General features: G+C 38.5%; 2 protein-coding genes across 3 annotated transcripts; one reads left to right on the top strand and one right to left on the bottom strand.

The window, feature by feature from the left end:
• The first annotated feature begins 14017 nt into the window (after nt 1-14017).
• On the top strand, nt 14018-21894 carry LOC136226702 (chaperone protein dnaJ GFA2, mitochondrial). Its single transcript, XM_066015327.1, has 18 exons — nt 14018-14286; nt 14420-14513; nt 14748-14822; nt 14953-15035; nt 16275-16358; nt 16450-16488; nt 16937-17026; nt 17453-17497; nt 17581-17668; nt 17828-17892; nt 17986-18060; nt 18457-18529; nt 19006-19097; nt 20062-20133; nt 20826-20882; nt 20961-21009; nt 21372-21441; nt 21568-21894. Exons 1-18 carry the CDS (start codon nt 14212-14214, stop codon nt 21659-21661), a joined length of 1320 nt encoding a protein of 439 aa, XP_065871399.1. The 5' UTR covers nt 14018-14211; the 3' UTR covers nt 21662-21894.
• Nucleotides 21895-28891: 6997 nt separating this feature from the next.
• Nucleotides 28892-42602, bottom strand: LOC136227020 (clustered mitochondria protein). Of its 2 annotated transcripts, none has more exons than XM_066015751.1 (29): nt 42407-42602; nt 41853-42086; nt 41256-41317; nt 39832-40021; nt 39618-39755; nt 39344-39500; nt 39059-39252; nt 38845-38946; nt 38516-38651; nt 38262-38390; nt 37656-38046; nt 37387-37491; nt 37055-37173; nt 36766-36874; nt 36544-36684; nt 35417-35545; nt 35157-35327; nt 34875-34961; nt 34509-34643; nt 34201-34350; nt 33921-33989; nt 32157-32315; nt 31703-31759; nt 31587-31627; nt 31292-31411; nt 30410-30719; nt 30211-30318; nt 30062-30133; nt 28892-29806 (listed from the first exon to the last, which is right to left on the bottom strand). In XM_066015751.1, the coding sequence occupies exons 2-29, from the start codon at nt 42076-42078 to the stop codon at nt 29333-29335; spliced, it is 4281 nt and encodes a 1426-aa protein (XP_065871823.1). In that variant the 5' UTR covers nt 42079-42086; nt 42407-42602; the 3' UTR covers nt 28892-29332. The 2 variants fall into 2 exon arrangements, with proteins under 2 accessions (XP_065871823.1, XP_065871824.1); XM_066015752.1 differs by having other exon boundaries at nt 39624-39755.
• Between the last annotated feature and the right edge of the window lie 29487 nt (nt 42603-72089).

Genomic DNA, 72089 nt, shown 5'->3' with positions numbered 1-72089 from the left:
TTATGAACCTTGTTGAAAATCAACTAGATAAGAAGATCAAAGTTTTGAGAACTGACCGAGGTCGAGAATATCTTTCAGATGAATTCAAAGCTTTATGTGATGAGAAAGGGATAGAGCATCAGTTGTCTATCCCATACACTCCGCAGCAAAATGGTGTTGCCGAGAGAAGAAATAGAACTCTCCTTGATATGGTTCGATCTATGATGGCTGAAGCAAACTTGCCTATTTCCTATTGGGGAGATGCTTGATGCGTGCGGCGCCTAGGTAGAGCTTATGAAATGTATATTATGATAAGTTCGTTATGACTACGGATGTGATCTTCCTAAATGCTCTATCTCTACTAGACGCTACTACTTAGGGGCAAGTGTACCCCGTCGTATCAAGTAATAATCCGGTTAAGACCGGGTATCGAATCCACGGGATTTATAACTACAAGTATTAAACGACTCGGTTTTATACGTTATCTAAGCGGTGAATACTTTGAGTTGATGTGAGAAACAACTACAAACTACTCCTAACTATAAGTGACACAGATTTATATAGCAAAAACTCTACGAAATGATATGGATGGTGATAAGTTATAAATATGATAAACAATGACTCCCAATATATACGGTTGATGATTTACTCTTGCAATGACGACTACGTGTAGTGTGACTGGCCCGTGAAGTACTTAGACTACGTGGTTCCTAGTCAAGGCGTGTCTAATGCTTGGGATTAGAAATTAGGGCCCGTAAGTTCCGTGGCTTGTCAATTCCTATGGTTTCTGGTGCGTCACTTCCGGTAAGGCAACACCTATATGAATCCCTAAAGATAGCCCGAATGGCGTCGGAAATCGCGTTCCCCTACACGATAATCAATTACGAATATCAAAACAAGTAACAAACATCAACACATATATAGAAAAAGAGATTGTCAATCATAAATTATAAATGTGGAAAATGTAAATATGGAATACAACCAAGCCTAGTACATATGAAGAGTACAAGCTAATTAGCAAGTGAAAAGGGAAGAATCCACCCTCGGAACTAGCTAACCGGACTCAAGGCCGTCTCTCAGGACTTGGAGGTGGAACTCTCGAGCTTGGTGAACGAAGGTAGAACGGAACTTTGACGGAATGCCGGAATAAACGAACAAGCTCTCAAGGTGATAGAATTTTGTTATGTAAAATCTGAATCTAAAATCTAAAACTATATAGCAAGAGCTCAATACATAAAATTCTAGATATCTAAATGAGTGCTAGTCACTCTTATTTATACACATCAAGCTAGGGGTAGAATTGTAAGTTCACAAGATACAAGCATGGAGATACATTATTTCTGCAGAATTCCCATGACACGCCACACGTATGATAGGGGACGCCCCGCGTATTGACCCATTCCGTCAGAAATCTCCTGCATGTGGACCAAATTCAGATCTTGTTGTCTCAACCACGCCCCGCGTAGACTGGGGTACACCCCGCGTGGTTGAGCTCCTAAGATTTAATGGCTTGAAATGTGTCTTTTACGCCTCGCGTGGCCTAGCGGACGCCTCGCGTATGTGAGTCCCTGGAACTTTAGATTGAAGAACTTCCCATATACGCCCCGCGTGTAGGTTGGGACGCCCCGCGTGAGAGCAGTTGACTTGGAAGACCATGCAGTCTGACATTCATGATTGAGCTTATCATTGCTTATAAGCCCCGCGTGTAAGGTAGGACGCCCCGCATGGCAGTGGGTAAGTCCCACGTGGTGCCTGCGGATTGAGCAATTATTTCTGACTTGGTGTTCCATGCCCCGCGTGGAGGGTGATACGCCCCGCGTATGTCGGTGGATTTTTGCTCCTTATTCGTACCTGAAATACAATTCTCGAGAGCCGAGTTAGCTTGACATTTTATTTTCTAAATTAATAAAAAATAAAGATAATTAACCGAAAGTACGGATTTTATTTTTATTTCGTTATTTTATTAAAACATTCTATTTTTGCAATTAAACTTATTTATTTAATCCAAAATTAAACCGTAAATCACGCTAAAAGATAGGGACGAAACGCCCCTATCAAACATCCTCGGACTTTAAAGTTTTACTTGTCCTCAAGTAAAAGAAATCGAAAGACAATGGATTGAGATCATTAAGAAACAAACCTTCGGTTAGTTTTACCAAGTGCGTGATCCAAAGCTAAAGTTTTAAGCAAAGTTTTCGACAAGTACCTACGCAAACAAATGAGTAACCAAAACTTGTTTGAGACCTCCATGATCAAATTTAACAGGCAATATTAACGGGGGTCGATTATCTTTTGAGAACCCGATAGTACCTCACCAAGGGATTTCACTCTTACGCTCAAATTTTGGTGGGTTGGTGTTTTTGCACTCTCCTTTGCACTTACTCGAGGTCACTTTGAGTTTGTATTTTCATCCGGGTTTTTCCTCCTATGTTATGGTCTAGGCAATATTAAAAATGAACCCGGAGGGGGGTTGTAATGTGGGTGGATTTTTAGTGGTTAATTTTTAGAAACTCGAGTTCAAACACTATTTTGATGATCGCACCGTGTTTTTATTTTGGCCTTAGCAAGTTCGTAAAATATAACTCGAAATTGCTCGGGTGGAGCTTGAGAATGCCTTTTGCTCTTTATTGTGTTTTTCTTTTTCTTTTTGTTTTGAGAGCAGCACAAAAACGATTTCGAAAGCTTATGGTGCTTACTTGCCAAGACCTTGGCTTATTTCGGGTAGTTCTAATGCGATTTGATTTTGTTGGTATTTAAACAAGAGGAAAAAGGGTTAGATGTTAAAAGGGTATTAACAAAGAAGTCGGTCAATAGGCTTGAGGGGGTTTCCTAGAGGTTAATGAAAACGAGAAAAATACTTTAAGAAAAGAATTAGCCTAAGTGGGTTCGTTTTATCATCTATTGCCATTTTTACCAAAATAAGTGTACTTAACCCGATATTAGGTGCAAATTCTATGAATCGAGTGAAGTCAAAGCTCTCGAAAAATTGTGAAAGAAATAGAGTTCTCGTACGAACTCTTTTAGGCTCAAAAATACCTCACAAAAAATTTGGGTTAAATTGTGTACGTTCAAGTTCTCGTCAAATTTTCAACTGTCCTGTTTTTATTGCCTTTTTAAATTTCATTATAGAGATAACCTGTGGGTTAGGACTCAATGTTTTTGTTTAGTACGAACCTAGACTTTGCATAAATTCTATAACTTCAGAATCAAGACTAAAATTTCTTAATTAAACCGATCCTTTGATTTAACGTCTTTACATTTAAGAACAAATAACGGAACTATTAATTAATTTCCGAGGGAGGTGGTGTGTCGGAAAAATTTACGAATCAATAAATTAGTTTAATTATTTTGTTTTTTTATTTGATTTTTATTTTTGTTTTTGTTAGTGCAAAACAAACGGTGAGTGCGGGGTTGCACGACCCTCTGCGTTATTAAAATGACGTCTATTCCAAGGACGTCGCAAAAGAAAAGAAAAACAAAAACAAAAATAAAGATAGAATTGAAAAAGGACCCTAAAGGCCAGGTCTTACGCGTGGCGTACCCAGGGGGCGCCCCGCGTAGGAGAGGAATTTTAAGTGCATTTTGGCTAGAGACTCAGATACGCGGGGCGCACTTAGAGGGGCGCCCCGCGTGTTCCGAGCTCTAGGCTAGTTATAAGGGGGGAAAAGGAGGGGCACGCGGGGCGTAGAATGGGCACGCCCCGCTTGAACATTAGTAACTCTTATGTAAAAATAAAAAGAACGAACACGGGATTGGGAAATAAACGAAACAAAACAATAAAACTATTTTAATATAGATTACGATAAGAGAAAGTACAAATAAAAACAACAAAAGGAAAAACGGAAACGGAAAACACAGAATTGCAAAAAACATAAAAAAAACATGAAATGATAAAAAACAAAAGAAAACTAGGGTGGAGGCGGAGGCGGATTACCGTGAACGTTAAAGTGGGTGGAGAAGGCGTTGGTGAGGGCGTTGAAGCAAGCATCGAGATGGGCCCGATCCTCACGCCGTTGGGCCTCAATGGAGTTGAAGCGGGTGATGAAGGTGGAATGGTCCATGAGGCGATTAGCCTCAAGGGTGTCAAAATGGGTGTGGAGCTTGGCGAATTGAGAATCAAAGTGGGCGCGATCTTGACGTTGGTGGCCCTCAAAGGCGTCCAACCGGGCATATATGGAGTTGAAATCGTGGTTGGGGTGTGGGCTAAAGTTTAGGCCCATGTCCGAGTCCGATCCCTCATCCTCGTGGGGTTGGGCCACCCCCGAACTTTCACCCGGGCCGGAGGCGGGGCGCTGGAGGGATTTGAAGGCGTTTTTGTCCAAGGGTCGCGGCTCCAAGCTGGGAAGGCGGTCAAGGGCGGCTTCGCCGAGAGCGAAGGTGGCGAAGATTGTGATGAGATGGCCCAACCCGAGTTTGGCACGTTTCCGGGTGGGCATGTGGTGGAGGTGGATAGCCACGAGGTAGGAGAGGTCGTAAGTGAGACCGTTTGCACAACAATAGAGGGCCAAAAGCTCGTGCTTATTGACCTTGGTGGCTTCGGACTTCCCCGAGAAGTAAAAATTGATGAAGCGGTGAAGAAGTTGGAGTATGGGATCGCGGATGCATCCCGGGCGGAGATTGGAGATGTCATAATCGTCGGACCCGGTGATGGAGGTCCAAAAGTCACGAGGGGAGACACCCTCGGGCCAATGTGCTATGCCGGCATCCACTTGCATTGTGAAATGGTTGCGGAGCCACTGTGTGTCGATGGAAAAGGGGCGGTTGTGAAGGCGGAAGTTGAAGAGGGCGGCACTGGGAACTCCATTGGACTCAAGGGTGGTGTAGAACTCCAAGACCAACGAGGGGTAAACGTGTTGGCGTGCACGAAAGTGATCGTGCCAATTGAGAGTGCGGAGGCGATCCTCGAAAACACTTCCAAGGTTGTAACGATCGAGAGTGTTACAGTTGATGTACGGGAGTTCCATGATATGGGCATGAGAGAGGGTTTGGTAGGATAGGGCCTCTTCTTCGGTGAGGAGATGAAAAGGAGCCCGATATTGGCGGGTGAGTGGCGATGTTTCTTCCCTTTCGGGTGGTGGTGGTGATTGTCGATTTTGGGAAGAACGAGAAGAGCGGGCACGAGTGGCCCGTGGGGGACGGTCACTAGCGGGTCGCTTGCTTCTTGTCATGGTGGTAGTGAAGGAGGAAGGAAGAGTTGTGAATAAGTGTGGGGGGTTAGAGTGAGTGTGAGGGAACAAGTTGGGAAAAAGGAAGGGGTATAAATAGGGGAGGAGTGGGAATCCAAGTGAAATTCGGATTCCCAAAAGGGTACGCGGGGCGTGAAGGGGCCACGCCATGCGTATCCCACCTCATGCTCTTATTCGATGCGGAAAATGGCACGGCACGCGGGGCGTGCAAGGAAGCACGCCACACGTACCACACCTCCTGGCCAAAATTACGTGGGAGAATGGCAGGGACGCGGGGCGTGCCTGTGGGTACGCCCCGCGTGGAAGAAGGGAGAGGAAGCATTTTTCGGTTTTTCAAGGAGTTTTTTGAATTTTTATGGGTTTTAATTGTTATTTAATGTTTTTATTATTTTTTTAAAGAGTAATTAAGGAGGTGGTTACAGCAAAATTGATGATGGAGGGAGGTTGTAGAAGTTTTGAATTTGAAAAGATGGGATGTGATTGGAGGGTAGAAGAGGTGTGGTGGAGAAGTGGGAAAGACTTTTGGGGAAGAGGGAAGAGTTATGGGAGAGGTGGAAGGGGGAAAGCTGCCATGGGGAGTTGTAATTCGCAACTCCCCTAGGATACGCGGGGCGTGCCCTAGGGGGGCGCCCCACGTGTCCGTACACGTGGTGCTTATTAGGAAAAAGACCCAACGGTCGAATGTACGCGGGGCGTGGTAGGGCAGACGCCCCACGTAACGTGTCTTTGATTACGAAAATGGGGACAGACACGCAGATGCGCGGGGCGTGAAAGGTATGGCGCCCCGCGTAGGGTTTTGGATGTTAATGGGATTTGTTTTTTTTTAAAGAAACGAAATGAGACGGTAGAGAAGACAAATGAAAATAGAAATGGAAAGAAAAAAAAATGCATACAAATAAAAGAGAAAAATAAAAATAAAGTGAAAAACGGTTATGATACATATAAACAAGGGGTTTGAGAAATTCAAACCGGTGCTACGTTTAGAGTCGAAGTAGCTCGACTTTCTCATGCGGTGGCTTACTTCAGGCTGTCTGAGTTGGAACTTGATGGGTCCGAACTTCTGCCGTTAAGGAGAGTTATTGCTTGTCCGGACTCTCTATTTTTGCCCCGCGGGTTTTGCTCGGTGTTTGCCGGGAGAGTTCCTAATGGCCTCTCCTGTTGCTGACAATTCAAATGGGCTACCTGGCGGCTAAGGTCCCTGCAAAACACCTCACTATCAGCAAGACGGGTTAGGATGTCCTTTAACAAGGATCTTACCGACTGGCCATGCACGTTGTCGGGAGGCTGAGTGTTCCGACCACCGGGCATGGTTTGTGATTGCCCTAGCCCATTTTCTCGATATTCTTGATGAAAGTCGGGTGGGGGCCTCAATACATTATTATTATTATCGTACGACAAGTTAGGGTGTTAGTATCGAGGCCTCCATCCGCTGTCATTATTATTGTGGTGGTGTGAGTAGGAGTTCGGGTTAGGATTGTACCTTTGATTGCCTTCTATGTAACTTACATTTTCGGTGTCGCCGGCGAAAGGGCTACCGGCTTGGCAATTAAGTCCGTCATGATCACCACAATGATTGCACATCAGGACCTGTGCAACTTTGTTGAGGCTCAACTGTGCTATCAAAGCATCAAGTTTTTTGTTCATTTCCGCCATGGAACTTTTTGGAGCCTCTTTCTCCACGGCAAATGTTTAATGTCGTGGGGGTCCGGCAAGCCGATCTTCTTGCCACTGTACGCTTTTCCTTGCGAGCTCGTGGATGAGCTCATATGCTTCGCTGGCCGACTTCCTAAAAAGGTCCCCACCTGCCGTGGAATCCACGGTAGCACGGTTAGTAGGTGTTAATCCGTGATAAAAAGTACTTACCAAATCGTGCTTGGGGATATCGTGGTGCGGGCAGCTTCGAAGCAACTTTCGGAATCTCGCCCAAGCCGCATGAAGGGCTTCGTGCTCGAGCTGCCGAAAGGTAGTGATGTCGTTCCTCAACTTAACCGTTTTGGAAGGCGGGAAGTAGTAAGAAAGGAACTCCTTCTCAAGCTCCTCCCATGATGTAATCGATCCCGCCTCCAACGAGTGCAACCACTCCAACGCTTGTCCTGTCAAAGAGAAAGGAAACAACTTTAGTCGGACGGCCTCAACCGGAACACCGTTTTGCCGAGAAGTTTCGGCACACATAAGAAATTTATCGAGATGTTCGTTAGGGTTTTCATAGGGTTCCCCTCCGAACTGGCCAAGCTGTTGGATCAGTTGGATCATGCTAGTCTTGATTTCATATGTGTTGGCCGGAATGGTGGGAGCGACGATTCCGTTGCGATTTTGAGGGCGATGCGGAGCAAGAATCTCCATCATCGAGCGCATGTCATTACCTCCACCATTGCGGTTGTTATTCACAGGCTGCACTGCCGGCCTTTGGTTGACCTCGGGTTGGTTAGCTTCATTGTTGAGGTTTGCCATTTTCTCTCTCCGAATCCTACAAAGAGTACGTTCAATTTCAAGATCAATAGGAACGAGAGTATCACTCCGAGATCGGGTGTGCATAAAATAAATAAATGGAACAAATTATAAGCAAGAAAGAATGTTGTTAGTAAAAAGTATATATAAACAATTTATACAAAGATAATGCTTAGACTAACAATAAAACGTTTTTGTCTAATATTGCAAGAAATTACAAATCCCCGGCAACGGCGCCAAAAACTTGATGCGTGCGACGCCTAGGTAGAGCTTATGAAATGTATATTATGATAAGTTCGTTATGACTACGGATGTGATCTTCCTAAATGCTTTACCTCTACTAGACGCTACTACTTAGGGGCAAGTGTACCCCGTCGTATCAAGTAATAATCCGGTTAAGACCGGGTATCGAATCCACGGGATTTATAACTACAAGTATTAAACGACTCGGTTTTATACGTTATCTAAGCGGTGAATACTTTGAGTTGATGTGGGAAACAACTACAAACTACTCCTAACTATAAGTGAGACAGATTTATATAGCGAAAACTCTACGAAATGATATGGATGATGATAAGTTATAAATATGATAAACAATGACTCCCAATATATACGGTTGATGATTTACTCTTGCAATGACGACTACGTGTAGTGTGACTGACCCGTGAAGTACTTAGACTACGTGGTTCCTAGTCAAGGCGTGTCTAATGCTTGGAATTAGAAATTAGGGCCCATAAGTTCCATGGCTTGTCAATTCCTACGGCTTCCGGTGCGTCACTTCCGGTAAGGCAACACCTATATGAATCCCTAAAGATAGCCCGAATGGCGTCGGAAATCGCGTTCCCCTACACGATAATCAATTACGAATATCAAAACAAGTAACAAACATCAACACATATATAGAAAAAGAGATTGTGAATCATAAATTATAAATATGGAAAATGTAAATATGGAATACAACCAAGCCTAGTACATAGGAAGAGTACAAGCTAATTAGCAAGTGAAAAGGGAAGAATCCACCCTTGGAACTAGCTAACCGGACTCAATGCCGTCTTTTAGGACATGGAGGTGGAACTCTCGAGCTTGGTGAACGAAGGTAGAACAGAACTTTGACGGAATGCCGGAATAAACGAACAAGCTCTCAAGGTGATAGAATTTTGCTATGTAAAATCTAAAATCTAAAACTATATAGCAAGAGCTCAATACATAAAATTCTAGATATCTAAATGAGTGCTAGTCACTCTTATTTATACACATCAAGCTAGGGGTAGAATTGTAAGTTCACAAGATACAAGCATGGAGATACATTATTTCTGCAGAATTCCCATGACATGCCACGCGTATGGTAGGGGACGCCTCGCGTATTGACCCATTCCATCAGAAATCTCCTGCATGTGGACCAAATTCAGATCTTGTTGTCTCAACCACGCCCCGCGTGGTTGAGCTCCTGAGATTTAATGGCTTGAAATGTGTCTTTTACGCCTCGAGTGGCCTAGCAGACGCCTCGCGTATGTGAGTCCCTGGAACTTTAGATTGAAGAACTTCCTATATACGCCCCGCGTGTAGGTTGGGACGCCCCGCGTGAGAGCAGTTGACTTGGAAGACCATGCAGTCTGACATTCATGATTGAGCTTATCATTGCTTATATGCCCCGCGTGTAAGGTAGGACGCCCCGCGTGACAGTGGGTAAGTCCCACGTGGTGTCTGCGGATTGAGCAATTATTTCTGACTTGGTGTTCCACGCCCCGCGTGGAGGGTGATATGCCCCACGTATGTCGGTGGATTTTTGCTCCTTACTCATACCTGAAATACAATTCTCGAGAGCCGAGTTAGCTTGACGTTTTATTTTCTAAATTAATCAAAAATAAAGATAATTAACCAAAAGTACGGATTTTATTTTTATTTCATTATTTTATTAAAACGTTCTATTTTTGCAATTAAACTTATTTATTTAATCCAAAATTAAACCGTAAATCACGCTAAAAGATAGGGACGAAACGCCCCTATCAATGCTTTGCTAACAGCTACATATGTTCTAAACCGAGTGCCCTCCAAGACTGTCACTTCCACTCCTTATGAGCTGTGGACTGGTAGAAAACCCGATTTGAGTATGCTCAGACCTTGGGGTTGTACTGTTTTTTCCCATGATACCTCTAGCAAATTTGGGAAATTAGGCCCAAGAGGTAGAAAGTGTGTCTTTATAAGATACCCTGACGTATCAAAGGGATATGTCCTAGTGGGAGAAAATAGTGAAGGCCGAGTGACAGAATTTGAATCATGAGACGTCGTCTTCTTAGAGAATGAGTTTCCTAAGCTAGGAGAAGTTGACACTGATCTCACTCTGTTTGAGGAAATAGATTCAAATGGACCTCTCCATTCGAGTGGGAGGAATTTTGAGGATCAAGGTAATGATACCGATCACTACCAGGAACAAGAACAATGTCAAAGTTCCGAACCTCAAAAAGTTTCGAATGTGACAGATCCTTATTTAAGTGGGAGTTTGATTCCTGATTCTTGTGATAATTTGGGACAAAGTCTAAGAGATAGGATTTCGGGTTATGATGAATATATGAGAGAAGTTTATCAAAACTCGGAACCGCGCCGTACTAAAAGGCAAAGAGTTGATAGTCGATGATTTGGTATCGAAGGCACAACTCTTTTAGTAACTCCAAATGATGACGCGGAACCTAGAAATGCTAAAGAAGCTTTCACTTCTCCGAAAAAAGACAAATGGACTATAGCAATGCAAGAGGAACTAGATTCTATGAGATCCAACCATGTTTGGGAACTAGTTGATCTGCCAAAGGGTAGAAAAGCTGTTGGCAGCAGATGGGTTCTCAAAGTGAAGCGAAGGGCTGACAATAGTATCGAAAGGTACAAAGCTAGCCTTATCGCTAAAGGCTATACACAACAGGAAGGAATAGACTTCGAGGAGACATTCTCACCTGTTGTAAGGTTTACATCTATTAGACTAATCTTAGCTATTGTAGCAAGTTTAGACCTAGAGCTACATCAGATGGATGTTAAGACTGCTTTTCTCAATGGAGAATTGAGCGAAGAGATCTATATGTCACAGCTAGAGGGCTTCGTGGTAAAAGGCTCCGAGCATAAGGTCTGCAAATTGAAAAAGTCAATTTATGGCCTTAAACAGTCCTCTAGGCAATGGTACCTTCGTTTTCACAATCAAATGATTTCGAATGGCTTCAAAATGCTTGAAGAGGACCATTGTGTCTACACGAAACGGTTGGGTAGAAATTTTGTCATTTTATGTCTGTATGTAGATGACATACTGATAGCAAGAAATGACATAGAATTTGTAAACCAAATCAAAGCTTGGCTAAACTCAAGTTTTGAAATGAAAGATATGGGCGAAGCCGCATACATACTTGGGGTTAAGATTTCAAGGGATCGATCAAAGAAACTATTAGCACTGTCTCAAGAGACTTATGTTAACAAAGTCATTGATCGTTTCGGTATGTGTGGAAGTAGGCCTGTAGATAGCCCGATGACTAAGGACATCACCCTAAGTACCAAAATGTGTCCAAAGAATCCAAACGAAAAAAAAGGATGGAAAAAGTTCCATATGCAAGTGTCGTAGGTAGTCTAATGTACACCATGTTGTGTACAAGACCTGATATCTGTCATGCCGTTGGGATGGTGAGTAGATATCAGTCCAACCCAGGACTAGCACATTGGGCAGCTGTGAAGAGGATACTAAGGTACCTCAAAGGAACAACAGATTATTCTCTATGCTATCAAGGTAAAGACCTAAATCTGAGAGGATACACAGATGCTGATTGGGCAGGAGACTTGGACGAAAGAAAGTCCACGTTAGTCTATGTGTTCTTGCTAGGAAATGGCGTGATTTCCTAGAGTAGCAAAAAACAAACTTGTGTAGCCCTGTCCACCATGGAAGCTGAATACGTATCGTATTCATCAGCAGTTCAAGAGGCTGTTTGGCTGAATCGATTCCTAAACAACTTGAATGTAACTAATTGTCAAACCCAAGTCATAGTTAACAGTGACAGTCAATCTGCTATAGCTTTCGCTAAGGACCAGAGGTTCCACAGCAAATCAAAGCACATAGAGATTAAGTATCATTTTGTCAGGGACTTAATTGCACGCAAAGAAGTTAATGTGAAGTATATATCTACTCATGACATGGTGGCAGATCCCCTCACCAAACCAGTCAAGAGAGATGTTTATGTTAAACATGTTAGATCCCAAGGATTGTTTAGGATCTAAGTATACTTCTCATTCTTCATTGTTTTATTTGTAAGACATGAATTATTAATAAAGGTTTTATGAATTTTCATCAATACACGAGTGCGAGTATTTAATTGTAAATATTTGCTGTTATGAACTCAAAATGCATGTTTAGACAGAATGTAGCTCACTCACATGAGCAGTTTCCCCCATTTCGTCAATGTGATGATAAATGAAGGATAAGGCTGTCTTTGAGCAATTTCGAGAGTTTGTTCAATGATAGAAGCCGTCTTGCTATAGACATGGAAAAGTGTTTCCATTACGGTGCAAGATAACATGTGTTACAAATACATGAAAAAGATTAACAAGTAATCTAAAAGGGCAAGTTTGCGATAACTTATAGCCTTCTGTCATAGCCAGAAGTGATCATCATAAGTGATGAACTAAAGTTAGATGTTCAGGCACATCTAGACCTATGCTTCTGTATGGTGTTAATAACATGCTCTTCTTCATAAAAGAATTGAACACCATAACACATGACACATACCATGTGTGCTTTAGCGACCACGAGATGGAAAAGTAGATTGATCTCACCTTTTCCTAATGTGAGACTCACGTCATGAAGATGCGCTTCTTGACTATTGTTTATCCTTATAGACCCTAGACTTATTCTAAGAAGTTTAGTCTGATGTAGCTACCTTGGAAAGGGATACCTCGAGGTTGATGAGATAATACCAACCAAAGAGACTCTGACTGGATAAGCGAATCAAATTATAATGGACAGAATAATGTTAAGAGGGAAAGACATCCATTTGAATCATATCTAAGTGTTTCTATTCTTCACCGTCCGAACACTTATGCATATGTGCATATTTGTGAAAAATAGATGTACTGTAGAGATCCGAAGACTACAGTGGATATGATATGGAGTCTAGGATAAAAGCATACACCACCGACGATCCATGTTCAAATCTAAGATCTATATATCTCTAACGAGTACATAGTTCCAAGTTTGTTACATGAAAATCGAGCAGCTATATGTTCTAACGAGTATATAGCACTAGAGCTCTCGGTAGTATGCCGGTCGCACGAACTATTTGCAAGAGTATGATAGAGACCGAGATTGAGAAAGTTTGGAATAAGTTCCATTGCGTGCGAGTGGGAGATGTTGGAATTAATTGGATATGGATCCAATTAGGCCCGCCCGGAATGGAACGAGCCCAAACCCAATAAGAATTAGGGTTAGGTGATCTATTTATTCAGTATAAATAGAAACCCTAATCTATCATAATTCTAAGAGAATTAGAATAGAGTCAGAAATTAGGTTTTGAGATACAGGATCTCTAGAGAATTTTTTTCTCTCCTCTTTTTCCCTAAGTCGCCGCCCCTCTCTCTATTTTTGGGATTCGTCGTCGCTTTAGTTCGTGAACCAATTGTCTTCCTCTCCCAATTCTATTGGCATGGTTGAAGGCTTGATCGGTGATACTAGATCAGGTGATTGATCTGAAATCCTTCCGCTGCAAATCAAGAACGGGATCTGCGCTACAAGAGGTAACCCGTTTACTTATTCGGATAAATATATATGTTGTGAATATATGCTTATCCCAACAACATCCATGGTCACTGAACTTTATCAATTTTTACAGTATGATCACTTAACTTTAAAATGCAATATAAAAGCCATTGAACTTTACATTTTGTTACAACTATGCTCACTAAACTTTATCTAACTCCTAAATGACCATTAAAGACCTCAAAATGAAAATATTCAAGAATTAAATTTCTTGAGAATGCAATTTATTATGAAATCATATTTTTTATTTTTCAAAATCATTATTTTTGAGTTTTCTTTCTTTAAAGGTTTACTTTATCCCCTAATCAAACAACACATAAATGACTTCAAAACAGATTTTTTTCAAGAATTAAAGTTGTTTAGAATATCATTAATTCTTAGAATTTTTTATTTTGAGGCCGTCAAAAATCATTTTGAGACATTGATTGAAGTTCAGTGGCTACAGATATAACAAATGCAAAATTCAGTGGCTTTTACGTTACATTTTAAAGTTCAATGGTAATATTAAAAAATTGGTAAAGTTCAGTTGCCATGGGTGTAATTTACACTAAGGTTAGGCCTAAATCAGTTTTTTCATAAAAAAAAAAGAAAAAAGAAGAAAAGAAATCAGTTTCTGCTCTCCTTGCAACTAGAACTTTCCAATCCCTAGCAAAAAGATTAGGGCTTTTGTAGGGTTTAAACCTTCAAATTACCCTTTTCAAAAACAAAAAAAAAAAAAAAACTTCAAACTACCTGGCTTCCTAACGAAAAAACCCCAACTCGCCCTTTCTCATTCAACAATTAGACAAATCCCTAGGAAACCCTATAACAGTTTTCCAGATGGTTCGCACCCATGGCGTCAAGCTTATTGCTTTTCTCTCTCGCCGCTCTGTTTCCGAAGAATATATTCATTCTGTAATAGCTAATTCTGGATTGAACTTTGTTTTTGCTTCAATTGTTATCGGTGCTCATTTTTTTTTTTTTAATATAAATTAGCGTGGTTTTCGTTTGCTGCGTCTTCTGATTTCTTTTTTTAATTGGATAACAGGTCTGTAAGAATTTGTTAAATGGGAGTTACAGGAGATTGAGTACAGGAGCTTGCAATCCTGTTAGGGTCATTGGCAATTACGCCCCCAAATATGGTACTCTTGCTTTTTCGCTGGCTGGTTATGGAGAGCTTAGTAATGCTATTAAAAAATGGAAATTGATTTTTTTTTTTTCCATTTTGGTAAATTGGGGCTTTTAATAAATCATTGGAGCTATGAAACAAAAACTTGTATCACGTCCACGTTTACCTCATTGATTTCGTTTTCGTTGCAACCAAACAGAGCTTTTGGAGTAGGCTTCTAATCAGTTGCATGTTTGGACATGTGCAGCTAACCAAAAAAACTGGTTCAAGTTGGGGTCTTTCAATAGCAATTTTTGCGCGGCAAGGTTAATTCATGGCTCTGGTAATTCACATGTTAGGCCATTGATTTTATTTTAATTTAAATGCTTAAATTATGAGTTTCGCAGGTTTTTTTTTTTTAATGGAACTACACTTTATCTACCAACACATTGTTATGTTGTTTCATGGTTCAGCTTCTATGTCAAGAGATTATTATGATGTACTTGGTGTTAGCAAGAATGCAAGTTCATCTGAAATAAAGAAAGCTTATTATGCAGTAAGTTGTTGTTCCCTTTCCATTCCTTTAGTATCTTTGCGTTGCAATCCCATTCTGTATAAAAGTTTGGACTATGTATGCATTATTATCATTATGTTGTTATTATTATTATATTATTATTATTATTATTAGGGTAAATAATTTATTAGTCCCTGCATTTTTACATAACACACTGTTTAATCCTCGTATGTTTAAAAATACATTATGAGGTCCCTAGTGTTTGTTATCGTCAACTGTTTGGTCCATACTGTTAAAATTTGAGCAAACGTCTGTTAGTCAAACCAAATATTAGTCAAGTAAATATTAAATACCAAGAATACCCTTGAACTAGAAATGCAAGGTCCGAGAAATACTCAAGGTCATGGCGGGAAGAATGGTATCTTTCACTGTTGCTTTCAGTCTTTCACGCTCCTGGTGCCGTCACAGGTCACAGCGGTCAAAATCCGCGGGGGTTTGTGGAAGTTGTTGGTGTTGGTAGTGGTATTGCTAGAATCGGAGGATCGGAGTTGAACGAGAAGCTAGCTGTTGTTTGGCAGGAGTTTCTGCTGCTATAATTCTTCTTGGCGGCGTTCAAGGGGCCAATAGGTCTTGGGCTTTGGTTAAGAAAACCGGTTTGTTGCCATTGGTGGGGATCGCTTGGACTAGTGCTGGAAGGGAAAACAGAGAATTCCAAAATTTTCACCGTCAACTGTTTGCTTATTATAGTGGTGACGATATCTCCAATTACAAGCCCATGAGCTGGAAATGCAAGTGTGGTAATCTGATTTTCAATCCTTGATTGAAATCTGATTTTCAAGCCCATTGATCAAGGATTTCAAATCACATGTTCATTCTTCCTATCATCAAATTTTCTTTTTATTTTCTTGTTTTGTTTTTATTATGTTGTTCCTTGTTTTTAAATTTTGATTCTGTATTAAAAATGGGTATTTTGTTATATTGGTGCAAGGGTAGTTTTGGCATTTAATATTTATTTGACTATTATTTGGTTTGACAAACAGAAGTTTGCTCAAATTTTAATGGTAAGGACCAAACAGTTGACGGTGACAAACATTAGGGACCTTATAATGTATTTTTGAAAATACGGGAACTAAGCAGTGCATTAGGTAAAAACGTAAGGTCTAATAAATTATATACCCTTATTATTATTATTTGTTTTTGGTGGAAGAAGCTGCTTCTAACTGAAGTGTATTTTACTTCATCCTTTTCTAGTTCTGATTTTATTTGTACACTATTTCGCAGCTGGCCAAGAAACTCCATCCTGATACCAATAAAGATGATCCTGAAGCTGAAAAGAAGTTTCAAGAGGTGTCAAAGGCATATGAGGTAGATTTTATAGACTGCAAGTCTTGTCTATTTATCTAACCATCTTACTTTTATGCTGAATGCAGTATATTGCTTTGTTCTGTTCCTTTAGGTTTTGAAAGATGAGGAAAAGCGTGGGCAATATGACGAGGTTTCAATTCTAATCTCACACTATTTATTAACATATGAATGGTTTCAAATTGAGCGCGAAGAATAGCATGCCATTTTTTAGAGTTAAAATGACGAACAAGTGCATGTATCTGGAACTTTAGCTTCTAAGTTTGGGCATGCCAAAGCCCAAAGTTCAGAATGGGTTGTTATAATTCCATGGTGAAGTTTTACATCAAGATGTATAATGCAGCTAATTTCCTTGTAGCTGTTCTCATTTGCATACACTTTATTTCACATCGTTATTCATCTCTCTCTCTCTCTTGTCCCATATCCAAATTGGCTATGCAAGGATGGAAAATGGCGAGAGTTTATTTGATAACATCTAGTTTGACAAATTTTTTTCTTACAATTTTTTTTTTGGCTATGACGTACTGATTCTCTGCTTAGTGGCCTTTTGTACTGATATTGGGCGTTGATCAATCTTATAGGTTGGTCATGATGCATATGAGCAAAATCTCAATGGAGATTTTCATCCTGGTGGGGGTCCTGGATTTGATCCACTCAACATCTTCAGAGATGTAAGAACTTGTCTTCAGCTTGTATCACTTGGGTTTGATAATAGTTGCTCTTTGATGAATAGTTATAGTGATTTAGCTTGATTATACCTGTTATGAAATTCTCCGTATTTTGCTATGTGATAAACCTTTCCAGGGTTGAATGATTTAATATTCTGGAAAATGGAAACCGTCCAATGCATCTTTTAATACGACTCGTGTGCTGTTGTTTTTCTTGATAATAAACTTATCATTGAAGATATTGATTATGAGATGCGCTTAAATCTTTGATGAAATATTTGTAAGAACCGTGAAAAATAAAAATATTAGTCCGAAGACATTGGATAGCATTCCTTCTTATTGAGGCTTTTCTTTTCATGAATATTTCCTTCCATAAAATTTAACATCTCAATTTTTTTTTGTCTCGTGACTTGCTATGTTGGAGAACAGTTCGGCAGTTTGTTCAATCAGCATATCGGCGGCCGAGATGTCAAGGTTTTATTGCTTCTCATCTATATCATTGATCTCTCTGTAGCTGAGAACTGTTTTGACATGTCTCCCTCTTTCCCTTTGTGTAGGTTGCAATTGAACTATCCTTCATGGAAGCTGTTCAGGGGTGCACCAAAACTATCTCATATCAAACTGATTTGACTTGTCAAGCTTGTCGTATGTTTATATTTTCTGCAGTTTCTTCAAATTTGCGAACTTTTTGTTTTGTAATTATTGTTGCGCTTACGGAAGTTATTTGTTCTCTTTTTTCCAGTACTTAAATGTTACTAGTGGGTACACCTCCTCCATAAATCCCATTTTGTTGTAATTTTGTAGGTGGAGAAGGTGTTCCTCCTGGAGTAAAACCTGAAACTTGTAAGAGATGTGGAGGCAGTGGCTTGGTTAGTTTTATCTGCTAACAATGCATGATGGGAATTGCTATGTATATGTTATGCATGTCCCAAAGCTTACATTTTGATTTCGTACATGCACAGGTGTTTACCCAAAAAGGCTTTATGACTCTTCAGTATACTTGTACTCACTGTAATGGTAACGGGGCTACTGTATCGGTATGCAATGACATTTTGTCCTCCTCTTATGTTCAATCAACATTGCAACACTGTTCCTTGGATTTTGTCCCCTTTGAATAAAAGAAAAAAAAATTCAAAGTTTATGCACTACTGATGAATTAAGCAGGAAATATAACTAAAACATTTTTGTGCTAATGATACTTTTGTGAAAGAGGTTAAATTCTAGTTGTCTGCTTACTTTTGACCAGTGGGGTCTTGCCTAAGGACCTATTGGAGGAAAGTCATTTCATTTACTGCACTAAGATTTAAATGTCAACGACACTGGTTCATATTTGAAAAATGGATATTAAATGTTGACCTTGTCCTATGTTATGGTTTTGAAACTTGCGCCTAAATATTAATGCACAATTTTTCTAATATGACAATTTGTGGCAGAGTGTTTGCAGGTCTTGCAATGGAGGTAAAGTAGTGACAGGACCAAAGTCCATCAAATTGGATATAGTTGCAGGTATGTTTTTGTGAAAATTTAAATATCTTCCAAGTTCTTTTGGTATCTTGTAGCATTGTTGCTTGGTTTTCTTTCCTGGGGTGGCATTGTACTATGCTCGTCAGTTATCTTGCGTTGACATGTCTGATTTTCTCCATCTCATTAAAAAAATTTTTCCATGAAATGTGTGTTCAACTTCAAGATATAAATTTATGAAACTATTACAATCAAGTAAGTCCTTTACTCTGAAGATGGTTTAACTGAATAAACGTTTATGGTTGTCGCACACACAAGAAAATTCTTTTACTGAAAGTTGCTATTATTGTGACAGAAGTGTAATAGTTTGATTGAGTGGTTAATAAAAATATATTTTTTTCTAGAAATGATTCTGCTGCAGAAAATAAAAGTTCAGATATTTTTCTGCCCCATGTCCCAAAGAAAAATGTGTCAGCACCGTGGCTGTAAATTTTACAAAATTGGTTTGTTTTTCTCTGCAGGAGTGGATGACAATGAAACCATTAAAGTCCCAAGAAGTGGTGGAGCAGATCCATATGGACTTCAACCTGGTGATCTGTATGTGACTGTTAGGGTGAGTTATAGATGCTAATTATTTCCTAGAATCTTTTTATGTATTTCCTGTTATAACTTAAGGTAGTTGTGGGAGATGCAAGGATGTGCGTTTTATCCTGGACCTTTTGCTCCTTGTCAGGAATTTACTAAATTATATTATAGTTTATAAGAAAAGTAGTGACTACTATTTCCTTGTAGCATTATTTGACAAGACATTTGTGCCTAATATGGCTATCTGTCTTTTTGAAATGCATTCACTTCCTAATCTCAAAATTTGTTAGTGAATTCTAATATACATCAAGATTAACTTTATGGAAAAATCAATACACAAGTTTGAGTTTTGTGTCCAAACTAGCCTAATCTCTAAGGCGATGTTGGAATGAATCATTTGGAAGAAATGAATTCAATTAGAATGCTCACATGATTTGAATTCTTTCAAGCTAGCTTATTTTTTGAAAAAATAATCAAATTCCCTTATTTTGTTTATTTCCAAACGAGAAATTTGCTGAAAAAGAAATGATTCCTTCAAAATGGAAGTTTCCAAACAAGGGATAATAGATTGACCTCTCACCTCATTGTAAAATGTTAGCTGAATCCAACTCATGTTATTTTGGTAGTTTTTAATTAAATATTCTCCATTAGTATTCGTACTTAAATTTGTTTGTTTACTAATGCGTTAATTTTCAAAGATCTAAATTTTGCATGCTAATTTTGGATAGCACTGAACTTTTAGTTCATGAGTTCAGAGAGTTGAAGTTGGCATTCCGTGGTGTAACAATTTTTCATGGATCTCCCTCTATGATTCCCCTTTTCCTAGTTCCTTTGTTTAAATCTTAGCATGTGTTTGCTTGTTTTGTGCTTGGTTTGTTTCCTCTTGGCATCTGTCAATATTGTTCTGTGGTATTCTATTGCTAATCACCAACTACTGATCGAAGTTCTATTCTATGATACTTAATTTTGTTATTGTTCCTTTATCGTATTAGGTACGAGAGGATCCTGTTTTCCGCAGAGAAGGCTCTAACATTCATGTTGATGCTGTTCTTAGTGTTACTCAGGTAAAACATCATTTAATTCTTTGTTTCTCTTGATCATTAAATGGCCTAGTGCATGGGATTCTTTTTAATATAGCTGATAGTTTGATCATTTATAACAAGAAAAAGGGTCAACTTGGTCCTTTTAACTTGGCTTTCTAGATCAATACAACAACAACAACAACAAAGCCTTAGTCCCGAAATGATTCGGGGTCGGCTAACATGAACCATCATATAAAACCGTGAAATCAAGTCGTGTCAGCGACACAAATTAGATCAATGAGCTTCGAATATTAATTTAGTCCACAACTTGGCATGTTTTATTAAGTTAACTGAAAAGTGATGTGTGAACATATGATTTGTGACTTTTGTTACTTTGTGTCAATTCCTAACATTGACTCGTCATCTTGGACTACTTTTAAAAATGGCTAGTCGAAGGAACAAATATATACAATTTTTTTTTTTTTTGTCCAAATTGACCTTGCAAGTTAAGTTGATGGTCAAATCGACCCTTATCCTTTATAACGTTTGGTTTTGCGATCTTTGAGCTCCGCTCTAGGGTGATATCAAATATTACATCAGCTTAGAGTTTCATCTTTAAATTAAGCACCTCAACATCCATACAGTTCTTCCTGTATTTTTTTTTTTTTTTTTTATTTCTATCACAATTCAACATATCCCTTTCATCTGGTTTTGATGTTCATATATTGTTGTAGGCAATTCTGGGGGGAACAATCCAGGTCCCTACTCTCACCGGTGATGTTGTACTTAAGGTATGTTAAAATATTTATGCATGATGTCATATTTTCAGGTCAGCATTAATATGACTTTTCCTTTGACTCTATTTTCAGGTCCGCCCTGGCACCCAGCCTGGCCAGAAGGTTGTCCTGAAGAAGAAAGGTGAGGATTGAGGCTGTTCACTTTTGGTCCCATAAGCAAAAATTGTTAACCTTGGTCTGATCTTGTCCCATTTGATCCATCTGCTTCAAACTTTAGCACAATTTAACTCTTGTGGATGGCTCTATTATCTACAACAGCACGTGCTCAAACTATTTTCTCCAATTGTCTACCGCGTGTCTAATACAATTCTGTCCATCAAGGGTCAAATTTTGTGAACAATTAAAGTATATGGTCAAATGTGTCAAAATAGAAGTGCATTGGTCAAATTAACCTTTTGTTTGTATTACAGTGTTGATTCTACCTCCTAAGTTTGTTATAAAGAGTAAATGAAGATTTTATTTCTTGTGTATATTAACTAACAGGGCTGATTAAGTCACGGGGTTCTCACTCATTCGGTGATCAATTTGTGCACTTCACTGTCAGCATTCCAACGTGAGTTTCTCTCTCTTGAGGTTATTTTCCCAAAGTATCAAAGTTGTTGGAAACCCTTTTTCCTTTGATAGTAATGCACCTTCCATCTGCTGCTAGAAAACTGACTTGAGTTTTTGATTTGTGCAGGAACTTGACACCGAGACAGCGCGAGCTACTCCAAGAGTTTGCCAAAGAAGAACAAGGTGAATACGAAAAGCGTGCTGCTGGAGCCTCTGGCTGAAACGCTTTGTGGTAAAAAAAAAAAAAAAAGGACATAATAATCATTCAAATGTACTCTTTACACTTATCGAGTAATATTTTTGCCTCAAGAGATCGCAAATGACATCCATCTATTAGTAATTATTATAGGGCTCAAATTTTTAGCAGCTTTGATTCAATCTCTTGTAAATAGCATTATTTGCGTTAATCGAAATTTTGGTTTCCCTCAACTTCTATATATGGTTCCTTTTTCCTCGGTTGGTATTTGGAAATGAATAAAGTACTCGGAAATATAGCAAGGATAAACTTTTGGTATCTTTTTAGGCTTAATATATCGGTTACCTTGAATTTACACGGTGTCTCGTTACCTTTTAAACTTGCTTAAATTGTTATGGTTAACTCTCTAAATCTATAAAAATGTTATAAAGATATACAAAACAGAAAGTTAATTTGTTTTAATGATTTAGAATCACGAATTAGGTTTTTATTTTTTTAGTTTTGATTTTTATTTATTTTTTATAGATTTTGATAAATGGGAATGCTTATCACTTTAGACAAGTTCATGGGTAAAATGAATCATTGTGAGCAAGTTGAGGAGTCAATAGGTTATTTTAAGCAAAAGGTTAATGAAGCACCATATAGGTTTAGAATGTCAATCAAGTTTGTTTTTTTTTTTTTTTTGAATAAATTTGGGATGCTCTTTGATGTATTAACCATCTTTCGATGGATGCTTGCACACACCAATGGAGCATGCAATGCCCAGTTCAAAATTGGCAAAAGGCATTTAGGGCTTTCTTTGCTTCAAGCCTTAATATATTTTGAAAACTACTGCTCACATAATTAATCTTACACCAAGCAAGGCAGTTGAAGGAATCTCATATGGATTATGTGTTGGAGATTCATCATGGAAAATAAACGAAGCGCAACAGACTGTTACTGTTTAAAATTTTCTAGAATCTGATTTACTGTGTAAGATTACCATATATTAAATTTTCAAAACGTTTTCTAACAAGGATTAGAAACTTATGAGTTTAATCTCTTGTGGTGATGGCTAAAGAAATCCGCACGTCGCTTGAATTCTCCATAGTCATGTGCACCAACACCATAGGGATGAGACCGGTGCTAGCAAAAGCAAGAACGATTTCGACGAAAGCGAGCAAGGGGAATGCTCTATGCTGGCCAAAATATTCAAGTATGGGCTAGGGTTAATTGTGTTCTTTTTCAAGCCTTAATATACTTTCCTGGTATGAATAATTTTAGTTAATTGTTATTTCGTACTTTTATGCGTTTGACCTCCGATCAGAGTTCGATCACCTAAAAAGACAACAATGGTCAGAAAAAGGGCCGGAGACAGGCGAACCCTCTATGATGCTAAATTCAGTTGATAACTCGAGGGAATATCAAAGACTTCAATGAAATATATTCAAGTGATTAAGAATAAAATACATGAAGTCTGGTAAGTCCTCCGCTATTTATAGATGATCATAATCGTACCTTTGGACACGTGTCAACTTATGATAGATCAATGGACCGTATCTTTGCGTGCCAACATGGTTATAAAAATGAGGAGTGTACATTTGGAATCAAGTGCTCTGATTCGTCCACGTGCTCTTCGCAAATGTACCCTCCAGGTTGCCTTCGGCAAAATGAAGGTGACCGTAGGTCACGGCTTCGTCCGATGTCGTCATCCTTTCTTCCTCTTCATAGGCCAGGGCCCACCTGAACCCTCTTAAGTTATAATGGGCCTCCTTGAGGTCAGCACAAATAACTTAATACGGTAACAAATATCCCCCCAGTAACATTAAGAAACGTCACCATCCACGTTTAGCTTTATCATCCCGTGCGGAGGTTTGTGCCATTTCTGCTGGGCCGACGACTCCATAACTTCAGAGCCATGTCGATGATTTTGAGCTGCTCGCCACCCTGAGAGGTACTGAACAACAGATGAATGAAGAATAGTAGGTGTCGACATTTTTTGGGACCATACCTGATTATTACAATTAATCCACAAGAACCAGCAAAACGTCACAGATGTGCCTGTTCACCCGGCTGAAATGACAGTATTTTTCTCCAAAAATCCGAGAAGGAAGAGTAGCCGTCAATCATACCAGGAAATCCCGTCAAACACCATAAAAGTCGAGCATTTCGACACTTAATTAGCGCATGAAAATCATCTTCTTCCACTAGATTACACATCGGACAAATGCTACTACCTTGGACCTTGCGAGTACTTAATGCTTTAATGACGGGAGGCAGCCAAATAAAATTCTCCTCCATACCAAGTTCTTAACCTTAGGTGTAACCTTTAGAGACCATATAGATTCCCAATTTACCCCATTAGCTGTTGGACTTAGTTGTGCCCCATTCCGAACTTTCCAAAGTTACCGATATGCACTTTTTACCGAGAACTTCCCTCTTGCATCCCAGTTCCATTCCTACGAATCACTGATAGCCCGCAAGCTAAGAGGGATGCTTCAAATGAGTTCGACATCTCTTTCAACAAAAATTCCCCTTATAAGTTGTAGGTCCCAGTCACCCGTTTCAGTCCGAAGGCTCTCAACCATTTCACGACCCAGACCGGATAAAGGGTTTTCTACAAAAGGGTTTAAAGGGTCCGGAAGCCACAAATCATCCCAAATTTTAATTGCCTCACCTGACCCAACAACTTAATTCGTCACCTAATTACTTCATACAAAATATGACATGCATAAATAAAACAACATATAAACCAAAATTTTCATAATAATATGAGAATATACAATCAACTTTCCCAATTTACCCCATTAGCTGCTGGACTTAGTTGTGCCCCATTCCGAACTTTCCAAAGTTACCGATATGCACTTTTTATCGAGAACTTCCCTCTTGCATCCCAGTTCCATTCCTACGAATCACTGATAGCCCGCAAGCTAAGAGGGATGCTTCAAATGAGTTCGACATCTCTTTCAACAAAAATTCCCCTTATAAGTTGTAGGTCCCAGTCACCCGTTTCAGTCCGAAGGCTCTCAACCATTTCACGACCCAGACCGGATAAAGGGTTTTCTACAAAAGGGTTTAAAGGGTCCGGAAGCCACAGATCGTCCCAAATTTTAATTGCCTCACCTGACCCAACAACTTTCCTTGCTCCAAATGCTACTAGTGATTGAGCTGTATGAACGCTTCTCCAGATGAAGCTGGGCTTGTTACCTATCTCATCTTCCAGAAAAAAAAAAGAAGAAGGGTAATACTTTGCCTTGTACACTCGAGCCAGTAAAGAATCTGGGTTTGTAAGTAGACGTCGGCCCTGTTTTTCCAAAAGAGCTATATTAAAGAGGTGTAAATTTTGGAAGCCCATCAGGAACCGACTTCTTCGGTATCAGAACAATGTTGGTATCATGAATGCTTTCAGGAAAGACCCCTTCATTCAACCACTATATACATGACTGAACAACATCTGGTCCAACTAAACCCCAATAGTGCTGATAAAAGCACGAATTAAACTCATCAGTACCAGGGCTTTTATCTGGATGCATGGAGAACACCGCCTTTTTAACTTCATCCTCAGTATATGGTTGTAGAAGATCAGCATTTAACTCAACAAAGATTTTAGAATGAACATTATTCAACAAAGGAGCAACCACACAACCAGAAGAAGAAAAAATATCATTGAAATAATTTGAGATAAGGGAGGACAACCCCGAATTCCAATCTACCCAGGTACCTGACTCATCTTTTAGCTTTCTGATCTCCTTTTTCTTGCCTCTGATACTAGCTGCTGAATGAAAGAACTTGGAGTTGAGATCCCCAGACTTAAGCCAAAGAGCCTTGCTTCTCTTCTTCCAGTACGTCTCTTGTTGAAGTAGTTCATCAAGGCGATTTCGGGCTTGCGCAAAGGACTCACGATCATGTGTGTTTTCTTTACCTTTTAATCTTTTAATGACTAATCGACATTGTCGAATCTCCCTCTTGAAACGATTCCGAACAGCAATTCCCTAATTCTTAAGAATTTCGCCACAATTTCTCTGTTTATTTAGAAGCCCGTTGTCAGGAAAATGTTGCCACGCTGTTGATATCTGTTCCAGACAGCCTGACTCCTCAATCCAGAAATTTTCAAACCGAAAACGCCGGGCCAATATAAAACCTACTTAATAACACTACATATATACTAGCAATTTTATATAGATATTTCATATAAACTAACATCTATAATATTACTAAGATCACTACATATATACTAGCATTTTTATCTAAATAATTTACTATATATTCATAAATATTTCATATAAATAATCTACTTAATCATTTACCATTTCAATGCTCTAAAATATTAATATACTTTTTTTTTTTTTTGTAGAATATTTTAAAGTAGGTGTCAACAAATTCGTCACCTAATTACTTCATACAATGACATGCATAAATAAAACAACATATAAACCACAATTTTCATAATAATATGAGAATATACAATCAACTTTGTCAAATTTATATACATACTCTTTTGCAAATTAAGTGTGATTTAAAGTATGTTTATTGAAGGATAAATTGAGATTTTATTTTAGATAGACAAAGGAGAAAAGAGAAAGGAGGGATGAAGAGAGTAAGGAGAAGAGAGCAAGTTGTGGAAAAATAAGAGAAATAAGAGAGACAGCGTGAAAGTGAAAAATGAGGGTATTAAATATAGGATTTGTTAAATAAATTATATATATATATATATATATATATATATAGGAGAGGGCTCTTGTGAGAACCCTTTTCTAGGTGAGAACCACCCAAAACTACGTAGTTTTGGGTAAAAAAATTTAAAAAAACACTGCTGCATAGGGGGGATTTGAACCTAGCACTCCTCAACTACACTTCACACTGCTTACCACTAAGCCAATTGCCTTCCTTATGTATATTGTCACGCGCTGTTTAATATACCAGTTCCTTTTAGCTTCTATTGTTTAATATTTGATGCATGCACTTATTAATATCGATTAAATATGTATAATAATAAATTATTAATAGAAAAAAAAGAAATGTGCATAATAATGAATTATTAATAGAAAAAAAATCCAAGAACATACTCTAATTTCTTATTTATTTAATTCCTCTATATTTTTGTAATTTATATTTTAAAATGTTAATGACGATGTTCTAAATATTGTTACATATGTTTTAAACTTTATAATTTGTGTTCTAAAAATTAAATATAGTGTTTTAAAAAAATAATAAATATATGTACCATTTTTGCATTTGTTCTATAATATAATTTATAACACGTATTCTAAATAACATACCGTATGTTCTAAAAAAACATAACGTATGTTCTAAAGTTTATATTTTGTGTTCCAAAAATTAAGTATAATGTTCCAAAAAATTAGTAGATATCTCGATCGTTTTTTCTTTGTTCTATAATATAATTTATAACTCATGTTCGAAAAAACATAACACATGTTCTAAAAAATATGTCGTACGTTCTAAACTTCATAGTTCGTTTTTTAAAAGTTAACATATATGTTCTAAAGTTTGTTTTAAAAATATATTTTCTTATATAACATAAATTACAAAAATATAAAGGAATAAAATAAATAAGAAATTAGAGCATATTCTTGGATTTTTTCTATTAGTAATTCATTATTATATGCATTTTTTTTCTATTAATAATTCATATTATGCAAATTTATTTTTTTTTCTATTAATAATTCATTATTTTGCATATTTAATCGATATTAATAAGTGCATGCGTCAAATATTAAACAATAGAAGCTAAAAGGCACTGGTATATTAAACATCGCGTGACAATATACACAAGGAAAGCAAATGGCTTAGTGGTAAGCAATGTGAACTGCAATTGAGGGGTGCCAGGTTCGAATCTCCTATGTAGCAGCATTTTTTTAAAATTCTCTACTCAAAACTACGTAGTTTTGAGTATCAAAAGCCAATAAAAAACAAAAAAAAATTATTATATGCTACTGATAGGATTCGAACCTTAAACTTTTTATTTACACTCCACACTACTTACCACTAAACCAATTGCTTTTCTTATATACTATATCGCGCGCTGCTTAATATACCACTGCCCTTTTAGCTTATATTGTTTAATATTTGACCCATTCACTTATTAATATTGATTAAATATGCATAATAATAAATTATTACTAGAAAAAAAAAAATCTGCATAATAATGAATTATTAATAATAAAAAAAAGAAATGTGCATAATAATGAATTATTAATAGAAAAAAATCTAAGAACATGCTCTAATTTCTTATTTATTTAGTTCTTTTATATTTTTGTAATTTATGTTAAAATGAAAAAACGATCCAGATATCTACTGATTTTTTTAGAACATTAGACTTAATTTTTGGAACACAAAATATAAACTTTAGAACATACGTTATGTTATTTAGAATATGAGTTATAAATTATATTATAGAACAAATGCAAAAATGATCCATATATTTACTATTTTTTTAAACATTATACTTAATTTTTAGAACACAAATTATAAAGTTCAGAACATATGTAACAATATTTAGAACATCGTCCATTTTAAAACATAAATTACAAAAATATAGAGGAATTAAATAAATAAGAAATTAGAGCATGTTCTTGGATTTTTTTTCTATTAATAATTCATTATTAAGCACAGTTCTTTTTTTTCTATTAATAATTCATTATTATACACATTTAATCGATATTAATAAGTGCATCAAATATTAAACAATAGAAGCTAAAAGGGCGGTGGTATATTAAGCACAGTTCTTTTTTTTTCTATTAATAATTCATTATTATACACATTTAATCGATATTAATAAGTGCATCAAATATTAAACAATAGAAGTTAAAAAGGCGGTGGTATATTAAGCAGCGCGTGATATAATATATAAGAAAAACAATTGGCTCAGTGATAAACAGTGTGTAGTGTAAATGAAGAGTCCAAGGTTCGAACTCCATTAAATCGGCTTCTCATTCACGGGATCGTGAATGAGTAGTCATTGCTCCCTTGATGGAAGCAGTGCCTACTTTATTTGAAACCGGCTCTGCTACTTGTCTCAAATAAAGTAGGAATCCGTGTCAAACTCGGCTGACACAGATTAGAAACCAGTAACAGAATAACCGGTTTCTAATTTAAATTTTTTTTTTTTTTAAAAAGACATTTTTCGATAAATTCAAAACTGGTAGCTAACTACAGGTTTCTTTATAAAATTGAAACCCGTAGAATTAGTACCAGTTTCACCCTGGTTAGCAGAGCCCAGGGTGCCGCATAATCATTTCAAATTTCAGAACACAAGTGAACTGTGAACTTGCTGTTTCAATGCCATTCTTCAATGAAAATCACTAAAAAATGCACATTACAAAACCTAGGTAGTAAAACTCATCATCAAGGGCTGCCTAACTTCCTTCAAATACAAGAAGAGATGAGAAACAAAACAGTTAGGACCACCACCAATCTGATGGGACAGCTTTTCAGTATTGCGTATTTCTACACCTAGAAGTAAAATAGTAATGTGTCATATAAATAATCTACCTCCAGTTCTTGCTATTCATTCTACTCACTGAACCAGCAAGCAAGCCTTATTACGGAAGGCAATTGGCATTTCATCACTACACTACTCTTGACTTCCATGAGTAGCAAGTGGTCATTGTGTCACTCGTACAAATCCGGAGCTACTCTCAATAAAAAAAAAGATCCTGGCATTGCTGCCAACTCCATCACACCTCATCTCAAAATTTCATACTGCCGCTTTTGATTTTGTTTTTGGTTTCTTGGCATCTAATGATGCTAGGCCCTTTCCCAATCCAACAGGAGCTGAATCCTCTTGTGTTGGCAGTTGCTCTTTTTTAGTATCTGCTGCTCCATTAGAAGGTTGCTCATTGGCTTCCTTTTTCACACCATTTGCCTCCTCATTGTCGACTGCATCAGGCGTCATCCCAGAATTTATGATGTTGAGCAGCTGGGTAAGTGGTGGAACAGCTTGGACAGGAACACCATGCGGTCGAATCAAGAGACCCCTAGCAGCTGCTTTCTTCCTAACTTCAGCTGCTGCACGAGCAGCCCTTTCGTCTACTCCTCTGCCCCTAGGAAGAGTCTCACCAATCATTGCTGCATTAAGGGACTTATTTACGGAAGAACTAGAGCTCCCAGATGCTCCAGATGCTCCAGATGCAGCAGCAGCTTGAAATGCCTGCATCAGGTCAGGATGGGCCTGCCACACAATTAACAGACATTAGAAATGTTATATCTAGTTCAACAGAAATCTGTAAGCAACAACCTGGTTCCAAGTATGTGCAGGTTCCTAGGTTTTTGTATTTATGCATCAGAGCAGTGACACACGAGTGTACACAGATGAAAAAAAAAAACAGACCAAATACCAGTTCTGAAAACTATAGTGATGTACAGATAAATCATATCTATGATGTTATATTGAAAATGAAACTAAATGGCAGAAAAAGGCAAATACCTTCAAGAGATCAAATGCCTTCTGAGCAGAAGCTGCGTTCAGAGCCTGACCTTTCTGCTTCTGTGCGTTCATCTGCAGAATAGAAGTCAATCAAATCTGAAAAGACAAAGAAACCTAAAACCAGTTCCTGTAAGTAACGCCATACAAACCTGAAGTTCACGCATCTTGAATGTCTTCATCCAGTTTTGGGAGTCCCGTGTCCTTGAGTCCTCTTCACCAAGCTGCTTGACAAGTATATCATAGGTCTTCTTCTCATGCTGTGAAAAAACAGTAAAAGTCAGTGATGTCTGACTATCTTTATATTAGCACAGCAAGAACCTTGAAAATATTCTCCCAAAAATGACATACCTGATGCGAGAGTTTGAATGCACCCATACAATTAAATGCAATGGCAAGAGCATGATAGCACACAGCAGTTTGGATATGTTCCTCTCCTAGAAGCCTCCCATTCTTTTTCAAGGCCTCTTGCAGATAGCGAAGAGCTGTGTTCATCTTTCCAATGTCCTGGTACATCATTGCCACATTTATAAAAGTCGCAGCTACATCAGGATGATCTGGGCCAGACGACAAGCTCAGTAAGAGCAATGCACGAGACATGTGCCGTAATGCAAGTTCTGTCTGGTTAAGTCCATGGTAGAAGAGAGCCATATTTCCATAACTGTAGTTGCATAATTCAAATTTCGTGAGCAAATGGTTCAAATATATAGAGTGGGAACTTAAGAAGGTTGCCAAATAAAACAGCTCTCAAGTTAAAGTGAAACTGCCCTCAACTTGAAAGCATTTAGAATATACAGAAAAAAAAGACATCCTATTCTTAATTGCATTTTTTCTAGCTTTGCTTCATACGAACAACGACCCTTTAGTCTTTGATTCAATGGTACTAAGCAGGACTCCAGTGCCGGCAACAGTATTCACCATAAATCCTTTATAATAATAATAATAAATGCAAATCATCTCAAATGCAATTAGGTTAAATTTACATTAACTAAAATAACATTTTAACCTCATGGATATTAACAGAAATCAGGTCCATGGGAATGAAAATTTGATGCAGGTGAATTTGCTGCATCAAACAATTTGATGATTCATCAAAGAGGAGAGAGCGAGAAAGGCAGAGTAGATAACATTTTAGGAGATTTGTGAAAAAATAAAAAATATAACAAAGTGGATATTGTCAAAACAAACAGAAAATTAAATTAATATTGAGAGAGGAAGGTAACAAAATAGTGCCTGTGAGCAGTATCAGGATGGTCTAATCCCAAACAGCGTTCATTTATGATCAATTCCTTATGCTGTTGTATTATTGCTCCAGCCATATCACCAGCATGATAGAGAACCATGGCAAGGTACCTGAAATTTTGAGGTCAAAACCACAACAATCTGACAATAATTTGCAACTAGTAAAAGTAGCTAAAATTAAAGAGCATTAACCACTTTGACTTTGCAAAAAGTAAGACACATAACAAATAAAACAGCAGCTGTAGATGTCACCCAATAGACTATTGAAATGGATTGAAATGACTACCTACAACAGTTGGCAACCTCTCGATGCATTGGACCAGTCACCTGATAGCCATTAAAAAACAATTATGTCCACTGAAGGCTTTCCAGAGATCCAAACTAAGAAATGGACATTCATACCTGTTGAAGAACAGAAAACGCCTCGGAGAATAATGTATATGCTTCACTAAGCATACCCTGGAGCATAAACATAAATACATTAAAAAAAAGGAAAAAAAAAAATAAAGTCATTATCCGAATAACAATATACAATATAATCAGTAAAGTATATATTCCAAATAACAGAAATTTTGGACTTGCAAGCCCGTAACTCATACCAGATTATCAACACCATGTGAGAGCACAGCTCAATATTAGGCCAAGCCATAACATAAAATTTACTCAGTTAGTATCAGTTATCTTTACCCAAAGCTCGGAATAAATACAATTGCTCGATTTGTCTACTGCAAATTCTTTTTATTAGTACATCAAGCAATTAAAACCTTTTGAGTCTCTATTCGGTTTACCCCCTTGACAAACAAATGTGGTGTGACATCTAAGCCTTCATAATCAGAAAATTACATAAGGAGCATACCTCAGCCAATTGAACTTTTCCTGTTTCTACAAGATTTTTAGCTTCTGAACATATTGGAACCGAGTGTTTCACTACAGGTTGGAGATCTAAGATATCTGACACCTGGAAAGGCACTGCAGCATTGAGATCATATCTACGTGCTGCAATTCTAACTCCCACCTGCTAGGAAAGACATATCACATCAGATAGTTCAACAATTGTAAAAAATACACACTTTCTAGAGATGCTGTGAACAACACCCACTATTATGGAGCTATGCATACCTTTCCTACTTGTCTAAGAATGAAGAAGATGAATAAGAAAGAGCGAAGAGCATATGCTTCTGATGTGTTCATATCCTTGTTTTTGTAATTCTATTGTTTTTTCTTTCTTTTCACATAGAATCTATTATTCCTAGCAGTCCTCTTTTGAAGTCTCATTTAGGCAGAATTAGATTTCAACTTTGTACATATTCACTGAAAACTACCAGCTCATGCACATGTGTGTTGCAAAAATGATATAAAAATACAACTGCTTCTGCAAAGTGCATACTAATTGTAGCGATGTACTCTAATAATAAGAAAAAAAAGCCAGAACAATTACGGCAACAAGTATATTTAGATGATAAAGAAAAGCAAAACTATGATTTGCTGTTTCAAAAAATTGAAGTGCTTTAATTATACAGTAATACATATGGATGTGGATCAATAGTACTATTGTGCAGACTATTCAAATTTGTAACAAACCATGTAAGACACTAGGAGTACATGGGATACCATGTAGATTAAGAGACTACATTGATATGTTTTATTAAGAGCAATACACATATATATACAAGGTTATCCTTCAATCAAGGAGACAAACTGACCCTACGAGCAGCTCTAGCAGCCCTACAGCAGCCTTAGACATGCTATTCATTAATTACATTGACTTATGCTCTAACACTCCCCCTCAAGCTGAAGAATGGATTTTAATCATGATCAGCTTGCTATAGATACTTATAATATAGTCTTAAAAGACAACACAACTCAAAACAAGAAACTCAAGATACTTTGGAATATAAAACATAATTTGGGAGACACAACCTAGAAGAACAAATCAGACAGAAGAGACGATAGAGGAACATCAAGCTTCGTCAGAAATGGACAAGCAAAACTCAGTCGAAGCAACACGCAAGTGGCTGCTAACAACGTCATTGCACAAAAGGAGATTCACTGGCAAACTAACTGGACAGACATGTCGGAAACTGAGAGGCCGGCAGCAGAAGAGTAACGATGACAATCCGTTGAGGTGAAATCAGACTCTGCTCACAAGGCAGACAGTAATGCTGAAAGAAACAGCCCAAAAATACAAACCCAGAAATTCTGCTCACAAGGCAGAAAACAAATTCTGGAATCTCAATCCAGAAACCCAAAACAGAAGCCAAAACAAGGCTTTGATACCATGTAACAAACCATGTAAGACACTAGGAGTACATGGGATACCATGTAGATTAAGAGACTACATTGATATATTTTATTTAAGAGCAATACACATATATATACAAGGTTATCCTTCAATCAAGGAGACAAACTGACCCTACCAGCAGCTCTAGCAGCCCTACAGCAGCCTCAGACATGCTATTCATTAATTACATTGACTTATGCTCTAACAAAATTCAACATATATTTTGGAGACAAGGCTTGGGACAAACAGTATAAGCAATGTAAAATGCACTGGCGACCTTGCATTATAAGCAACACCATTCACTTAATAATCTGATAAGGAGATAAGAAACATAACTACCTTGTGGCAAAGATTACGTAGTACTGAAACTTTCTTGACTTGCGACCTTGCATCCTCTGACAACTCAAACTGAATAGAGGAAATTTAGTCTAAAATGATATGAAACAACAAAATTAAAGAGAAAGGCCATATGGCACCTAGCATGCAGAGAAAAAAAATAATGTGCCTTACCACAAATAAAATTATCTCAGTTTATTTCTAACTTCATTAAGCTTCTGTAATAGTATATATAAACAAACCACCAAATTTGTAGTAATGGATCTTAGCTTGTTTAGAGCACCTGATATTTGATTTTTGCAAAATCCTGAATGTCAGACCATACACTCTCTGAGCTAATATTCATATATAAGGATTGGCTCTTTCTTCCAGTTGCTCCTTTTGACCTTGTCTGGCTCCTTGATTTTCCTGAAGAGTGATGGCTGGACTGTTCCTGTAAATATTTGAGCTTTAGTTCAATGAGTCTTGAAGTGTATTCACTAGAACCAGTTTGACAGAAGCAAATAGCGTTATACATCATGAATTCATTGATTAGAGCTTACAACTTATATGATTGTACAAATATAGATTATCAGACTATCTTAAACATACTTTCTTTTGTGTTCTCAGTTGTGCACCATTGGCAGCACCTTTTATGGAAACAGCTTGACAATTCCCAAAGAAACAGTTGAAAAAATGTGAGACTGCCGGACCAAGAGCATTATCTTCTGTATCTCTTAATACATCCTGCACCATAATAACAAAGAAATTTGTTTGTCATCAAACAAGATGGAAGGCCAAAACCTCTTGCTTAAACTTCTTGACACAAACATTATTATTCAACTACCATCTTCATATAAACAGGGGATTGAAGATTTAGAACAGGCTGAGTATGAAGTATGAACCCAAGAAAAGTCAACAGGAAACCAATGAAACTTATAAAACAATATAATATGCTCAAACGGGTAAATCAATGACCTTGAGGATGTGCTTAACAGATCTGACTATAATCTCACTTGAACAAAGATCCCACAAATGAGGTAAATGCTTTGTCCCTTCAGCAACCTGCAGAAATGATCAACTTGTGTCAAAAGTAAATAAGAACTGAAAAGATGGACAGAAAGGAGATATGGGTAGCTTCAACAAGCAATTAATTGATATTTGAGCTACACCTTGTTTCTGACTTAAGCAAACAGTTTTCACAAGTTCCGAATGACAGCAACTGGATTGCAAAAGCCTTGACTAAAACCACGAGCTTACCTTACCAATATACCTCACATTAATTCCATGCGCATGTAATGCTTCAGTAAGAGTCTGCCCATCCATAGGTGAAACTTCAAGTGTGCAAAGGTCTTGAATGAACTTTGGAAGGACTGTATCTGCTAGAAATGAACTAGCTTTTCCCACATTTTCTTCATCCTTTGATATCTCCTGGGGGCAGAGGAAAATAACAAAATATGAGAATATTTCCTAAATTCAATAGCAATAAAAAAATAAAATTATCTTCCAAACAATTTTACCTCTGGATTTCCAGATAGGTTAAACTCCGTTAAGACATTAGGGTTAAAAAGTATTTCTTCATATGATTCAGAGCTCGCAGAAGCAAGAGCAGATTCTTGGAGAGTCTCACCCTTTTCTTGGATCTTCTCCTGCAAACCAATTCACAGCCACTAATTCAAATGATTTCTTGTGCAAATGCAAAGAAAATATGTTTGCATTATAAAAAAATGTGTTTTGCTTCATCACACAGTTTCATTTGACATCGCATCTTCCAAGAGTGCACTACATCACCATAACAAATAGCGAATCAAAATAGCATATAACAATCTTCTTTACTGATGCATGCGAAGTGAGTTCTGAAGTTCAAAAAGTAGATGCTGAAACTATGAATAGCAAAACCAGAGCAGAAAAGAGAGAAAATTAAAATCTTCAAAAGGTCATCATAAACCCAATAAAACAGTCAGCCATCTCAGTTAATCAACTCCAAGAAAATGTTTGCTTTAATTGCCTGGGCTGACAGAATGTTCTACAATTAGACACATGTAATGTAATTACAAGGATATCAGACAGTCACACAAGTTAAAGAGATTCAACAGACAATTAAACTATGAAGCACCCATACGGGTGCGGCAAACGGTATTTCTAAAAAATATGAGATACTGGTACGGCGGGGATACGGCAAATTTTATATATAATTAATAATATATATATTATTTGTAATGAAAAATTTAACAGATACATAAATATATAAACCATAAATCACATTCATAAAGTCATTATAAAACCACAAATAACACTTATAAGTCATTATAAAACCAAAAATAACATCTATAATATTAACCAATAAGTCATGTAATCCTTATATTTGTAAAAAATTTTAAAAAACCCCTACAATTTAACTAATTAATTATGAAAAGTATTCCCGGCGTATCCCCCTAATTAAAAAAGAAAAAAGGGGATACTTCCTAGCCGTATCCCATACGTATCCCCGTCCTCGGAGTATCAGATACACGTACGTTGACCTCTTAGAAGTATCGGTGCTTCATAGACCAGTGAGCTCAGATTTGTGAACCCACACAAAGGCATACAAATTAAGCTGCACAAGGGACGCCCAAAAGAATAAAAAGGACAAATAAATTATTCTTACATTACTGCCAGAAGAAGCTGAAGGCCCATCTGCTTCAGGCTTAACCCCTTCCTCCACCCCAGCCATAGCCGAAGAATCTATAATTGCATGAGCCTCACCCTCAGATTTCGGAATACTCTTTGCTACCTTAGCAGCTTCGGCCTTCTCCATTAAGATTTAATAACATGAGGAAAAGAACATAAGAAATAAACCAGACAACAATTCAGATATGTAACATTATACCTGACAAAAGGCAGCAATTAGTTCTGGTCTCAAAATACAAAATCGCGATCCAGGTCCAGTGTAGTTGGCATCGCGAGGAGTTACTCTCATCAAGTCCAGCAGATAATGCCTAGAATTATAATAACGAACAGCCCATGCAAATCAAGTTAGTTATGAATTAGAACAATGACAATTTAAATTCATCATGAGTTGAATTCAATACAGAAATAATGGACAGCCAAAATTTTGACAAGAAAACAGACTCAGCTGGGAAAAAAAGATAAATATGTAAAACAGAAAACAAAATCACCTGTCATCACTACCAACAATGCCCTTGCACTCTACTGGTGCAGCTAACTTAAAAGCATTTCCAGATCCATCAACAACTGTGTGTTCCTTAAGATGGAGACGCTTGGCAGCTTCTAGCACCTACAAAACAAAACACAGAGTTCAAGAAACAAATTTAATTGATCATATGCAGTTAGACAGTAAGACATCTATGGGCAAAACTAACGATTAAACTAAAAAACAGTTTATCAATGACACAGAACCTACCACAAACTAATGTCACAAGTATTCTCAAGTCTCAACTTTAATATGGGACTTCAAAAATAGAACATTACAATTGATTCCATGTCTCACCTTGGAATGAAAATCTTCATTCCAGCATATTTTCTTGCCATTGTCAACAGAACCATAAAGAAGGGACTCTGATTTATCCCCTTGAAGAATACCAGGTAAAACACTCTGAACCCAGAAAATATAAAACGTAAAAACAAGTGGAAGGAAAGTTAGATCTATACGCCTAAAGAGAAGGGAAGGTTTATAATTCACCAACAGAAATGGACATAATATTAGAATGTGCATGGTAGGTAAAACGAAAAGAGAAACATCGCAGCTGAAGCGCACACCTGTGCCACCACTCTATGTCCCCTGTAATCAACTATTGCCATTGCAAGATTATATAGTCCAGGAACATCAGCTTCCTGGTAGGCCTTAGTTCCTTTCAGATCATTGTTTGCAGACGCATATGTAGCCTGCTCACTCTCAGCCAACTGGGTCTCAGAAGATAAAAAAGGAGCCGATTCCACAACACCATTACCTTCTGCAGATGATCCGTCACATTCCCCATTAGGAATTACGCTGGTGCCAAGTGACAAATCTTTTGAGACCTTTTCAGAGGAATTGTACGAAGAAGCAATACTCTCTGTCTTTGAATTAATATCCATCATATGTTTCTTGGATAGCCGTTCAAGATCCGCATCCACAGCAAAACTGAAGAATATATTGTTGTGAACATACCTAAAAATACCAATAACACAAAGTCACAACAAGCACTCCTAAAGAGAGGAAAACTTGCAAGTAATGACCCAAAAAAACACACAGAAAAACTGTAGGCATTCCAGCAATGACAAGTCCTTATTCAGAACATATGTTTCAAAAACCAACATATCAAGACAGATTACTTGAACTCAGAAGTGAACAGAAATTCATAATCTTTTCAAGATCCCACTAACATATGAAAGCAATCTGGATCAGTCGGATTGATTGGCGGGATGCATCTGCTGATGACCCCAATAGCACCACTAATTGCAGCATCAACAAAATCAGAAGTCACTTTGTAGAGGGCTCTATCCCGCAAGATCCTGCAACAAATTTGACCTGATATAAGGGAAGGCAAAAGCTAAACCAAATAGCAGAAACCTAAATTTTCATTCAATCACGCAGGATTTATAACTAAGAAAGTTTATACAACAGATATTAAGTATACCTTTCCTGGGGAGTTGTATGAGGAAATTCTCGACATGATTGCAACTCCTCATTCCAATCTCTTTGCATTCCTATCAGTTCACTACCGTATGAAAGTGTCAGTGCATCCTCTGCTCTTGCTGCGTCACGTTTGTGTTCTGTTGAAAAACATGCCCCACATAGTCATTCATGTCAAGCATCGATGGAACTAATAAAACTAGGGAGTTGATTTGTACTAGCAATTATGAGAACAAATGGCCTTTTAAGTAAGAAGCAACATATTACTTTCACAATTTCAGATATCCTAGAACAAATTAGAATGCCGAACATAGCTAGCTAAGTTGAGCTTACCTGGAAATGGATATAATCCCAACCATGAATTTGGTGGCAGAAGGGATTGAACATTTTCAAAAGGATGTGCAGAGGCCTTACGCTCCAAAATTTCACGAAAAGCTTCAAAAAAGGAACATGGAATATGAGAAAACAGATTCAAAGCAAACACTGAAGATCAACTTTTAAGCTCTACAATCAACAAAATTGTCAATCATGACTTAAGTTCCTTTACCTTTTTTAAATTTGGAGCTGATCTTCTGTAGGAGTCCAATAAGGGTTGCTGCTTCAGAAGTAGCCTTACTAGGCCTTGGATCAAGGACATTGCCTGTACTCGAATTTACATAGAACATTTTTGTGGTTCCAGTAACACAATGCTTGTTACCTTCTAATGTCACCACATCCAAGTAAATTAGATCTCCAACAAGCCTGGAAAGGAAAATAAAAAGCTTGCTGATGCATAACTTATTTATGATGTAGTTAAATTAAATAAATGTGACACTCAATCAGCAGAACACACCTTCTATAACTTGGGGGAGGATTAAAGGATGAGAAAACAATACTCTCAACACACTTTATCTCTTTTGATGGAGAGGATATTAACTTTCCAAGAGAGCCAGTTACGTTCTCCATAAAACCCAGTCCATCAAGCTCAGGGACCTCAGTTTTTGCAGTATCTAGATTAGAGGCAAATGCTAACTTGTCATGTGATTATCAAGCAGAGCCAAACAACCCACTGCAATATAGATAGAAAAATGCACAAGGAATGACTATAGAATGAATTTACGGGCCACCTGAACCTGGAGCCTTATTCTGTGCTATCTCATATTCTAAGGCAAGGGATGTTGATAGTGATGCATGGAGTGTGGACAGTGAAAGCAATTCTCGTGTGCGGTGAACATGTGCCCTCATTGACCTATCATCATAAGAAGCTGCAAAAAGTATTCAAATTAGACTCCAAAAAATCAGTCTATACTACCGAAGGTTAAGGAGTTAGTTCCAATTTACCAGCAACCATCTCCAAGGAGCAACCGCCAGTAGTAATATCAGCTACTTCAGAGATTTCATTATAGTCTTCAAGTTGGTGAGTTAAACCATCCTTTGTGCGCAGCAACAAGTCATAGCATGTAAAGAAACATGTCTCAGGAGCATCAAGAAGGAATTGCCTGATATCCATAACTGAATCCCCTGGGTTCAGCTACAAATGCAAAATATATACTATTCATGAATCCTATTCGTTGTAAATTGAGCAAGAGAATGTAAAAACTTAGAGGGTACAGCAAGAGAATTATTTACTAAAAAATTTAATTTAATACTTCTACAATGACAAATGAAGAGAGCATAGTTGTCAACTCGAGATTCGACTCATAATCGAAATCTCATTTTGTGAATCGTGAGTGATCCTGTCAAAAAAAATATGCCAGATGCGCTCAATTAGGCAAAAAAATTGAATTAGACAATGCCACTTTGAAATCCGATGGAAATCAAACAATCGTAAGATTCTGTTCAAACTCATAATATTATGATATTTATCACCTTCAATAGCAATTTTATGTTACATATATAATTTTTTTGGTTTTTAAAACTATTAAAATGCTAAAATCCTTTTTTGACTCTACTCAATTGCGGTTCAAATTTGTTTCAAATGAACAATGATGGAAGAACAAGGAAGACTAGAAGAGACATTGATGGAAGTATGAAACAAGTCCCGTTGAAATTGGAACTAGAAGTAATCTATTTTTAATTTTTTAATTGATTATATTTGTTTCGGATGAACACTAATGGAAGAACGAAAACGCCTAGAAGAGAGGTTGATGGAATGGAAATATGGAAAGTCACGTTGAAATTGGAAATTCGATAGTAATCCGTTTTTGTTCAACACATCGTATGATGGGTATGTGTTGTAAACGCTTCAAGCCCAGGGGGTACTCGTCTGCAGGGTGTCTTAGAGGTAACAATAAATGATATTCTTGGGCCTTAACTATCAGCTTAAGCTTTTAGTTCAATTAGTTCCATGACATGATATCGGAGCCTAGTTTGGCTTGTTTTCTGGATTTAACAATTGATTATGATAATTTTAATTTTTTATTCTCTAAACTCACATCTTATTGGTTCTTTTTTATTGTAGTGTGCAGTAAATCTCCCCCCTTCCTATTTGGACTTCTAGTATTCCTAAATAATTATCTGCAGTAATTATTTTTATTTAATTTTTTCACTTTTTTCCAGAATTGGTTGACTCGACTGACCGATTCGCAGTTGATTTCGATTCTCCCTATAGACAGCTTGAAATATATCTGACTCTTACAATTCGATGATTTTGATAAGTGGAAGAGAGAGAGAAAATTAAACCATTCAACAAACCAAAATTATAACTGATTTTTAAATTATCGAACATGAGATATAGAACCAATTACCGAAAAAAGATTGCTTACCTGTAGCTCAAGCTTCTCACCACTCTGTGTTTTAACAGAGACAGGATAAAGATGAAGCTCACCTGCACTCATAAATGAAAGACAACATGAGAGACATTCGGCATTGACAAATATCTTATATATGTGAAGACAAATGCTGAAAATAAGGATGTCTAAGCCATGTTTGATAGAGTTGCAATGATGAGTAGGAACAAATTGCTGCCACTTGCAGATGACTATAAATTTAGAAGGCATCTTCTCCTCACATCTAATTTCAGAAAACATCCTACAAATAAGAAAGCTGCCAACTCTACATAAAGGAACTGGTTCCAAATCCATGTCTATGCAGGCGGGCGTCTAAAAATATAAGACGATTAAATGCCCACATATCTCTCTGGTATTTAACATTAGCATTTGATCACGGAAACTCATCTTCCAGGCATGCTAAAAATGTACTTAAATTCAATGTGAAATAATTACAATAAAACCTCTATATAGGAATACACTTGGGACCCGGCAGGTTATTACCAAGTTGGGATCGAGTTTTTTTATAACAAAATAGAGGTTATTCCTATATAGACTATTCCTATATAAAAGCTGTATATAAAAAAAAATTACCTTGCTTCGGTTCATTAGGTGAACTTGTTGTTTCAAACTCTTTTTCATCTGGTACGGAATTAGTCGATTCACTCACAGCTGGAACTCCATTACCATCACTAACTGGGGTATACTCTGAAGCAGTTAGGTTATCTTTCACAGGAGCACTGGCTGACACCGCTGACTCCAAAGGAGTTGCAGCGTTTGAACTTCTCCTATTCCTCCCTTTATTAGATTTCCCAGCCATTATGCTCCCTATTGCAACAGCTTTTTAAACATTAGTTGTAAATCCAGAAAAGAAATAACAACCAAGTTTACAGTAAGTAAAAATCGAATAGAAAACTTTTCAATTATTCAGCAAGAAATCTTTCATATGTTTCTACCTCCCAACCAAAAGCTCAAAGATTTTTATTTATTTTTTTGGTCAGAAATAATAAAAAAAAAGTTTGGAATAGCACGCTAATGAGATAAATCATCAAAATACGAATTACAATGATGAAAATTAAAACAGTGTAGTTTATACAAAAATAAAACATATATAGAAAAAAAGAACAAGTATCAAAGGCAAAACTTACCCAGAAAATTGAATCCGATTGCAGGAAGTGTCCAGTATTACAAAGAAAAGTAGAAATACATGAATATGAATATAAGGAGGAGAAAGAGTGGAAGTAAGTGGTTTAAGAGAAGAAGGGGGGCTGGGGTTTTAGGAGGAGAAAGAGCAGCAGTGGTGGAGAGGCGGCGAAAATTTCCTTTTGATTGTGTTTACAATTTATTTGAGAGGAAAAGAGAAAAGAGAGAAAGTCCGTTTTGCCATTTGGCAAATCATTAACGGACTATTATGCAGAACTGCAGACCCCTTGTTCATGGGCTTGGCCTTTTTTTTTTTTATCTTTTCTATATACATGTTTGCCTTAATTAATAAATTTTGGGTAAATTTCAAAAAAAAACCCCGTGGTTTCACTTTTTTGCCAAAAAGGACTGTGGTTTTTTTCGTTTCAAATACAGGACTGTGGTTTATTCCGTTACACTATTTACGGATTTGGTGAAGATGCCGTTAATTTGCTGACGTGGCTGAAGGGCAATTATGGGTTTTTAAAAAAATTAGGGTAAATTTTAAAAAAAACCCTGTGGTTTCACTTTTTGCAGAAAAAGGACTATGGTTTTTTTTCTTTTCAAATACAGGACTGTGATTTATTTTTTTACACTATTTACGGATTTGGTGAAGATGTCGTTTATTTGCTAACGTGGCTGAAGAGTAAATATGGATTTTTAAAAAAATTGATCAATAAATTTTTTATAACTATTTTGGGTCTACAATATTTACCGATGAATTTTTTATAACTATTTTGTGGCTACAATATTGACTATAAAATCTCACATGAGCGCAATCTCACATGGTTGTTCAAAGCCTTTTATAGTCAATTTTTTTAAAAAACTCATATTTGCCCTTCAGCCACGTCTGCAAATAAACGACATCTTCACCAAATCCGTAAATAGTGTAATGGAATAAATCACAGTCCTGTATTTGAAAAGAAAAAAAAACCACAATCCTTTTTCTGCAAAAAAGTGAAACCACAGGGTTGTTTTTAAAAAAATTTATCCCAATTTTTTTAAAAACCCATAATTGCCCTTCAGCCACGTCAGCAAATTAACGGCATCTTCACCAAATTCGTAAATAGTGTAACGGAATAAACCACAGTCCTGTATTTGAAACGAAAAAAACCACAATCCTTTTTTGGCAAAAAAGTGAAACCACAGGGTTTTTTTTGAAATTTACCCATAAATTTTTTATCTAAGTTGACTTCATGGGTATTACTATTCACCGCACCCAAATTTCAGACTACCGCCCCCTCTTTTACCATATCGCCCTTCTCATTTTATTGCATCCAAAACCTTAAAACCTCTCTCTCCCTTTCTCTCCCGAGCAAAAATCCTGGATTTTACGAAAATGGATCTGAGCTTTCCCGAAGATTTGGATTTCGAACACGAGGTAATATTACAATCCTCAAATACAAAAAATATTCGATTCTGATTTTTTTTTATTTTTTTTGTTCGTGTTTTGCCTGAACGGGAAGCGCATGCTGCCCGTTCCATAGGCCGAACGTTCGGCCTATGGAACGGGCAGCATGCGCCACCCGTTCCATCGATGGAACGGGTGGTACGCGCCACCCGTTCCACCTACGGAACGGGAGTACGTGCTGCCCGTTCTCACCCATGGTGGAACGGGCAGTCTGCCCGTTTAGGCAAAAAAAGGGCAGAAATTGCCCCGAACTATTTTTTTATTATTTTTTATGTACATTATGATAACCTATTATGCATTTTGGTATATTCAGGTACCGATAGAAGATTGGAATCCCGATGGCATTGATTATAGTTCGCGTTTCATAATGGACACCGTTTTCCCTTCGTGTCAAGATGCTATTGATTGGGCAAAAAAGATAGCTATTCAGAATGGGTTTGAGATTGTAATATCTTCGCACAAACATGGGGGGAAATAGAGGCTGTTGAGATGTTCACAGGGTGAACGCTATTGTAGACACCGAGTCGGAGGACCTGTGACGAAAACCTGAAACAAGACGGTCGAAGCGATTGATTCCGGAAGTTTTGAAAAATATATAAAGAATAATAAGCTGAGGAAAATTAACGGCACGGCGCAGGCACGCAACGGCATCCCGCACGCGGACGACGATGGTCGAACGCCCGCTTGACGGCTCGAGACGTGCGCGCGGCGTCCATCGGACGCACCGCGAGTGGCACGCTCTCGACGTCCGAGCAATGCCTGAGACCGTTGGAGGTGCGCGCCCTCGTGGGCCGTTGAGCACACGTGTCTGGCGGCGCGAGGCGCGCGTTCGGTGGCCGCGACGTGCGAGCGTCTGGCTGCGCAGAACGCGCGCTCGGCGGCCACGGAGTGCACGCGTCCGACGGCGCGGGGCACGCCCCGAGGGTCGCCGGGCGGGCACCCAACCACGTCGGGCGGACGCCCGACGAGGGTTGGGCGCGGGCGCCCAACCTCGCGTTGGGCGCTCGCCCAACATTGTTGGGCGGTAGCCCAACACTAGGTTGGGCGGCCGCCCAACCACAATGGGCGACGCCCAAATTTTTTTGGACGTCGCCCATTGTTCCGGGATCCGTTTCCCTATATAAGGGCACGGATCCCAAGGTGAAAAGAAGAGGATTTTTTGGGGGAGAGCTTTCTCACACTAGATATTTTTCTAGAGAGAGGAAGTGGATTTTTTGGGAAAAAAACATTTTTTTTCCTAAAATTGAAAATGTCTAAATTTCCTTAGTTCAATTTTTACTAAATTTTTCATAAAAAAACGGAAGTTCGCGGTTCGTGGAATCAATCGGTTTCGACGGTCAGATACTGAATTAAAGGTATTATCCGAGGACTAGACTCTTTATTTTATTTAATTTATGCTCTCTTTCTATTTATTTTTTTATGCTATAGTTTTTATTCCTTTAGTTATTTATTTATTTTGTCACGTTTTATTTAGTTAGCGTATTTATTTAATTTTCGTTTCGTGTTAAATAAAATTCGGTTTTGTTTTAAAATAAAAAACCTCGTTTTGGATATCCCAATACGAACCGTGATCCGATAAAAAGGTAGTTCGGGTATCGAAAATGTTGTAATTATATGTTTTTTAATTTAAAAGAGGTTTCCAAATAACGTTTTAAAATGAAAACATCGTTTTAGGAACTTCCGTTTTCAACTATGATCCATCTTTGGTAGTTCGGAAGTGCAAAACGATTGAATTAGATTTAATTTAAAGCTTTTGAATAAATCTGGAAAATATTGGAGTGCTGCTGTAATTTGCCAATTCTGTCACTAAATGCTGTTTACCGACGGATTGTCCGTCGGTAAATCTGCCCAAATGTAAAAAATGTCATTTCGGTCCCTTTTTCTTAAGTTTTAGACTTTTAATCCTTAGTATATATATATATAATTACGTAACATATTCTTTTCAAATTATTAAAGAATTTTAGTATATGTATTTATTTTAGAATATTGGTATATCATTTTTATTTTATTTTACAATATAAGTATAAATATATATATACGTATTTCCTTTTTATTAACTTAGGCTATGTTTAAATATTAGTTATTTGATATTTTTGAGAAACAATGGATGGATATTAGTATATGTCATTTTTGGTATTTAAACTATATTAATTATGTATATATATGTATAGTTTTAGGAACATTTGGGTTATTTCGTTAATTATTGAAGGAAGTTATTTTTGGGTAAATATTATTTTCTTATCCATAAGATTTACTTATTGTTTTAGCATTTTTAAAAGTATAAATGTATTTTATCTAGCATTTTCATATATGTATTATATTGTTTCCTTTTATTAACTCTTATTTTCTTATCTTCTCCTTTTTGATTTAAATGTATATATATATGTGTCTAAACTATTTTCTTTATTCTTTTGGCCCATTCATGGGTCCATGTTCCAAGAAGGCTTTATTTGAGTGTGAATATTAGTTTAAATAAGTTTATTGTTGTAAGTATAACAATTAGAGAGTCCATTAAATAAGTGGGGGAAAATAAATCACAAAAAAGAGAGTTTTCAATTGAATTATTTAAACTAATGAATTTTTGGAGTTTCCTAATGTGAATAAATAGAGTCATTTTTGTTAGCATTTCAAACCGTCTTCAAAACACCACGTTTTAAAACCTTAGTCCGTTCCAAAGGCGGATTAAAGGATTATTGTAATTAAAATCGTTTTCGTTGTGAATAATAGAATTTTCGAATCACTTTCTTAAGGAATTTGTACAAAATAAAATTGACTTGTATGTTTAACCACGTTTTCTCATTAAGGGTTTTTATCTCAAACGTTTTCAAATATTCGAGTCGTTCCAACGGCGATTCGAGTGAACTTCATCAAACGGGGTTTTGAAACGCACCCTAATCGTTCCAACGGCGATTAAGGTGCGAACCATGTAAATAAATCCGTTTTGGGGAAATAAGTTAATGTAGAATAAGCACACGACATAATATTTAACACGGTTGTAAATAAACCACTTCTTTCTTCCCCCTCTCTGTGTATGTATAAACATAAATGGGTGATTCTTTACTGGTGTGGCTTTTCAATATCATATGCTCAAAACGGTTTCTAAAAAGAGAAAGAAAAGGGTTTCAAATGAATTTTAAACTTAAAGAAGTATACGATTAGTCCGTTATCGCCTAACATGCTGAGTAGGAGGCCGGTGGTTCATAACTGGGCGATATCGGGGTGCCTAGTAGCCTTTCTCCGGAAAGGAGCTAGCCTTCTCGGCTCGTACCTAAGTTTCCCGAACCCACACCGGTCTCCCGCAAGGGATCGGTGTTCATTTTCCCATTCGTGGGTGGCGACTCTTCTATATCTCCGAGCTCCGGTCCTGCCGAGCAGCTTGATTCCACGATTGGTTGCTTTCGGCGCCAATCACCGCTTACGTCGCCATGAGGTTGTCCACCCCCCGGTCCGCCCGAGAGATTAGGCCGCGGCACCTCGTCTTACAAGTGGCGACTCTGCTGGGGAAGCGAGAAATTTGATTCCGGAAGGCATGCACTAAGCCCTTAACGGGGACGGATCGTTTTACTTCTTTTCGTATGCATTCACGAGCATTATTGCAAACCCTTTGGGTAATTTCCGCGAAACCTCTAGCGAGAGTCCATTCGTCGCTCGAAAGAGGCTAGCGTAAGTTCCCCCTTACAGTAAGGCGCTAGAGGGTCCCCATCCATTCGTTAGGGGCGAATCTGTGCGGTCCTGTGAGGTCCCGCGGTCAGCCGTGTCAGCATATAGTAGCCTTAGAAGTTTCCATAGGATTACCCGTTACTATTTTTGATGTGATAAATGAATCAGTTCGTGTTTTTAAACCGCCATGATACGTGTCTAATCCTAAATTATGTAAAGAAAATGAGACGATGCGTTAATATATACTCATGAATCGACATACTAATTACCCTAAAACATCAAAACGATTTGAACTAAAGACGACTTAGTCATCTCATATGAATGAACATGTGCGACCCGCCTTGTCCCTTTCGGTGTCCCGACGAAGGCACGTGTTCAGGAAATACGTTATGACGTAAGCACGTATTAGTATGAATCGGTTCGGTGTTAAGGATAGTTACATTTCGATACAAAAGACTATATTAACGGTAGCCGTTATTCACATTCTTTAAATAAGTTAGGATAAAACGAGATCATGACGAAACGAAAATGAAGAACATTTCTGTTTCGAACGACCCTGTCGTAACGTGAAAAGTTTCGCACAAGTAGCCCGTCCCTTTCGAATGAAAGACGAGCTTTTACGATATGCCTCGTGTCGTTCTTAAGAGAAATGGATGTGCCCGTACAGATGACTAAGAAAATAAAAGAAAAATGAACTAATCGACCAAAATCATTCTGAATCTACGATATATGTTAATCCCGCGAGTAGTTAAAGAAAATAAACCAATATCGTTGAATACGTGCCTCGGACGAGAGTATACCCCGTTTAAAATCTCGAAGCCGAATTAAGCCAAACCATATAATTGCGCCATATGGACGAGACTGCGGGTTTTGACTAACGACTCGATCATTTCGACCGTTACCAAAACTGCAAGAAATATGGCCCGATATACGTGTTTGCTTAAATTCGCGCCTAAAGGAAAGAAAACGGTGATATTCTCGCTTCGAACAAACACGCGATTCAACGAAACGTTGATTTTCTATAACCACACTGAGATGATATATCCCGTGGATTGGGAGGAACAAAGAGTTGTAATTAGCCGAAAGATTATCGTGCGCTCAAAATAAGACTCGCCATCTTCTCACGTAGCGAAATGAGCAAACGAATCCTCGACGCTAAGAACAAACACGTTACGCGATGAGTTTGTTCCCTTAAATAAAATCCAAAAGTGATTCCATCACTAAATAAACAACGTGGTTACGTCTCTCGATAAACCCAAAAGATCCTGTTGTAATCCAAAAATCGAGACACGAACCCACACGAACAAAAGGGAACGAGTCATTGACAATAACGAACGATTGGACTAGAAGAATAACTCGTACCACGTCTAAAAACTGAGATGCGCTCAAAGGGAATCAAAACCCGAATTAATGCGTCTCGCGAAAGGACGAAAGACGAGTTATTCTGAAAGAACAATCCAACTTGGTCGATTTCTTAGTCACTGAACGTTGATACGTCAAAACGAACTGTATTGTCTGATGAATGATTTACTTTCCCGCAATAATCGACGGCATCACGCGTCCCCTGGACCGCAATGTGAGCCCCAAACCAAAATCCTAGGAAAGAGACCTGGACTAACGAGTGTGTGGAGGAATAAGGATGGAAGAGAGATGTTGTGATACATGTACATAGAACTAACGTTTGTTCTTCTTACCTTATAATCGTAAATAAATAAACGCACACACCACGAATCATGCATATAAAACCATGCATACATACTAATGGATACCGTTCGCGCAGACGTCATCATTAAGCGGTTGTGGTTTCGCGAGAGTGATCGGCTTGTCAGACAGTTTGATCAGTCGCGAGTAGACAGTCCCGAATCAGTAGTTGTGGCTTCTGAATCATCTTCATCCGAGTATACTCAGTCTTCCGTCAGTATGTCTGCAACCGATGAGAAGGTGGCTGAATTGGAGAATTCTGTGAACAATATCAACGACCAGCTGGCCGCAATCTTGGCCCAGCTAGCTGAGTTAGCACTGAAGGACAACAAGAGTGGTAGTAAGCGTGCTGAGAATGAGGTGAACGATGGCCCTCGCTTTGGGAATGAGGAGGATTATCAGGATTATGTCCGAAAACAGTTAGAGAAGGAGAAAGCTAAGGAAGAGGAGTGGAGGCAACACATCACACAGGAAGTGCAGGACTTGCGCGGAGGAAGCTCCGGAAGTCAGGATTTCTATAACTTGAAGAATTGCTTGACAGCAACATCTTTGCCTCTGAAATTCCGGCTCCCTGACATGAAAAAGTTCGATCGAACTGGAGATCCCACCGCTCACATGAATCAGTATGTTGCGGTAATGAAGCACACGATCCTGACCGAGGATCAAGTCTTGGGGCTGTTTAACACTTACCTGGAGGGGGCTGCCCTCACATGGTTCCATGCGCTGCCAATGGTGACAAAGAAGGATTGGAAGGAGTTAGCGAAGTCATTCATCGCTCAGTATAGTTTTAACACCATGTTGGAAGTCACTTTGAAAGAGTTAGAGAGCACTAAGCAGCAGACTAGGGAATCCCTTTCAGACTTCGTGAAGAGATGGAGGGCTAAGGCCGCGGTCATGAAACAGAAGCCGCTTGAGCAAGATCAGATCCGAATGGTGATTGGCAATACGTTGCCGTATATTAAGAATGAGTTGAGATATATGCCGTTCACAGATTTCAATCAGATGTATAGTTGTGCCTTGACTGTCGAAGGCGATGGGGAGCCGAAGAAAGCTTATACCAAGTGGACGAAGTCTGGATATAGTGCCGGAGGGCCTAGCGCGAGTACGAAATCTGCGACAGTGAAAGTGGTTGATCTTAATGCTATCGAAAAGAGGCGGTTTGCCAAGTTCGATCAGACCTATGCGAAAGTTTTTGAACGTCTGCAGAAGAAAGGGTTGTTGAAAGCCCTTACCCCGTATAACAAAGCTCAACCTACTCCGCAGATTCAGGCTAGAGGGTATTGTGAATTCCACAGCAGTTATGGACATACGATTGAGAATTGCGAGAGGCTGAAACACGAAATCCAAGATTTGATTGAGGAGAAGAAGATAGCTGATCCTTCGTCAGCAAACCCTTCCGTTAGGCGCAATCCATTGCCTAATCATAGGGTGAGCGTGATCGGAGTTGGTTTGACGGAAACTGTAGTGATGGAATCTTTTGAGGAAGATGTAGAGGAGTTGTTGGACTCCGTCGAAAGAAGCAATGTGGGAAATGGTTTGTATGTGTCCTTATTGGGTGAGGAACAAGAGGAAGAACCAATGGAGGAGGGATCAAATGGTGGAGCACCATATGACGAGGATAGTGCCGAAGAGACCGGTGAAGGGGCGTCTCGGACTATCGTGCCAAATTTGGGTTTGTTCAGTGGAGGAAGGGATCCCGAAGTGCACTTGCGTGAGTATATGCACGACATGTTTATTGAATCCTTCGGGGTAGATGAAATTGCTCAGTGGTTCCACCATTCGCTGGTAGGTGAGCCTTTGCAATGGTTCCATTCATTGCCCGACTCTTGCAAGCACGATTGGGATCGGTTGTCGGATTTGTTTCTTGAAAAGTATCAGAGAGCTGAGGATAGAACCGCGGAGCACTTTGCAATGCAGATTGGACCCATCAAGCGTCCATTGCCAAGGGTGAGCAAGTATAACGGCAATAAGGACCCTATGGAGCACCTTCACTTCTATTTGTCGGCTATGACAGCCTTGAGTTTCAAAGAGGAAGAGATCACTAGCTTGTTTTGTAATTCATTGATGGGTGAACCACTGATGTGGTACATGTCGCTGCCGATGTATGTTAAGACCGATTGGGCAGCTATGACGAAGAGATTTATCAAGGAATATACGGTATGGATGTTAGCAGAGCAAACCCCTGATTCCCCGTCTTACCAAACACCTGATGCGGTGTTAGCGATGCCTAGGTATGGTGGATACCAGGATCCTGTGGAGCATGCAAGGATATTCCGCGATCATATGTATAACGCTGGATTTCCACAGTGTGAGTTGCATGAACATTTTCCGGAAACCTTGATGGGTGAAGCCTTATTGTGGCATCAGGGTCTGTCGGAGGAAGAGATGTGTCATTGGGTACCACTCAGAAATGCCTTTGTGGCGAGATACGAAATGTACATTCCGTAGACGGGATCCCTGGATGATTTGGACAGGATTAGGCAATTCCCCGAGGAACATTTTGTGGATTATGCTAGGAGGTGGAGGCACCGTTATGAGCGGTGTAATGAGACAATGAGTGATAAGGTGCAGCTTATGTGCATACAACGAGGCGCTATTCCGTCGGCCGCGAGAAGGATGAGTAGAGTGTCCCTCCGTGACTATGATGAGTTGATAGGTTGGGCCTTGTATGGATCAGCGGATCCCTTTTTCCCGAATCCGAGTGTTCCTCACGTCATGGATTTAATGGTCGTAGACATCTGGGCGAGTTCCTCGGACGAGGAGGATGCCAATCGAAGGGTCCCTATCAACATTTGGGACGAGTCGGATGACGAGCCGGAAGTTGCGGTGATGACGAGATCAGGTCGTGTGGCCGAGGGAAAGGCACCAATGGTAGAGATTGAGATTGGAGAAGGTTCGGCTCCTAAGCCCGACGACCAAGTTCTTGAACAGTTGAAGAAGACGCAAGCTAAGTCTACGGTCTGGGAAGTTTTATGCCATTCTAGGTACCATCGTGAAAATCTGATGAAAGAGTTGTAGAATTTGGTTATTTCCACCGATACCGAGCTGACAGCGCTAGTAGGGGCAATTATGGCCCGAAAGAGGACTGAGATCACATTTACCGACGAGGATCTCCCAGAAGAGGGGAAGGCTCACAATAAACCATTTTATATCCGAGCGGAAATTAACGGGAAGAAGACTAGCTGTGTGATGGTCGATGATGGATCGGCCATTAATGTTTGCCCATTGAAACTCTTGTCGAAGTTGGGAGTGGAGAGGGGAGACCTGACAGCCTCTGAAACTGTGATTAGAGCATATGACGACAGCCGTAGGCACATTGAAGGGGTCTTCAAGGCCAAGTTGAAAGTGGGGCCATATGAGGAAGAAACTGAGTTCACGGTGTTGGATATCCCAGTAACTTTTGCTGTGTTGTTGGGACGCCCTTGGTTCCACAAGCTGGGAGGTGAACCCTCCACGCTCCACCAAATGATCAAGTTCCCTTTCGGGGAGGAGATAGTAACAATTAGAGCTGAGAAACTGAGCTCGGTGGCAGCATTGGGAATTGAGCCTCAACTTTTCTCCGGATTCCAAGTCTCCGGGATTTACGAATCGAGCATGACCACCGATGTGGTGAAGATGATGAAAGGAGGTTTCATCCTGGGAATGGGATTAGGAGCACACCATCAAGGGTTGTCGGAGTTTCCGGATTTTAAAAGTCAGAAAACCCGAAGGGGTTTGGGATATGAGCAGGGGAGTCCATCCAACATGAGTGCAGAAGGAAAAATAGGCTTGAGGAAGCATTTTGTAAGCGAGGGGCATGGAAAGCCATATTCGGGAACCTCCGAGTCGTGGACTAGCATGGAAGGAAAGATTCTGCCAGGGTTTGAAATCTTCAATGATGTCGCCGACTGGGGCAAAGGAAAGGCAAGCTGCTTTGTCGAGGAGATCATGATCCTGGATTCAAATGCCGAGGAGCAGGTCATTACCATTGAAGCGGCTACAGGAGCTGAAATTGAGCCTAGTACCTCGAGAGTATATGAGAAGTCCGAAGATATTGAGGATGAAAATTGTATTACTGCTTTGTTTGAGTCCGATGATGTAATCACCCACGCTATCAATGAAATGAATTCTGATTTTGCTTACTTGCTTGATGTTGATCATGATCATTCCATGCATTCTCATTCATATAACATGCCTACATTTGAAATCAATACAATAGAAATGTCAACTTTCAATCTTGGTACGGATGAAAATCCTAAACTTATACAAATTGCTCAAGAATTAACTATTGAAGAGAGAAAAGAATTTGAGAGAATAATTAAAAAATACAAAATTGTATTCGCTTGGACATACGAAGACATGCCTGGAATCGATCAATCAATCGTAACTCACCGTATTCCAACATATCCCGAGGCGAGGCCCGTAAAGCAGAAGCTCCGACGTATGAGACCCGAATGGGCAGATAAGATCAGAGAGGAGGTGAAGAAGCAGTTAGAAGCAGGATTCATCGAAGTGATCGACTATCCCCCTTGGGTTGCAAATGTAGTGCCCATTGCGAAAAAGGATTGCAAAGTGAGGATGTGCGTGGATTACAAAGATCTTAACAAGGCATGCCCCAAGGATGAGTTCGCCTTGCCTCATATCGATGTATTGATCGACAGTGCAGCATCAAGCGTCTTACACACAAATGTGGATGGTTTTATGGGCTACATGCAAGTTCAGATGGCCGAAAAGCACAAAGCGAAAACCTCGTTCACAACAGAGTGGGGAACATACTGTTACAGAGTGATGCCATTTGGTTTGAAAAATGCCGGGGCAACCTACCAGCGAATGGCCACAGCCCTGTTCCATGACATGATACACAAGGAGGTAGAAGTCTACGTGGATGACATGATGGTCAAATCAGAGACAAGAGAAGGGCATTTTGCCGCACTCGAGAAGTTTTTGGCCCGAATTGCAGAATTCAAGCTAAGGTTAAACCCGAAGAAATGCTTTTTCGGCGTTTCGTCGGGGAAAATCTTAGGCTATGTAATCGGAAATAAGGAAATTGAGGTGGATCCCGATAAAGTGAAGGCTATAAAGGAAATGCCAGCGCCGAGAAATGAGAAGGAAGTGAGGGGGTTTCTGGGGCAAGTTCAGTATATCAGTCGGTTCATAGCGAGACTCACCGCAATCTGCGAGCCAATCTTTAAGTTGCTAAGGAAAGACCAACCCGTCGTTTGGAATGATAAGTGTCAACAAGCGTTGGAGAGCGTCAGGAACTATTTGTCTAATCCGCCAGTGCTGAGACCGCCTAAACTGGGAAAGCCGCTTCTCCTCTATGTAGCGATTGAAGAGCGATCTATTGGAGCAATGTTGGCCCAAGAGGGAGACACCGGTGTGGAGCACGCGGTGTATTATTTGAGTAAGAAGTTCCTAGAGTATGAGCTCAAATACAACATGATCGAAAAGACATGTGTGGCAGTAGTGTGGTTGACGAAGAAACTGCGGCACTATTTCCAATCGTATAAAGTGATCATTATTTCTCGGATGGACCCCGTGAAGTATCTGTACCGAACTCCATCCTTAACGGGGAAGTTAGCCAGATGGTTGTTGCTTTTGTCCGAGTTTGACATTGAATATGTGACGAAGAAGGTTATCAAAGGAAGGGCCGTGGCAGAGTTTCTGGCTAACCAACCCCTGAATGCAGAAGAGGAAGAAGTAAGCTATGATTTCCCCGATGAACATTTGAACGCAATCGAAGTCATACCATGGAAAATGTTCTTCGACGGAGCGGCTAATTCGAGTGGAGCCGGAGTAGGAGTGCTGCTTATCTCACCAAAAGGAGAAAGAATCCTGATGGCGAAGAAGTTATCTTTCCCCCTTACCAACAATATGGCCGAATACGAAGCATGCATTTATGGTTTGGAGTCATTAGCAGCACTGGGAGCGTCATATGTCGAAATTTAGGGTGACTCCAAGTTGATCATCGAACAGGCACAAGGAAACTGGGAAGTGAGAGAAGAAAGGCTACGTCCGTATCTATATCAGCTAGAAGGGTTGGCATTGAGATTCCAAGAATGTCGCTTCTATCACATTCCTCGAGCTCAGAATCAGGCCGCGGATGCCTTGGCCACTTTGGTGTCAGTTTGGGACAACCCCCGGAACCTTGCTTCGAAACCATTGGTATTGAGAAGATCTCACAAACCGTGCTACGAAGACGTAATGCTGTTAGGGGCAGATGAAAAACCGTGGTATTTCGATATCGTGAACTTCATGAAAAACGGAACATATCCGGCAGAGTCAGAACCTAGGGATCAAGTTGTGATTAGAAGGCTAGCTCGTCAGTTCGTCATCCATAACGACTTGCTTTACAAAAGGCACATTGACGGATTACAACTAAGATGATTGGATGCGGGTGAAGCCCGCGAAGCGATGGAATCAGTACATTCGGGAATTTGTGGAGCCCATATGGGAGGAGCAGTACTCGCTAAGAAAATTATTAGGCAAGGCTTCTATTGGCTCACCATGGAAAGGGATTGTAACGAGTATGCGAAGAAATGTCACGATTGTCAAATCCACGGCGATTGCAATCATCTTCCGGCCATGGAACTACGTGTGCTAGCACCTATTTGGCCATTCGCTGCCTGGGGCATTGACATCATCGGCGAAGTAAGGCCTAATGCTTCAAATGGACATAAGTTTATTGCAGTCGCCATCGATTATTTCACCAAATGGGTAGAAGCAGAGTCGTTTAGCAAACTGGGATCCAAGCAGATGAGAAAGTTCATTGAAAAACACTTGATCACCAGGTTCGGAGTGCCTCATCACATGATCACGGATAACGGAGTCCAGTTTCAGGGGGAAGTAAGGAATCTTTTCCGAGAATATGGCATTGAACATCACAGGTCTTCTCCGTACCGCCCACAGGCTAATGGGGCAGTAGAAGCAGCTAACAAGAACCTTAAAAGGATCCTCGTAAAGACGGTGGAATCACATCGGAACTGGCATGAGCACCTCCCACTCGCGTTGTGGGCTTATCGCACGACAGTCAGAACCTCGACTGGGGCAACGCCGTTCTCCTTGGTATACGGAACAGAAGCAGTTTTGCCGATTGAGATTGAAAAGCGATCGTTGAGAATCGCAGTGGAAGTAGAAATTCCCGAGGCGGAATGGGTAAAGAGGCGATGCGAGCAGTTGGCTTTAGTTGATGAGAAAGGGATGGAAGCTCTTTACCATATACAGTTGTATCAAAGAAGGATGGCTCGGGCTTTCAATAAAAAAGTCAAGACCAGCCCTATCAAAGAAGGAGATTTGGTGCTGAAACAGATCCGTATGACGCACACCGACCCGAGAGGGAAGTTCAGGCCTAACTGGGAAGGACCATTCGTCGTAAAAAAGATGCTAAGCAAAGGAGCGATGAAGTTAACCACAATAGACGGCATGGAATTCTCCGAACCTACCAATCTGGATAGGCTTAAGAAATACTTTTCGTAAAAAAAAAAAAAGAAAAATAAAGAAAAATTCCCGATAGGTTGAAAACCCGCAAAGGGCGACCTATGCAACAATAAGGGAAATCCCAATGGGTGAAAACCCGAAAGGGCACTCATTTAAAAATTCCGGGATAGTAAAAGGAGAGGAGAAAAATCGCCGGGATCCGAAAACCGAAAGGCGGGTCCTGGTAACAATAGTTATAACTTGAGCAATTACAAAAACAATGTATAAGAGACTAAGTATTTCTATTGTTTGTAAATAAATAAGGCATGAATATATTTGACGAGAATGATTGGAATCATTATAATCTACCGAATGCATGGTAATATGAATCACGGGTTATACATTTCCTATCCTACTTTTCACAAAAAGCCTACCTACTATCCACCCCACTCCCTATACATCAGCTATACATCAGAGAAACCCTAATAAAAGCTACAAAGCAATACATGACGAGCCTAATACGGAGGGAAGTCCCAATAATTCTCAAAATCTCTCAGGTGAGATGCCCGCTCCGCAGATAGTGTCTCCTCGACAGCACGCGCTCTCTCATTAGAAACTCGCGCTCTCTCATCAGAAACCTGTGCTCTCTCATCAGCAGCTCGTGCTCTCTCCTCTGCAGCAAGGCGTCTGATCGACTCATCACGCGCCCTCTCCTCGACGGCAAGGCGACCCTCAGTCTCCCGTCACATCATCCCCGACCAGTGGTCGTTCCTCTCTTGATACACATGACCAACTCGGGCATCAGCTTCCCGCACTAGCTCGCTCTGTCTCCGCTCGTGGGCATGCAGATCACTCTACAGAAAAAGAAAAAAAAACAGATAAAAGGCAGCATAAGGCAAAAGCATAAATCATACATACATGCATACATTCCACTACACTAAAGTACAGTAATGATACATACCAGGTGATCGGTGCAGCGCAAGCTGAGGCGGTCTCGGAAATAACCAGACAGCCCCACGTAATCCGTACAGGTCTCTCTCGTGGTCAGAGAAGCGTCCGAGGGATCAAACGGGATCCTCGAGGAGAAGATAGGAGGAGCCGCCTCAAATCCCACATAAGGGGCCCCGGACTCATCATAGCGGATCGTAGCGTAATCCCTCCCATAGCCGGGTATAGGCACGTCTATGGACGACCTCTCCGGTCGAGCTGCACTAGAGGACTCGCCGACAAAATAGGGCTGCTCGCACACCGGGGTGTGAGCCCGAGTACTGTCGAAAAAATCAGATAGGTGGGCACTCCGCCAGGATCCCTCCTGCAAAAAAAAAGCGAAAAAAAAAACACACAATAAAACCTCCGAGCATATCATGAATAAAATGAAAAGAGGGCGGAATCACTTACCGGAACCTCCGCCTGACCAAAGACGGCCTCGACCGCCTCTCTCGAAAACACATCCGCCACCGGATCTACCTCCATCGCTGCCGCCGGGGCATCCCTCGCGCTCAGTAAAGTGGACAAATAAGGCTCGCGGCCCCCGGCGTGAACCCAGACTACTCTACCGACAAAATGACGGGTCAGATCTCGACGAATGGTTGATAAAGGCAGAGTCCACACAGCAAACATGGAAACGGGAATCTCCCCCGACGTCCAGTGAACATCACTCACTCCGGTGATGCCTCGATCTCCCAAATACCACGCACGCACACAAGGGCCGGTGAGCACGCATTGCTGCTCCTGGATCATCGATGTGTATGCATACTCGGGACCGAAGTCAAGGTCGTCCCACCTGAACTTAATCTAAAAAATATGCACAAAGAAAAGGGTCAGAAAGACTCAAGCCAAAGTCTAGCGAGACTAAGCGAAATCTACCTGTGTGAGGACTAATGAGTCAATCCGATCTAGGAGCCATGGCACTGTCCGCCTCCTCTCAGCGCTCAGATCAAAATCTCTCCATCGAACCATAAAAGGCGGCCTCTGTGCTCTCAATCGAGGTCGAGATCGACTGGGAAGGATGCGTCTCTCGTACGCCCACACCTGCGGTATAAACAAGGACTAGGAGTGTGAGAGAGAAAAAAAAAAAACAAAGACGGGCGAATCAAGAAGGCGTCACGTACCAGCAGAGCAAAGGTGTAACCACCGAAATCCTTGCGCTTCCGGCTAGTCAGGTCCAGAAACTTGTAGAGAAAAGCTAAGCCTGCCCCCACCCAATCGTAGGAAGCTGCGGCATCCAAATCACTAAGGGCCTGGATGAGACCCGCATGTACCTTTCCGCCCTTCGTACGGAAAATCGTCTCACTCAGAGCATATACAAGGAAGCTACGAACCGCCAGATCAGTAGCATCAGTCTCACAGAAGTCCCGTCTACTCAAGAGGCTAGCAGTCGAAATAAACTTCGCCGGGGTAGATTTGGCGCATAGGGGAACTCCTGGTCCTATCAAGGCGTCAAGCCTAGTAGGGTCGACCCGCGGTCGCATCATGCCATAATGGAAGGGGACGGGGGTGTTGCTCTCTCGTAATCCGGTCAATAATGAGAAATCTCGGGGCGAGATGGTCATCTCCCCGAAGGAAAGGTGGAAGGTGTGGGTCGAGTCAACCCACCGCTCACACAGGGTCCGTAGGCCAAAGGGATCACACACCCCGTTGGTGCGGGGCAGCGCTGCAATGAAGGGTCCGAAGCCCAACTCCTGCATGCGGGCTCTCGCCGCGACGCTCAGCCTATCATACCATAAAAGAACCTCGGCAGTGGTCCCGGAAATCTCGATGAGCTAAAGAGGAACAAGATAAAATTTTTTAATACAACTCCTAAGGCAAGCGAGTGATAAGAACGCGTTAAGACTAGGTATTCTTTCATTTTCTAACCTAGAGACATCCGGTCAGTTAGGACCAATTTTCTGTAAAAATCTCTCATGTAGGGTCATTCACGTAAGGTTTAGTCAATCCTTTTATCTATCCTCGTCTACAGGTGACGAGAAGCGTAGATTAGGTTTTACTATTCACGTACGTTAACGGGCATTAGGTAAGTTTTTACTATTCACGTCGTTTTCACTATTCACGTGCATTAGCTAAGTTTTTACTATTCACGTTGTCACTATTCACGTGCACTATTCACGTTTTAGTATTCACGTGCATTAGCTAAGTTTTTACTATTCACGTGCACTATTCACGTTTTTAGCTAAGTTTTTACTATTCACGTGCACTATTCACGTTTTTTTAGCTAAGTTTTTACTATTCACGTGCACTATTCACGTTCATTAGCTAAGTTTTTACTATTCACGTTGTACTATTCACGTGCACTATTCACGTTTTTACTATTCACATCGTTTTTACTGTTAACATGTATAAATTCGTAGTGTACTATTCACATGCATATAGCGCGCATTCTTACAAAAACAAACAGATGTTACGTGTAAATAAAGGAATTCACGTTTTCTAGCTAAAGTCCTCTAAGGCAGTCTAAGAGTTAGCATGCAAATCATGTTCGTATAGGAGTGCTAAAGCCTAGAGTCCAAATCAAATAAAAGTGAGAAACCACTTACCTCGTTGCAGCGTGTCCTGCTCAAGTGTGTCGTAGGGTCGTGGAAGGTATCCACTCTATCCAGGTTTACATAAACCTCGTCCATGCCTCTGGTGCCATCCCATTCGTCTAAATCCATCCCGAGAATAATCCAAATTGAAGTCTAGTGAGAGAAAGAGGAGAGAGAAGGTGTGGGGTTGAAATGAAACCCCACCACCTTATATAGGAAAAGGGAATGGCATTCCCGTAAATAGTGAAAAAAGTACGATTTGACATAAAGGTAAAAAGTAAATAATTAATTACCAGGTGCACAGACCTCCGATTTGCAGTCCGTTTCAGCCTGCATTTCTCCCAGACAGTGACTAACATTGTCAAAACATCAATTCTAGACAACAGCTAATTTTTACAGAACAGTGACACCAGTCAAAATACAGACGACAGTCAACAGAAAAACAATCAGTAGTCTATGTCATTTCGGACTAAGACGTGTGCCCATCGATTCTTCGAGATGATAGCTCTAGTGAGAAAATACAGACAATAGTGTGGTAAGAAAATCCAGAAACAGCCCCCGCTTTTTAGCCATTTGACTCACGGTCGCAGACCGGAGCCGCTTTTTAGCCATTTGACTCACGGTCGTAGACCGGAGTTGCTTTTGAGCCATTTGACTCACGATCGCAGAGCGGAGTTGCTTTTTAGCCATCTGACTCTCGGTCGCAGACCGAAGTTGCTTTTGAGCCATTTGACTCTCAGTCGCGGACCGAAGTTGCTTTTGAGCCATTTGACTCTCGGTCGTGGATCGAAGTTGCTTTTGAGCCATTTGACTCACGGTCGTTGACCGGAGTTGCTTTTTAGCCATCTTCACCGTAATCTTGAAATAGGGTAGCTGTTTAGCCATTATTCCTGCAATCTTGAAATAGGGTAGCTGTTTAGCCATTATCCCCGTAATCTTGAAATAGGGTAGCTGTTTAGCCATTATCCCCGCAATCTTGAAATAGGGTAGCTGTTTAGCCATTATCCCCGCAATCTTGAAATAGGGTAGCTGTTTAGCCATTATCCCCGTAATCTTGAAATAGGGTAGCTGTTTAGCCATTATCCCCGCGATCTTGAAATAGGGTAGCTGTTTAGCCATTATCCCCGCAATCTTGAAATAGGGTAGCTGTTTAGCCATTATCCCCGCAGTCGTAAACCAGGGTAGCTATTTAGCCATCATCCCCGCAGTCGTAAACCAGGGTAGCTATTTAGCCATCATCCCGGCAGTCGTAAACCAGGGTAGCTGTTTAGCCATCATCCCCGCAATCTTAAAATAGGGTAGCTATTTAGCCATTATCCCCGCAGTCGTAAATCAGGGTAGCTATTTAGCCATTATCCCCCGCAATCTTGAAATAGGGTAGCTGTTTAGCCATTATCCCCGCGGTCGTAAACTAGGGTAGCTATTTAGCCATTATCCCCGCGGTCGTGAACTAGAGTGCAGCCCGAAGCAGAGTCTGATGCAGTCAGAAAGCAACGCCGGAGCGCGCAGCGCAAAGGTCAGGTATGTTTCCTCCTACTCGTTACGTGTCTTTTACTTTTATATGTTTTACATTGCATGTGTTACGTAGCAAAAAACGTTTTCGAACCACACACATCACTGTCAAAATAGAAAAGTAGGGGCAACTGTAGACACCGAGTCGGAGGACCTGTGACGAAAACCTGAAACAAGACGGTCGAAGCGATTGATTCTGGAAGTTTTGAAAAATATATAAAGAATAATAAGCTGAGGAAAATTAACGGCACGGCGCAGGCACGCAACGGCATCCCGCACGCGGACGACGATGGTCGAACGCCCGCTTGACGGCTCGAGACGTGCTCGTGGCGTCCGTCGGACGCACCGCGAGTGGCACGCTCTCGACGTCCGAGCAATGCCTGAGACCGCTGGAGGTGCGCGCCCTCGTGGGCCGTTGAGCACACGTGTCTGGCGGCGCGAGGCGCGCGTTCGGTGGCCGCGACGTGCGAGCGTCTGGCTGCGCGGAACGCGCGCTCGGCGGCCACGGAGTGCACGCGTCCGACGGCGCGGGGCACGCCCCGAGGGTCGCCGGGCGGGCACCCAACCACGTTGGGTGGACGCCCGACGAGGGTTGGGCGCGGGCGCCCAACCTCGCGTTGGGCGCTCGCCCAACATTGTTGGGCGGCCGCCCAACAAGGTTGGGCGGCCGCCCAACCACAATGGGCGACGCCCAAATTTTTTTGGACGTCGCCCATTGTTCCGGGATCCGTTTCCCTATATAAGGGCACGGATCCCAAGGTGAAAAGAAGAGGATTTTTTGGGGGAGAGCTTTCTCACACTAGATATTTTTCTAGAGAGAGGAAGTGGATTTTTTGGGAAAAAAACATTTTTTTTTCCTAAAATTGAAAATCTCTAAATTTCCTTAGTTCAATTTTTACTAAATTTTTCATAAAAAAACGGAAGTTCGCGGTTCGTGGAATCAATCGGTTTCGACGGTCAGATACTGAATTAAAGGTATTATCCGAGGACTAGACTCTTTATTTTATTTAATTTATGCTCTCTTTCTATTTATTTTTTTATGCTATAGTTTTTATTCCTTTAGTTATTTATTTATTTTGTCACGTTTTATTTAGTTAGCGTATTTATTTAATTTTCGTTTCGTGTTAAATAAAATTCGGTTTGTTTTAAAATAAAAAACCTCGTTTTGGATATCCCAATACGAACCGTGATCCGATAAAAAGGTAGTTCGGGTATCGAAAATGTTGTAATTATAAGTTTTTTAATTTAAAAGAGGTTTCCAAATAACGTTTTAAAATGAAAACATCATTTTAGAAACTTCCGTTTTCAACTATGATCCATCTTTGGTAGTTCGGAAGTGCAAAACGATTGAATTAGATTTAATTTAAAGCTTTTGAATAAATCTGAAAAATATTGGAGTGCTGCTGTAATTTGCCAATTCTGTCACTAAATGCTGTTTACCGACGGATTTTCCGTCGGTAAATTTGCCCAAATGTAAAAAATATCATTTCGGTCCCTTTTTCTTAAGTTTTAGACTTTTAATCCTTAGTGTATATATATATAATTACGTAACATATTCTTTTCAAATTATTAAAGAATTTTAGTATATGTATTTATTTTAGAATATTGGTATATCATTTTTATTTTATTTTACAATATAAGTATAAATATATATATACGTATTTCCTTTTTATTAACTTAGGCTATGTTTAAATATTAGTTATTTGATATTTTTGAGAAACAATGGATGGATATTAGTATATGTCATTTTTGGTATTTAAACTATATTAATTATGTATATATATGTATAGTTTTAGGAACATTTGGGTTATTTCGTTAATTATTGAAGGAAGTTATTTTTGGGTAAATATTATTTTCTTATCCATAAGATTTACTTATTGTTTTAGCATTTTTAAAAGTATAAATGTATTTTATCTAGCATTTTCATATATGTATTATATTGTTTCCTTTTATTAACTCTTATTTTCTTATCTTCTCCTTTTTGATTTAAATGTATATATATATATGTGTCTAAACTATTTTCTTTATTCTTTTGGCCCATTCATGGGTCCATGTTCCAAGAAGGCTTTATTTGAGTGTGAATATTAGTTTAAATAAGTTTATTGTTGTAAGTATAACAATTAGAGAGTCCATTAAATAAGCGGGCGAAAATAAATCACAAAAAAGAGAGTTTTCAATTGAATTATTTAAACTAATGAATTTTTGGAGTTTCCTAATGTGAATAAATAGAGTCGTTTTTGTTAGCATTTCAAACCGTCTTCAAAACACCACGTTTTAAAACCTTAGTCCGTTCCAAAGGCGGATTAAAGGATTATTGTAATTAAAATCGTTTTCGTTGTGAATAATAGAATTTTCGAATCACTTTCTTAAGGAATTTGTACAAAATAAAATTGACTTGTATGTTTAACCACGTTTTCTCATTAAGGGTTTTTATCTCAAACGTTTTCAAATATTCGAGTCGTTCCAACGGCGATTCGAGTGAACTTCATCAAACGGGGTTTTGAAACGCACCCTAATCGTTCCAACGGCGATTAAGGTGCGAACCATGTAAATAAATCCGTTTTGGGGAAATAAGTTAATGTAGAATAAGCACACGACATAATATTTAACACGGTTGTAAATAAACCACTTATTTCTTCCCCCTCTCTGTGTATGTATAAACATAAATGGGTGATTCTTTACTGGTGTGGCTTTTCAATATCATATGCTCAAAACGGTTTCTAAAAAGAGAAAGAAAAGGGTTTCAAATGAATTTTAAACTTAAAGAAGTATACGATTAGTCCGTTATCGCCTAACATGCTGAGTAGGAGGCCGGTGGTTCATAACCGAGCGATGTCGGGGTGCCTAGTAGCCTTTCTCCGGAAAGGAGCTAGCCTTCTCGGCTCGTACCTAAGTTTCCCGAACCCACACCGGTCTCCCGCAAGGGATCGATGTTCATTTTCCCATTCGTGGGTGGCGACTCTTCCATATCTCCGAGCTCCGGTCCTGCCGAGCAGCTTGATTCCACGATTGGTTGCTTTCGGCGCCAATCACCGCTTACGTCGCCATGAGGTTGTCCACCCCCCAGTCCGCCCGGGAGATTAGGCCGCGGCACCTCGTCTTACAGCTATAGAGGTGTTGTGATAATTGATGAAGATCCTGCAATAAGAAAAATTAAAACTAAAGCGTGCAGATGTAAATTTCAGATTAAAGCCTATCAACATGCAGACCTTTCTGGATGGGGTATACAGGCTAAGGCTGGGTCAACTGGAAAGCATAATCATACGTTTCGTGTGTATCCAAAGGGAAGTCAGCAGATGAGCGGACTCAGTGATATGACTTCAGCTCAAGCAAAGCTCTATGCTATTTTAGCAACAGTTAAAGAAAAACACCCAGAAGACAACCCAATAATTAAACACATATATAATTACAGGGGCAAAATGAGGAAGGATGGGTTCGAAGGTAGAGACTTGGCTAGTTAATTCTACCATATTGCCGTGGAGAACAAATATGTCAACTACACACAGGCTGATTCTGGTGTGATAACGCATGTGTTTATGACACATCCAGATTTAGTTGATATGTTTAGGACTTACCACTGGTACATCGGCATTGATTCAACGTACAAAACAAACAAGTACAAAATGACGTTTGTTAAGATTATAGGGATGAAGCCATGGAATAACAACTTCAAGATAGCGTATGCTATAGTTAAAGACGAGACTGAAGGGAGCTATCGTTGGATTTTGCAGAGGCTGAGGATTTTGATTGGGTTTGATCTTAACCCGACTGTTATTGTCAGTGATAGGGAGATGGGGTTATTAAAGCCGATCAAAGAAGTTTTTCCACAAGCAGCGCACTTGCTATATTACAGTTTTGTTACAGTTTTGTTACAGTTTTGTTACAGTTTTGTTCTGGATGAATCATGTAAGGTTCTGTAATGTTACTAAAATAATAAACCGTACAACTAATAATAAAAATACTAAAATACCAATTCTGTAATCCGTACAACTAATAATAGTACTAAAATACGTCGAAATATAATTCGTACAACTAATATACAGTCATAAATCACTTGGCCAAATGCCAAGCACCCATAATCTGCTCCAACGACTGTCTATACACAGTCACAGAATCCTCATCAAGATGACTCATGTGATCCAAAACACCTTCACCCAGGTAGCTAAACGACTAACCCACTATCAAAAGAAAAAACAAAAAAACATAGTGAATATCATTTCACACTTCAGTAAATATCATTTCATATTTGTAGATGTAACACCCTAGACGTATAATTTTTTTTTAAAACTAAGCTATTCATTAGATAAAAGCATATATTAACAACTTATACTCATAGGTATATCAAACATATATACGTTAATATATATATATCCTTATACATACAGCTTACAAACTTATATAGTCCAAAAGTTTACTTATTCTACATGCTTATAATGAGAGGAGAGAGTGTGAGACGGAACCCAGCAGACCGACCTTTCATCCATGGAATCTACAGTTCTTTAAGCGTCTAAAGTCCAGTCTAACCTTCACTTCAACTAGCTGGAAAATTTAGCGATTTATATGAGTCGCAACTCAGTGAATATAAACAATTAATGAATACCAATCACACACAATCACATAAACAAGTCTCTCACCCAATTCATACAAATGCAAATGAATGAACCGTTTATTAATGTTGTGACACCACCAGCCAGTCACTACCCGGGATCAAATAACAGGTAACAAGTATAACATAATCTTGTTTCGGTCCATATAATCAAGTAGTCCACGTATTGACCGTATAGGTCCAAGTAGTCCAAATATTGACCGTATAGGTCCAAGTAGTCCAAATATTGACCGTATAGGTCCAAGTAGTCCATATAAATTCAAGTAGTCAAAACAATGACTAAACTGGTATGTCACAACGTCATCCATTTATGTTTCATGCAATCGTGTACATATGTTCTATATCAATGAAATCACATTTAACATATACACATACTCCTCATTCCAATCCAACTATCACAAATAATATTCAACACGTATCACATTTAACATATACACATACTCATTTAAATCCAACTATCACAAATAATGTTCAACACGTATTAATTCATATCTATTCAAGTTAATTAAAAGAATTCACATCAATATGTATCCAATCAAACACCACAATTCTCAAATCACAAACACAATTAAAAATCAACTTCACATCATGTTTATACTCACTTCTAAGCCGCTAATTTTCTCGATGACGGCTTGTACCCTCCTCCGGAATATCTTCAATATTACGAGCACCTATAATATAATTTAGCATATGATTAAATATAATTTACACCCTCTTTAAACCCAAAACTATTTACTTATTACTTTTTATTTGCCATTTCATTACACTTGTTTCCACCATATGATATTTGTACCTATACTAGTATGACCTCTTAACCTTAAAAGCCTTATAACTCCTCTTTCACTTATCTTAATGAACTAATTCTAATTTTATTTTATCCTAGACTCATATATTCATATCATACTAAAGTTTTATAGAATTTCCAAGTATACATAATTTATTACAACATTTCTCTTTGGGTCTTGTTTTAATCACAATTTGCCTATACCAGTTCCACGAAATCACTCATAACTCAAACGATATAACTCTAAATGGTCTGATTCCTTTTTCTACTTAAACTAGACAAATAATAATATACTATATCCAAAATTCAGAATTTTCTAAGCTCTGTACAATTTATAACTGAATTTATAATCTGACCCTGTGTCAACACATAGGTCACATAGCACATATGAATTTCTTTCCTAGTTATATCTTAACATACAAATACAATACCAACCAAACTTTCCAGATCCCTAATTAAGACATATATGAACATTTCTTGTTTTTAACACCTCTCCAAATGAAGTCTTTAAAGGCTTAAAAAACATACCACAAGAACAACTTCATGTATAAGATTCAACTTAAAGCTAGTCTAAGAGATTATACCTTATCTCCTAAAATACTTAACCAAATTGCATGAAACAAATTTTGAAATTTACCTAAGACCTAAACTCAAAACTTTCCCTTCTTCAACTCTCTCAAAATCAGCTTCCAAAATTATGAAATAATAACTAGTTGAAAACCCGTGCGATGCACGGGGTATGAAACTTTTATATAATTTAGATAAATAAATAAATTGGCATATTTACTTTTAAATAATTTTATATCATGCTATGAAAAAAATTATATTATGTATATTTGAAATTAATATATATTTTTTAATGATAATTCAAATTAAATTAATTTTAAAAATAATGGACTACTTTTTTATATAGAATTTTAACTAAAGATGAATGATTTATTTATTTTTACAAAATTCAATGATTTGTACTTTTTAGGAATTTTAATACATTTTCATATTCCAAATATTCTGTGAAACAATAATAATAAAATAGCAGATTAATTAAGAAATATATTAGAATATAATAAAAAACCAAAAATTGAATTAAACTATAATTAAAATTAAATATTATATTTACGATACAAAAGAATTACAATATAGGTTAAACAAAAATTGAATTAAACTTCAATTAAAATTAAATATTATATCTACGATGCAAAAGAATTACAATCTATGTTAAAATGGAAGCAACATCAATATATTATTTTATAAACTATTAGAATCAATACTTTTCTAATGTTGCATATGAAGAAACTTTATCAATTCAATATGTTACATATAAAAAAATAAAATTCGTAAGAATTAGTCACAAATTCATCTTGATGATAATTATTTTGGTTGATGAAAGTTCATGATCACCAAGTATTCGAATTCAATTATTCATTCTGCTACAATAACCCAATATATCTAATTGAATTAGTTTAAGATGATGTTTTCTCCTATTTTCATCTCGTAATATCTCATCAAGACATTCGATCATTTTGTTCTTCATTTTTTCACTATATAGAATATCAGCCAGACTTGCAGATATCACTTATTTGACTTCATTAATATTTTCTAATAATTATATATTCTTGAATTTTATAAGTAAGAAAAACAAACAAAAGAATTGAAAAAAAAATGAAGGGACGAAAAAGATAATTAGGAGAGAACCATCTTCCTCTCGAGTTTTTTTTTTAAGTAAGAGAGAATGTCGAGACATAAGCTTATAAAGAGGAGAGTGAAAATATTTTTTACCCATTAATTAAACATTTTATTTTTTCTTAATGAAGTATTAAGTCCATAAATTAATTTTAGTTAAATAGAATTAAATCGCAATTGTAACCACTCAGTATAAAAAAAACGTTTTATAATTAATATGTGAAATTAATTATATTAATTATAATCATTATGCTCAACATTTGAGAATTTGAAGAGATTCAAATAATAATATTTTCTTAATTAATATTTTTCAATAATTTGTCTTATGATCATATTTCATTTTCATCTGTTAAAAACTCTTGAAATACTAACAATTTTGTATGAACCATAATATAATAGTTAAAAATTATATAAGCCAATGTTGCAAAAGCAATTATCTCAATATCCATAATTAATGTACATTTTTAGGATTTTGAGCATCAAAATTTATTTTTATTTACCTTGATTTTGAATTCGTATCTAGCATAATCCATATTCTTCAAGAATAAACATCTTATCAAGCGTATTAGACGCTTACAATCTCATTGTCTAGAAAATTGGAAAAAAATAACTTCTTGATAATAATAATAATATAACATAATTTATATTGAAATAAACTTCATTGTAAGTATAATATTCCAATATCTTTTTAATATTTTATTTAATATGTCTCAAACTTCAATGAACAACTATCGTGTGAAACTTTATATCTATTTGTACCAAAATGCATAAAAATAAAAAATACAATCCGTATCAATTAGCTAAACTCAAACTAAAAAAATGAGTGGATTTCAACATGTTCCAAATTAGAAAAATTAATCTAACTTCAATTAAAACTAAAAATTGAGTTCATAAAAAGCTGAAAATCTAAATTTTAGTTAGAGTTAACAATCAAAACGATAACACCTAGGAACATATACTAAAAAAGAATGCAAATATACAAAATCTTCATTTTAGTCATTTTGAAAAATAAATAAAAAAGAAAATATGGATAAGGTAGCAAGAGGTATAGAATCTGGATAACGACAGAAATGGAATTTCATCTCTGAAAGATGAAACTATAACAACAATTGTTTAATAAAAATAAAACAACAGCACAATTGAGAAAACCAAAAATTGAGCTCATATAAAGCCTAAAATCTAAATTTTAGTTAAGAGTTAGCAATCGAAACGATAACACCTAGCAACATATACTAAAAAAGAATACAAATTTATAAAATCTTTATTTTAGTCATTTTGAAAAAAAAGACAAATAAAAAAGAAAACATGGATAAGGTAGCGAGAGGTATGGAACCTGGGTAACGACAGAAATGGAATTTCATCTCTGAAAAATGAAACTATAACAACTATTATTTAATAAAAAGAAAACAACAACACAATTGAGAACAAAAATAACTACAACATATGAAAAAAAATCGAATAATTACCTTGAGAAACATAAGAATTTCTTGTAATTTTTGACACTTTTGTGTTTTCCGGTTTTAGTTGTTCATGCATCTTCTATTTCTGTCGGATTTCTTCAATTGAAGTTATCAGTTTGGAAAAAAAAGACAAATAAAAAAGAAAACCTGGATAAGATAGCGAGAGGTATAGAACCTGGGTAACAACAGAAATGAATCTGAAAGATGAAACTATAACAACTATTGTTTAATAAAAATAAAACAACAACATAATTGAAAACAAAATAACTACAACATATGAAAAAAATCGAATATTTACCTTCAGAAATATAATACTATCTATCGTGACCAATGAATATAATGATGGAATACTATCTATCATGCTTTATATAGAAGTTTATTTGTGACTTTTGGATTTCCTTTGCTTTGTGTTTTTTCATCTTCCCGTAACTCTTGCTTTCTTTTATTATTTTAATTAATAGGCTAGTAATTATTTAATATATTATAAATATAAATTTGTTATTTTTAATTAATTAAATATTTATTTTTAATTAATTAAATATTTTTAATCTGATTTTTTACTACGTTGACAACTCATCAAAAAGACCTCTAAAACACTTCTTCTCATTTCTCTCTGCTTCCGTAATTATATATAGTATAGATTTGTGCAAGGTGGTGTATAAACATACCTTTCCTTCTTCTCCTACTTCTTCTTCTTCTTCTCTTTTTCTTCACTTTCTCACTCTAAAAGATGTCTCTCTCTCTAAAGTTCTGGAAAGTTTGAGATTAGAATCATCCATCTAACCCTTCTCCAAACCTGTCTAATTGTATTGGGTAGATTTCCATTTTTGCCCATTCATATCACTTATTATTACCATCTTATAATTTCCATCACACCATTGTTGTTATTATTATTATTGTTATTATTATTATTAGATCTGAAATTATATGATATATTATTTAGATTGGCTGGAGTAAGCCTAGAGAAGGGTTTGCTAAGTTGAATACTGATGGCTCCTGCCTTAGCAATGGCAGAATTGCTGCTGGAGGAGTTCTTCGGGATGCTGGTGGCAATTGGATGGCGGGGTTTACCCATAACTTGGGGACGGGCTCCTCCTTTTCTGCGGAGCTCTGGGGTATCTTGTCAGGTATTAAACTCGCCATTCGCATGGGTGTTAAAAAGCTCTCGGTGGAATCTGATAATCTGGAGGCTATTAACAGGATTTCAGATAGCCAGGCTGTTTGTCTGAAGAGCCAGAATCTCATCAAAGCTATTTTGAGTCTTCGTCCTGCCTTTGAGTATCTTAATTTCTCCCATATTTTTAGGGAGCAAAACCGCGTGGCGGATCGCTTAGCAGCTGCTGGGCATGGGAGAATGTTAGGTGTTTCTACCCTATCTGTTCCTCCTTCTTTTCTTTTGCCTTCTCTCCTAGAGGATAGGATTGGAGTCAGCCTTCCTAGACTGATCCAGGTGTAGGTTTTTTGTTGGTTTTGTTTTTTTCCTTTCCTTTCTTACCAAAAAAAAAAAAATTAGATTAAAATTTTAACAATTTATATTTAAGTCCCTATACTTTTAAGATCATTCAATTTAGTCCCTATACTTTAAAACACACTTACACATCTATTTCATATACTTTCACTTATCCTAATATTATTATTTATATGTATTCAATGATATAATGACATGTAAAATCCAAATATTATCTTCTAATGTTCCTAATAATGTCATGTAATGCATATGTCTATATGAAATGAAATGCACAAAATTGAGATGTTACATTTCTCCCCATCTTTAAAGAATTTCGACCTCGAAATTCATTACCTGATTCGTGAAACAAGTATGGATATTCCTTCCTCATTTTTTCCTCTGTCTCCCATGTAGCTTCTTCTACTGAATGACTTCTCCATAGAATCTTAACCAATGGTATCTCTTTATTTCG

This window comes from Euphorbia lathyris, chromosome 4 (assembly GCF_963576675.1).
Source record: "Euphorbia lathyris chromosome 4, ddEupLath1.1, whole genome shotgun sequence".
NCBI lineage: Eukaryota > Viridiplantae > Streptophyta > Magnoliopsida > Malpighiales > Euphorbiaceae > Euphorbia > Euphorbia lathyris.
This window is presented reverse-complemented; position numbering and strand designations above follow the sequence as displayed.

Bases quoted from the DNA above. Each gene is read 5' to 3' on its own strand.
- LOC136226702 (XM_066015327.1), top strand. From the start codon at position 14,212: ATGGTTCGCACCCATGGCGTCAAGCTTATTGCTTTTCTCTCTCGCCGC. The intron at 14,514-14,747 runs GTACTCTTGCTT...GGACATGTGCAG, and splicing joins CAATTACGCCCCCAAATATG to CTAACCAAAAAAACTGGTTC. The intron at 16,489-16,936 runs GTTTCAATTCTA...TCAATCTTATAG, and splicing joins AGCGTGGGCAATATGACGAG to GTTGGTCATGATGCATATGA.
- LOC136227020 (XM_066015751.1), bottom strand. From the start codon at position 42,078: ATGGCTGGGAAATCTAATAAAGGGAGGAATAGGAGAAGTTCAAACGCT. The intron at 41,318-41,852 runs GTAATTTTTTTT...TTATGAGTGCAG, and splicing joins ACCTAATGAACCGAAGCAAG to GTGAGCTTCATCTTTATCCT. The intron at 39,756-39,831 runs GTAAATTGGAAC...TACTTTTTGCAG, and splicing joins CTCCTTGGAGATGGTTGCTG to CTTCTTATGATGATAGGTCA.